The sequence below is a fragment of the Triturus cristatus genome, chromosome 6 (genome assembly GCF_964204655.1).
Source record: "Triturus cristatus chromosome 6, aTriCri1.1, whole genome shotgun sequence".
NCBI classification, from domain to species: Eukaryota; Metazoa; Chordata; class Amphibia; order Caudata; family Salamandridae; genus Triturus; species Triturus cristatus.
Genome location: NC_140589.1, coordinates 349,743,858 through 349,815,946, shown reverse-complemented (window position 1 = coordinate 349,815,946; position 72,089 = coordinate 349,743,858).

Below are 72,089 nucleotides of genomic sequence, written 5' to 3'. Positions count from 1 at the left end.
TGGTATGCGCGCACCTGTGTGTGTACGCAGTTCGCCTGGATGCGTCTGTTTTTGGGGGTGTGAACGTTGTTGTAGTGGACGTGTTTGTCGCGCATGCTTTTTGGCCTCCTGCACCGCACCCTGTTGACCACTTATTGAGACATGTCTTCAATCAATCAATCAATCAATCATAGTATTTGTAAAGCGCGCTACTCACACGTCAGGGTCTCAAGGCGCTGAGAGGGGGGAGAGTTTCGCTACTGCTCGAAGAGCCAGGTCTTGAGGAGTCTTCTGAAGGCGAGTAGGTCTTCGGTCTGCCGTAGGTGGGTAGGTAGGGTGTTCCACGTCTTGGCGGCGAGGTAGGAGAAGGATCTGCTGCCGGAGGTTGTTCGTTGGATGCGGGGGCGGCGGCGAGGGCGAGGCTGGCAGAGCGGAGCTGGCGGGTGGGGGTGTGGAAGCTGAGTCTGCTGTTCAGGTAGGTTGGTCCGGTGTCGTGGAGTGCTTTGTGTGCGTGGGTGAGGAGTTTGAAGGTGATCCTCTTGTCGACGGGGAGCCAGTGTAGGTTTATCAGGTGGGGGGTGATGTGGCTATGGCGGGGGACATTGACGATCAGTCGGGCGGAGGCATTTTGGATGCGCTGTAGTCGTCATAGGTGTTTGTCAGGGATTCTGGCGTAGAGTGCAGTGCCGTAGTCCAGCCTGCTGTTGACGAGGGCCTGTGTCACCGTTCTTCTTGTTTCGGTCGGGATCCACTTGTAGATCCTGCGAAGCGTGTGGAGGGTGTTGTAGCAGGAGGAGGAGACGGCGTTGACCTGTTTGGACATGGAGAGGGAGGAGTCGAGGATGAATCCTAGATTGCGTGCGTGCGTGGTCGGTGGGTGTCGGTGCTGTCCCCAGAGTGGTCGGCCACCAGGAGTCGTCCCAGGCCGAGGGGTTGGGTCTGAGGATGAGGACCTCCATCTTGTCCGAGTTCAGTTTCAGACAGCTGCTCCTCATCCAGTCGGCGATGGCCTTCATTCCGTCGTGGATGTTGGTTTTAGCGGTGCGTGGGTCCTTGGTGAGGGAGAGGATGAGCTGAGTGTCGTCGGCGTAGGAGATGATGTTGAGGTTGTGGGCCACTTGTGCGAGGGGGGCCATGTAGATGTTGAACAGCGTTGGGCTGAGGGAGGAGCCCTGGGGGATGCCGCAGATGATGTTAGTGGCTTCGGAAGGGTGGGAGGCGGACGCTCTGGGATCTGCCGGAGAGGAAGGATGTGGTCCAGTCGAGGGACTTCTCTTGGATACCGGCTTCTTGGAGGCGTGTTTTTAGAGTGCGATGGCAGACCGTGTCGAAGGCGGCCGAGAGGTCCAGGAGGATGAAGGCTGATGTTTCGCCGTTGTCTAATTGGCGCCTGATGTCGTCTGTGGCGGCGATGAGGGCAGTCTCGGTGCTGTGGTTTCGTCTGAATCCGGATTGTGACGGGTCCAGGATGTTGTTGTCTTCGAGGTTGCGGGTCAGTTGCATGTTGACGATTTTCTCGATGACCTTCGCCGGGAACGGGAGCAGGGAGATGGGCCGGAAGTTCTTGAGGTCCTTGGGGTCCGCCTTGGGCTTCTTGAGGAGGGCGTTGATTTCGGCGTACTTCCAGCTTTCCGGGAATGTCGCTGTTTCGAAGGAGATGTTGATGACCTTCCGTAGTTGGGGGGTGATGGCTGCATCTGCCTTGTTGAATATGTGGTGTGGGCATGGGTCTGTCGGAGATCCTGAGTGGATGGAGTTCATGACCTTGCGTGTCTCATCGTCGCTGTCGTTGAACCAGGAGGTAAGGCGGTTGGCGTTGTTAGTGTTCAGAGGAGGGGTGGAGTCTTGCGGGTCGGGTCGTTCATGGTGTTGAAACTGTCGTGGATGTCAGCGATCTTGCGGCGGAAGAAGATGGCCAGTGAGTCACACAGTTCCTGTGAGGGCGGGATGTCGTTGGTGTTGGCGCTGGGGTTGGAGAGTTCTTTAACGATGCGGAAGAGCTCTTTGTTGTCATGTGCGTTGTTATCCAGGCGGTCTTTGAAGGAGGACCTCTTGGCTGATCTGATGAGGTGGTGGTGTCTGCGGGTGGCGTCCTATTGGGCTGCATGGTTGTCCGGTGTACGTTCGTGGAGCCATTTCTTCTCCAGTTTCCGGCATGTGCGCTTGGAGGCCAGGAGCTCGTCGGTGAACCAGGTGGCTCTCTTGCTGGCGTGGCTGTTGGAGGGTTTCTTCAGTGGGGCGAGGGTGTTGGCACTGCCGTTGAGCCACTGTCTGAGGTTGCGGGCTGCGGTTGGTGGGGTCGGTGGGTGGGTTCTGGGAGAGGGATGTGAGCAGCTGGTCTTCGGTGACTTTGCTCCAGCAGCGGCGAGGCAGCTGTTGGGTGTGGTGGTGCGTGGTTGGTTTTTTGAAGGTGAAGTGAATGCAGCGGTGGTCGGTCCAGTGGGGTTCGGTGGTGTGGTCGAAGGCGCCGTGGGTGCTTGTGGAGAAGACGGCGTCCAGTGTGTGGCCGGCGGTGTGGGTGGGTGCAGTGACAAGTTGTCTGAGGCCGAGGTTGGCGAGGTTGCCGATCAGCGCGGTGGAGTTGACGTCGTTGTTCTCGATGTGGAAGTTCAGATCCCCAAGGAGGATGTAGTCCGTGGAGGTGAGTGCGTGGGTGCTGGCGAGGTCGGGTGATGGAGTCGCTGAACTGGGCCCGGGGTCCAGGGGGTCTGGAGATGAGCGTTCCTCTGAGGGTGGTGTTGGGGTCGGTGTGGATCCGGAAGTGCAGGTGTTCGGCGGTGTTGAGAGTGTCGTCTGCGTGGGTGGTGACCTTGAGGGTGCACTTGTGGACGATGGCAATTCCCCCTCCGATGCCGTTGGCGCGGTCCCTGCGGGTGATCTTGTAGCCGTCTGGGATGGCAATGGCGATGTCTGGTGCAGAGGAGTTGTTCCACCACGTCTCGGTCAGGAAGGCTATGTCCAGGGCAGTGGCGTCGAGCAGGTCCGAGAGCTCGATGGTGTGTCTGCGTGCGGCGCGGGTGTTGAGGAGTATGCAGCGGAGGTGGTTGGGTCTGGTCCTTGATGGTTTGGTGGTTCTGTCGCAAGTGAAGCTGCAGCTGTGGCAGGAAAAGGGTCCGTGGGTGCGTTTCGGGGCGGCCTGGTTGCAGCGTTGGTCTCGGCCGGTGTTGAGAGCGTGGAGGGAGTCGGTGTCGTAGCTGAGGCTGGGTATAGTGCGATGGGGTGCGCGGGGTCCAGGGGTTCTGGCGCGGGGTGCGGTCCAGGCACGGACGGGCACAGACGGGCTTGCCTCTGGCGCGCCTCCGGCGTGCCAGCGGCACGCCCGCTGCACTTAGCCATGCAGCGTCCTGTATTAAGAAGGGGTGGAGGGAGGGAGGAGCAGCTGAGAGGCGGGTGGCGGGAAGCGAATGGTGGAGGAGGGGGCGGGGCCGCAGGTGATGCAGCAGCGGGAAAGGAATGCGGGGAGTGCGGGGACCGGGGCGGCGAAGAACTTAAGGCACAGCAGAAAGGAAACAGGCAACAAAAACAAAGGCAACAGTTATTTAAGCAGTGCACAGTAAAACAGGCAACAAATACAGGCAACAGTGACTAAAGCAGCGCACATAGAAACAGGCAACAAATACAATACAAATACAGGAAACAGGCAGCAGATCAGACTGAATGCTTACCGCCCACCTCTGGGCCACCAGGGATGAGGCGCAGGTGGGAGCCTGCGGGTGGAGGAGGGCCTCGAACTCCCAGCAGCAGCGAGGGGCAGCAGACAGAGGACACAGCACCAGCAGGGAACGCTGGAGCGGTGGGGGAAGCATCCTGGCCTGAGAACAGGTCAAGGTTCGCCTTCCTGATTTGTTTATTTATATTTCCATATGTACGTTAAAACCGTTCACGCGCCTTGGCCACAAATGTGCCAATTTAGAATGATGTTTTCACAGCGCGTTATAAGAATAACCAGAACTTACTCCAGTGTATTTCGTACCGGTATTCTGAGGCACTCTCCCGCTGGCGGGCATTATCTTCAGGGAAACAGGGACGCGGTTAGCGCATTGTTAACGCAACCTGATAGAATCTGTAAGACGCTATACGATCCCTTAATATAGAAGTACACCGTGGATGCACATTCCTGCCCCTGGGGGTGAGCTAGTTTATTTAAAGAAATAGTATCTTTTTCACTTCCCATATGTTCTCCCCATTGGTGCTTATGGGGTGCTGATAAGGCCGACCGAGTCTTATTGCAAGCGTTGTTTATTATTATGTACAATCTAAAGCTTTTCGGACCATGCTTTCGCGAGTAGCAATCGGATTTCGTGGTCCTGCGCGAATTGTATGTATGTGTGTAGATATATATATATATATATATATATTTATATATATATACATATATATATATATATATACATCCAAGGATAAGTAGAAACGCACTCTCAGGGATCCAAGTACTCCAACCATATATTTATTTTCAACCGCTACGCGTTTCGACACTCGTGGTGTCTTGATCACACGATAAAGCTGCTGTAAACCAACGTGCCTTAGTACACAAGATATAATAAACACAAAGGTAGGACTCACGTCATACATCTTTAGACTTTCGTGGTTAACAAGGTGGCCATTTTGTAACAAGAGAGTAGACATATGATTCAGATGTTAATTCGTCCAATATATATGGTGTTATATTGGTTTTTACATGCGTTTTGATTTATACATTTAACTCCTCAGATAATTCTGAGTATGTGCTATTATTCATGGACTAGTGCCTATGTTACTCATTAACAAAGAAAAAACTTTTGTATGTGCGTAAACATACTTATATACTCTATACATGTCTTATCAATGGCTTATTTCATAATTAGTTTACCACGTTTGATAATATTCTCATAACATGATCTCTGGTTTGATGTTCAATACATTCTCTGGACTAGTGCCAATTTCTGTTACCTCGCTGCTGCCATATACTGCTCAAGTTGTGCTAAACAAAGATACGCTGTGTTTTTTCTTTGTTAATGAGTAACATAGGCACTAGTCCATGAATAATAGCACATACTCAGAATTATCTGAGGAGTTAAATGTATAAATCAAAACGCATGTAAAAACCAATATAACACCATATATATTGGACGAATTAACATCTGAATCATATGTCTACTCTCTTGTTACAAAATGGCCACCTTGTTAACCATGAAAGTCTAAAGATGTATGACGTGAGTCCTACCTTTGTGTTTATTATATCTTGTGTACTAAGGCACGTTGGTTTACAGCAGCTTTATCTTGTGATCAAGACACCATGAGTGTCGAAACGCATAGCGGTTGAAAATAAATATATGTTTGGAGTACTTGGATCCCTGAGAGTGCGTGTCTACTTATCCTTGGATGTATATTTGTAATGCCGGTTTGGGTTACCGGCACATCACGCGCCACCTGACAACGGGATAAAACTCAGCACAACCCGCCCTGTTAATGTAATATATATATATATATATATATATATATATATATATATATATATAAATATATATATATATATATATATATATATATATATCCCCCCACATGGGTGCCCTGGTTCAGAAATTGGGAAACCACGCGGTGAATCAGCTCGAAAATCGTGTGCTCTCTGCCGAGGCGTGTTTTTCTGTTCTGGAAGGCAGTCTCCTGTCAGGAGGAGGCGACGGCTTCCCTTGCTGTGTCTCGTTCATTGCAGGTGAATCATGGCTCTGTTTTGATAAGTCTACCATCAGCAGCGAGGAAGAGAGGCCAGCGAGCTCATCTCGACATCTTGGTGTTTACATCGCGGAGTGCCATTCGCTGCGCAGCCTCAATGCTCTCCCCTTACGTTTTCCATGGCAGGAGCCCCCTCCCTCCCCCTCCCACACTTTGTTTTGAAAGGAAGAGTAAGGAAGGTTGTGTGCACGCCCCCTTTACTGCCTGGTGGGTAGTGGTGGCCGAGGGAAGCCGTGGCGCCGCTGCTGTCGACATAAAACACAAGCATTGAAAATGCAATAGGCCTCGCCTTTTATGAAGTTAAAGCCATTTGCTTTGCTATATAATACCATTAGCAAAGCAAATGGCTTTCACTTAATAAAAGGCGAGGCCTATTGCATTTTCAATGCTTGTTATTACCAGGTCACCAATTATAACATCAGAAGTGGTATTACGATGGTGAGAAAGCGAAACTGTATTTCACAAACATGACGCATACATCCTTGTCGTATTCAGTGAGCCCTAAAGTCAGCAATCTTGAATGAAGCCCTCTGGTACCTTCTTGTATTTTCACAATAAATAAATACTTTCAAAGACCTGGATTTTGATTATTTTTCATCAGACACTTCGATATCTGTTCGTTTAAGTAGTATGTAGACAAAATAAATGCATTTTAGCATTCTAGCATGGTGGTCTCATGCAACAAGGCCTGTTTTTCACGTGTTCGTAATTTTGAATGGTGCCATTTAGAAAGCAGTCTATTAAATTCCATTTTGATGCATGTTTGACAACAATAATGATGTGTGCAACTGTGGAACAATCTGACTCCAGGCATCTGGTCCCCAAAGAAGTGACCTTGCGCAAGTGAGAATGGCAGATGGTATTTTACAAGACATTATGGAAAGGTCACTGAATGAAAGTCCCTCGCTTGGATTTGTCAGAAGCGTGTGCCGTGGTCAGCTGCGGCCTCCTCACTGGAGATAATAATATGAGGAAGGAAGTGGTCACCTTTTCAAAACGGCTTTGTTGTCCGTGAGTCATCCCATCTCCACTGCTTTAGGGACCACATCCGAACGATTGTTTGAAAATATGTTCTTTCAGGAAACAAAGCATTTTCTCTTGCAGGACTTTGCAAATGAAAAAAACCAGAACAGCACGAGTTAGTTGAACTTACAAACATACGAATATTGATGTAGCGATTTGAAGGCAGCTAATAAAAAGCACAATGCAAGGAAAATGTCGCATTGCTTTTCTTGTTAGCAGCCGACTGATTTTGTAAATCTAAGAATTAACATTTTGTGATGTATGACCATGCATTTAGTATTGAGTGTCCTTCACTCACAGCTACACTCCCTCTTTCTGGTAGCCAGGGGCCTGGAAGTAGCAGATCTAAAGTCAAAAACCATCTTTAACTCCCCATAAATCTACATTTATTTAGTTTTCTTATGTGAAGTTTGGCACGTCCTTGCTATGAAAAGTGGTGGAATAGCATAGCATGCCTGAATCCACCCAGGGTTAGGTTTAGAGCCTGAGCCAATGCAGCGAAACACCTCAGTATTAAAAAAATACTTTCTTATACACAATCTCATAAAAGTACTTTCTTATGGCCATCCACGTTTTCCACAGATCATCTTAAAATACTGTATTTGATTAGCTCTTTAGTGCAGCATTAAAGTTAATGTTAACATTAAGAGTTAAATTATCAATATACAATATACAGGTCAATATCAGACGTTTGATATACGGGTCAATATTAGACGTTTCTCCCTGAGGTCCTCAGACAAAGTCAAGGCGTGACTTTGCTGAGCTGAAGAAACCCGTTTCTCATGTTTACAGCAGCAAATCCATTTCAGTGGGCCCTCAGAGAGAAGGTATCCAGCCTCATGAATCTCATTGTCAGCCTGCAACCTTGTCCCGCTGGAGGATTCTGAGCAGTGAAAAAGAAACTAAGTCAGAACATAGAAATCTTGCCTGGGCGAAGGCAGCAAAAGTATATGGTTGGCAAGAACACTCCCCTGGGCACGAAATTTTACTTTTACCGCTCTGAACTCTTTGCTCCAAAATCCAATGGCTGCAGCAGGACCTCGTTCAATGGCTCTCCAACTTGAGACAGCCTGCAAATGTACCCCGCTGTAGGATTTCTATTTCAGAGTCACAAGGTAAAATCTCGGACTAGGCCGAACCTGCTTGGTGTGGCCTGAACTTTTGCTTCAGTCTCAGGCAACAGCAACCATCGATTATCATTGGTGCTCTACTTTTTCTTTGTGCTTTTTACCTTAAATCTTAAAAAATGTAATATCTCTGGTTCCCATTTTTGGAATTGGTTGCTTTGGTGCCATTCATGTATTACATGTTATTCAATTTTTAATTTTTGGGAGTGGACTGTTTTGTTTTACACATTGGGCCTGATTCACAAACTGCACTTTGTAGTACGTTTTGTAGTACTACAAAACCTACTACAAAGTGACATTCACATACTGAGGCGTGAGTTGGAATCAAGACTACGCAGCTGTGGTATTCAGCATCCTGAGCTCCGATGGTGCAGGCTGAGCAAACCTTGAGCCTTACAAATGAAGCCCTGCATATTAGATTTGGTGATCTCAGAGCCCATCTCTTGTCCTGTTCTTCTTAAATTAGTGGAGCAGAGTAAGCCAACGAAGGGCATGAACATGACAGCCTGTAGCCCTCCTAGTGAAAACCACAAGGGCGTCCATATGTAGGGTTTCAATACCTGCTATCCTGGAATCTTCTTTAAGCATGCACCTTTTGAGGATACCTCGGAGGGCTGAAGAGGCCTGCTCATTTTGCTCACATCTCAATCATCTTCCAGCTACCACTATTGCAGTCACACAGCTGCCTTTCACTGAACATTCTAACGTGACATCACATGCATCTACCTATGAGCCTAATGTGACCAGCACAGTGTAAGTTCATAAAGACATATTCACTCAAATTGAAACACATAAAAGATAAAAGCTATTTCCTATAGAAACCCACATTGACACTGCATAACTCAAAAACTCAGGACATGTAAAGGCTTCTGTCAGGATGTAGTCTCATGCACACTCCCAGAAAACACTGTATGATATCCACAGTGCTACACAGTCTCAGCTCTCAGTCGTATGCAAACATGAACATTTGGTTATTAGAGGTTTCTCAGAAAGTAGGTAATTAAGTGTGATTAATTGCTAATTAGCTAATTGCTAATGGCTTGGTTGAGGGAATGCCAGAGTCTGGGACATAGGGCTCTACCTGAGTGTATCTGTGGTTTGGATTTCACAATTGCAAAGTATATCAGAGGCATTTAGATATTAGATGCAATTGTATGAATGCATAATCGCCTACAGGTTCACACTTCAAATGTTGCCTGTGTGTATCTTGCACCCTTGCAATGGAAATAAACATACATGTACCGTAACCAAGCATTCCATTTTTTGTACATGCTCTTATGCAATGCTTCACCGAGGGCTGCTGTGTTCTCTGGAAATAATCAATGGGAATTATCATAGAAGCAGGCCTAATCCTCTTTTTCATCCTTAGGGCTATCAAGAACGTCTTCTCAGGAAGTGTTAGACCTGTCAGCCCTTTGGGTGGTCCCTCCTCATCATTATTTATTTTGTTCCACTTTTGCCTCAAACCCTTTTATAATTTTTCCTTTTTGGGAACCACCAGACTTTTTAGTGTTGATGCAGGGTCAGGGAGCCATTTTCCCTACCCCTGGAACTTCTGTCTGAGGGCCTGAGACACAAAATGGTGGCCACCCATTGTCACCTGTGACAGCATCAGAACCCACTGGAGATTTCTAGAACCTTCCGTAACATTCTGGAACCCTGTGACAGTGAGAGGCAGTTTAGAATGTTGGGAGGCCATCTCAGAGTGGCAGTTGGCATCTGACTGGAGAAGAGAGAGGACAGAGATTCAGAAGGAGGAAGGAGTGAGGCAGCAGGGGTGGAAACCAGTGCTTGGAGTGGGGTCCAGAAACCCACCCTTGATGCTAGTCCCTACTGACCAAGCCTAGCCTAGAGCCCTGTGTGGGACCAAGACCAGAAAAACCATCCTAAGGACCTGAACATTTGGAACAGGCCTTACAAAGGAAGAACAGCAAGTTCCTGACCTGTACAGCAGTATCCTCCTGGAGTCCTGACGTCGAGAAGCCTGGAGACCTGGAGCCCGAGGTGGAGAAGCGGCGCTGACAGAAAGCAGACGTCGTACCCGGAGCCGCCAGAGGTCGAGAGAGGGCGCCGACGGAGGTCGTGGAGAGTCACCGGAGGTCGAGTAGGAAGTCACCTGAGGTCGAGGTGAGGCGTCGACGGGGGAGTGAAGTCCGCCCTCCGGAGTCGCCGGAAACCAAGGTGAAGTGCGCAGGAGGTCGGGAGTGGAGATCGCACTCCGGAGTCGCCGGAAACCAAGGTGAAGCGCGCAGGAGGTCGGGAGTGGAGATCGCACTCCGGAGTCGCCTGAGGTCGAGGTGAAGCGCGCAGGAGGTCGGGAGTGGAGATCGCACTCCGGAGTCGCCGGAACCCGAGGTGGAGCCGACGGAGGTCGGGAGTGGAGGTCGCACTCCGGAGACACCCGGAAACGGGGAGACCGTGACCCTGTGACGCCGGAACGCGACATCGAACCAAGGCCGCCCAGCGACATCGATCCGGAGCTGCCTCACGGCACCGACCCGGCGTCAGGTAAAGCAGATCGACGCGACATCGAACCGAGGCCGCCCAGCGACATCGAACCGGAACCGCCAGACGGCATCGACACGGCGTCAAGTGGAACAGATCGACGCGACATCGAACCGGAACCGTCTCACGGCGTCGACTCGGCGCCAGCGGAGCCGATATTCGCAGAAGGGACAGTAAGTGGTAGAAAGGGCATCTGAGGCCCTGTGGAGCCCTAAAAGACCATTCTAGGGGCTAGAGGGGTGTTAGGACCAGCCTGGGAGTGCTAGGGGGTGAACTGAGACTGGTGCAGGGACCTGTGTGAGGGACTGTGTAGTTGGGAGAGCCAGAACCTTAGGTTACCCTCATTCTACCTCAGCTTAGGCCCCAGCCTTGACCACTCTAGGTGGGACATCCCCAGGCCACCCCAGTGACCACAAGCTGTACTTGGGCATAGTAATACCAAACTACCTCATAAATGTGATCTGATTTGCAATTGTTATTGATTGCTTATATTATTTATTGAAGGCGTTTTATTTATTGTCTGACTGTATTTATTCCTGCATTGTATTTATTGTCTGACAGTATTTATTTGCCCTCTGTATTTATTGCACCCCTATGTATTCCTTGCTTATTTATGACCTGATCCTATTTATTGAAACCCCACTGTGGTATCATTTATTTGACCTGCTATTTTCAAGAAAAGTCTTATGGTATTGTATGTATATTTTATGAACCCTGCAACTAAGAGAAAATAAGATAAAGACAAACTACTTTCTTTCATAATTTTTACGGTGTAGTGTCGTTTTTGGAACGGATGAACGCATGGTTATTGTGAGGGTGTGACGTACGCTTAACACGGTGCCTGACCCCCGACCGCTCGAGCCAAGCTACCATTGTGCTGGGAACCTGGTGACTGCTAACCCGGTTGCCCGGTTTCCAACAGGAAGCATTGGATATTATCCTACCCTCTTGTGTGTCCTTGGGGAGGGGTTATGTGTACTCAGTACACCCAGCTCAGCATGTTTGTGATGTGATGGCAGTGATGAGTGGATAGCTCAGTGCTCCCTGAAATGTAGCCCATGAACAATATGCTGCCTGTGGCAGCCTGAACAGCTGCTTGTCAGTGATTCCCTACCAGTCTACTTTTTCTTCTAGTCATTGACAATACCTGTGTCTTATATCGTGAGGTAGAGCAGTGTGGGTCTCGGCATCAATTACCCAAATTGGCTGGGGTAGCAGAAGTGACATTGCCTGCCATTTGACCTTTACTTTGACTCACCCACACATGCTTACACATACTAACACATTAACACACTCTCGTGCACATAAACACACTCTCACCCGCAAGTATGCACACAATATACATTTAACAGCATTTTGACTTATCTTAGCTTCCACAAAGGGTCAGATATTCCAGCTAATATACGCCATTTTTTATTACACTAATAGTAAATATTATTTACTATTTGTATAATAAAAAAATTGAGACAACCAAGACAAGTGGAGCTCCAACCAGTGTCCATTAGGAATAGCTGCCCCTATGTTTCACGCAATGATTTTGCCACCTCTGAGGCCAGGGGACACAAACGCAGTGCCAGGGATAGCAAGGGGCAAGCCAGTGGTTGCAGCTAACCACTAAATGACGTCCATGAGTGTGGGACTGGACTTTCAGGTAGTCAGGCACTGCCATATGGACTACCTTGAAAGCGCCAGTGTGTGGGTTTTTTATTTTGTTCCCCAGGCCTAAACAATACCAAAAACCATACTGCAAGCACTGGATATTTCAAGCTGATCGATCAGATAGTCACAGTTTGACAGACTGCTTGAAAAAGCCACTGCCATACTGAAGTAGAGCTTTTGGTGTCTTTCCAGGATACATCTTTTCAGTGCAGACTCTAACAACTGTTCCCGTTGGCACATTAAGGCAGAAACACAAATTTTCAACGATCATGAGACAAAAAAAAACAGTATGGCTGCAGCCTCTGTAGTGGTAACAGAAACGTACTGTGAACGCAATGTGGTGCAAGAGCGAAGCACACCTTAAGACAGGTTTCTGAGGCCACGCAAATTAGCGTGACTCTGAGTGGCTCCAAAAATCTGGAGTAACTAACGCAATGCAAAGCACTGAGTTGTGTTACTCTGCCCTGGGTAGGCATTCCATGGGCATTGTGTGGATGTTCCCACACAACTCCCATGGATTTTGATGCATCCCCAGATTTACAAGACTTTGTAAACCTGGGGACTACCCAAAATGTTACACCTTCCCAGGGGAGGCAAAACGTGGAGAAACACCTCTATTTTTCCTTGTTTCTTCCTCTCTCTTACACTTACTGCACAAAAACAATCCTGTATGCAAAGCAGGCACCCTTGCACCTTGGTGCAAGGGTGCCTGCATTGGAGATAGGCAGTCTAATGTGCGCCAGCCCATGGGAAAGGACAGGAATGTGCAGTATTTGATTAAATATGGCGCATTCTCTCCCTTTCGCTGTCACGCAGCGAGGTGGCTTGTTGCACTGCACAGCGTTACAAAACTCAGAAATAATCCCCTAAGTGTCCGTGTGCATAAAATTCAAAATATGTGATGGTATAGCCAAGACAGTTCCACTTCTACATACTGTTTGTATATGCAACCTTCAGGTTGCATTACTAGTGTTTACTTTTTCTTTTAACACACATTGGGGGATATTCTCAAGAACGTGTGATAACCATCGCAAAAGTAACTTAACGCAACCTTCAACATCGCAGTCCAAGGAATTTTATGCCGTGTTAACCAAGTATTCACAACACGGCGGTACCATGCAATAGTCACCAGATAACGTGTCAAATGGCCGCGTTAAAATCAACGCCACGCTGCAAAAATGTGAAACACGAACGCAAAAAAAGCTGCGATGAGGCCAAGCGCGATACAAAAAGCAGCGAAAACCAGCGGCAGGCCTGCAAATCCCACACGTCTGGCGGGAAAATGCACTATAAAAGCAATAAAAACAACACACCAGAAACAATCCAAAGTGTGTAGCAACATGGATGCACCCTGACCCAGCGCAGAGGCCAACGCGAACCCCACAAGCCCCACAGACCACGAGCAAGGACCAACGGGGTCGGGGAAGGCAAAGGAGAAGAGGGAGAGAAAGACAGGGTGCAGTCCGCAGGGAAACAAGACCAGTGTCACAGAGTTGACAGAACACTACCAGCAACTGACCCACAATCAGACTGCCTTGAATGCAGTCGGAGTGTCGAGGAGGCCAATGGAGGAGGCCAAGAGGCGCTGGCATGACGTGAAATCCTAAACCAGGCCCAAAGCCGCTGCCAACAGGAAGGCAGCAACGGCGACAGGAGGTGGGAGTCCTGCACCACAGAAGGAGCTGGAGCAAATGGTGGCCAGTCATCAGTGTGTAGACGGTGCAAGGAGGTTGGAGTACGGACACAGCTCGAGAGGACCTGACACAACAACAACAGGGTGAGTAACGAGCAGGGACTGGGGGAACGGGGGAAATGGGCACAATGGCACACATACACAATGATGGGTAGCACACTGCACACCCACAATTACCCAGGGTCATGTTCCCCATCCTCGTGGCACACTGCAGCACACACACATGGCAATCACAGCACATCCCATGACAATGTGGCACAAAGTGCAACACCGACTCTGCAGAACAGGGGACACAACTGGGTCCGCCCATGCACAGAAACAGGCCAATCACATTTGACAGAGCAGGGAACTGTGAGATGCATATGTACGGGTGCAATCTCACATCAGTCATGTAGTCCAAATGTCCGCTGTCCCCCCTCAAATTGCCAGCACCGCCCAAACAATCACAATGTTCATTGTCACACAGTCTGCATGTCTACAAGAACAATGCGCCAACATAAATGTCAACACAATGTCAACATACATCTCCCCTTCACATTGCACAGGGACAAGCAACACCTCCAGCAGGTCAGACCGGACAACCCATCAGTGATGCCGGAGATGACCACCACACCTTCGACACTGACGCCCTACAACAGCCCATGGACATCCAGCGCAACCCACCATCAGGACCTGGGCAGACAAGCTACTTAGAGGAGAACCCATCCCTGCAACAGGCCACACAGCATGAAGCACCCGCAAGCATGGCTGGCTCACGACACCTCACCGACCCATATATGGCACCCCAATGCTAGGTGTTAGAACGCCAAAAGGAGGTGGCCGAACAGGTGCGGGTGTGGTACGAACCCATGGAAGGCGAACTAGATCACATACATGGGTGTCCATTACCCTTCAGGGACCACCTACAGCCCACAAAGGAGACCCATACTGCCATAGAGACACATGCAGATGCACATTCCCAGTACAGAACCACGCCCAGGGGCACGCATATATCAGTCACACACCCACGTTAGATCTGCATAAGATGGCCCAGTCCACTCCCCTTACGAATTGAGTGGGTGACGACAAAGCTACATGTCCAAGCCCTAACCCGCTGCCTGCGGTGACATGTCTGCGTCCGCTGTACACAGCACAATGTAATGTCGTATGGCCCAGGGCCCTCATGCATGCAACAAGACCACAAGGACACATGCAGATATTATGTTGAACTGGCTACGGGCAGGTGCACCCGGCCCCATTATTGGCAGGGGCACATGTACAGTGATGCCTGTGCTGGATGTGTGTGGGGTGAGTGCAAGCCTGCCCTAAGGGAGTTGTTGGTGCTGGCAACAAATACAACAGTGAACACTATGAATACGGAAACAGACAACACCATCATTACAGGGACAACTATGGAGCATCATAGAGGTAGCCGGAGCAAGTCCAGAGGTCACACAATGAGCAAACAGAAGTGTCCGTGAGTTGCAGTGCGCTGAGTTTGGTGCACTAGGGCTGAGCGCGCTCTTGTGAAGAAAATGTCTAGGATTGTTTCCCTTTGGGACACTCCTGATGGAGCTACAGTGGGGGCGTGTCACACCTGCATCATCTTCCTCATCGTCGTCCCCGGTCTCCCACACTGCCTGAGGTGACATTGTTGTGTGAACTCTCCACTGCACATAACAAAAACAGTAATGGACGATGATTCGTAGTGCACTGAGTTAGTGGCACCTGGAGTGCTGAGCAGGGGACTAGGCAGAAGATGGCATCCACGATAGGTGTGAGCAACTTCGTCAGTCTGCCAGTACGACCGTTTCGACACTGGCAGTTGGCGGTTGGAGTTGGTCCTGGCGGTGGTGGCGTGTGCCTACTGCGGTGATGCGATGTCCAGGTTGGTCAGGACTCCATTTTATGTGGGAGCCCTGGTGGGCCCCAGTTGAGGCTGGAGGCAGCAGACAGCGCAGGGCCACAGACACATGGCGTTGATGACCCCAAGGCCATCGCCTCAGAGGCCATCCAATATCTCAGAAGAAGGGGTCACTGACCTGACCAGCACAGAGTTAGTGGCCCCGGATGCACAGCGGCCGGCACAGGCACCCCGCCACAGGACAATGACTTGCGGTCCACTGAGGTAGGGCCACGCAGACTGAGCGGGTCCTCGTCGATGTCGAAGGTGAATGTGGCGGAGGGTTGCGGTGGACAGTGGAAGGTGTCCTCCAGGGCATGATGCAGAGGGCAGAAGCTATCCGGAAGCAGCAAATGGAGAAGTGGAAAGCGACTGCCTCGTTGCCACCACCAATTCGGTATCAGCTGTATGAGGATGAAAACTACCCCCTAGTCCATAGACTCTGAACCCACCAATGTACGACCAGAGAATGTCCATGAATGTTGGGGAACAGACTTAGTGGCACCGGGGCGGAGAGGGGATGCAGTCTGTGATGATGCCGGTACACTGACATGAACTCCGGCATTGCCAAATCAAGACTCTGTGACCTACTGGACCGCAGTATAGGCCGGAGGCAGCGGTCAGCAGTGGGCCACAGTCACGTGTCGTAGGCTCGCGATGCACAGAGTTAGTGACATCAGGGCAGTTGTCGGTAGTGTTCGATCACCTCCGTAACGATGATCCTTTTTTCCTCCCAAATGCAACGCTTCATCCTCTCACGCCTCTCCTTGCGTGCAATGATTCATACTCTGCCTTTGATTAATCGATGTTTAGTTCCAATTCTGTGACCTAGTCAAACGCAGCGTAGGCCAAGAGCAGTAGTCCGCGTGGGCCCACACAATCTTGCAGCTGTGATGTAACACTAAGACATGTTGGCACCACATCGAAGGGTGTATAGTGATATACACTCAGCCATGATTTATGTGCTCTGCCATGGTGTAATCAATACTCAGTTCTAAATGTGTGACCTACTTGTCCGCTGTGCATGCCGGTGGAGTACCTCAATGAGAAAGGAGTACTGTGGGCCTGTGTTGCGGAGGCCGTGATGATCCGAGGAGATTGCACCGGCATGTGGTGGGCCGTCTTCGACACACGCCGGTGTCAGCAGGTGGGCATTGAGGCCTGATTACGCAGGAAGTGGCGTCACTAGGGTTGGTGTCACCCAGTGCGGTAACTCATGGTGTCACCCCCTCACGACTTACCCCATGATGGACAACAAGAGAATCTGCAAAGGAAGTCCGTCATTGGGGGCACCAAAACAGATTGTGACACCATCAGCACTAAAGCTGGCACTGGAATCACCTCAACCCTTTCTGATCTGGAGGAGTGATTGCAGGAAACATTCAGAGTAGGTTTTAGGTAGACATCTTTGTGAAGGAAGGCTGCAGGGAGGGTGCTAAATATCTGTTTAGTCCAGAGCTCTCCCCACCCCAATCAGAAAGAGCTCAGTGATCATTCTCCAGAGGGGGGTATATGGGTAAAGTTAAGCAAGCCCTGCTATTTCCTACGCTAAGAAACATGAGGTGTACAAATGTGGGTTTGTCTTGTGCAAACTTCTGGTAATTTCACAGAATACTGCAATTCCTTTACTTGGCCCGGACAGCTTTATGCACAGGGTATGTTAAAATAAGGAGTTTTACACCCCTTTCAGGTTGTTGAAATGAAACAAACAAATTCCTCCAATTCCAAAGTCAAGTGGTGCATCTATTTTCAGCACCAATTACCAGTCATAGTGAAATATTGCGCATCTACAAAGTAAACACTGCATCAGGGCCGAAAAGCGGGAAGCGCCGTGAGCTTCAGACAAGGCAATGAAAGGGTTCTGCATAAGACTTCACTGACATAATAAAAGCTTAGCACACTTCTGAAAATAATGACAACATAAAGCATTAAATAAAAAATTGCACTGTTTTACTGCAACACTTCTGAACTCCTCCTCAAGAAAGTTCCACATATCTACTTGGAAGGGTTTACTACAGAGCTGTATATATGTTACAGCCATAAAAAGTTGTTTTTGGCTTCTGGCCCTAAACAACACTGCTTACAAGTCATCATATTATGTACTGATGAAAACTTGAATCTTAGGGTCGGCATTCAACCCCAAAGCATTGTCTGCGGAAGACACCACACAATGACAGTGCACTGTGGGCAGGATGCTGAGATTGACACATGCGTGTAAAAGGAGACAATTTCTGAAATACAATTGTTTTCACCAACTGACATGACTCAGAACTACAACTCCCAGAATGCACTAGATTGATTAATCAAAAGCCCAGGACTCGAACACTGTGTCTCCAATGGTACAGAGTGGCACACTAATGCGAGGCTCTTTATTGTTTGCCTAAATCTATGCCATTTCTGAACTTTCTCCCATCGTCCCATGGTCTGTGCGGCATCTTGAACCAACCGCAGCTTTTTAGCTAAATATGACACATTGCATTCTGGGACTTATAGTCCCTCCTCTAGAAAAAGCCTTGAAAATGCCTAGCATGCAAAGTGCATTGGCTAAAAGCTAGACATAACTAAACGCTTCATAAATTACAGATGACACCGAGTGGCTAGCAATGTGCATTTTTGCTAGCTTCCTATCTAAAGTATCACTCGCTTCAATTCAGTTGCTGACTAATCATTTTTGGATGTTAGACTTCCTGCCGTGCTATTATCGGCTCAGACTAGAACCATCACGTGTCCCAGGTCTCAGAATACTTCATCATTTGAGGTTTTCTTTGTATTCTGTCACATGTAATCCACTTTAGCCTTCAAAAATACCAGGTCTACAAGTGCCAGAATAGAAAGAGAAAAATATCTGAGTTGGATGAAATATTATCAGATTGGTGTGGGAAAAGTAGGCGGGCGGTCAGTCACCTGCAAGCTCTGATTTGTACCTAATAGAACCCATTTGTAAGAGGTCAGCTGGGATTGGATATACAGCCCGGTTGGTGGTGTATGTGGCATTTATTTTTTTAATCACCCACCCCACTGCAACGCGTGACTTTTTTCCTTACCTGCCCTTCACCTGTACCGTGGATTTTCTGTTTTTAACTTTTCTCCGTCGGTGCTTCACGCAAAAGCGCTCCTTGTGTGAGTGACGTTTCGAACGTCGCCGACGTCCAGACGCTGACTTCGTATAGCTAATTGGACAATAATCTTGGCCGGTGGCCGGGTAACGGGTTCCTCCTGATTTATTTATGTAGCGATTTAAAGCAGGGGCTAACGGTGTCACCCCATGTGATGGTGTCACCCAGTGCGGTCCGCACCCCCCTAGTGATGCCACTGTGCGCAGGGGCGGGCACGACTGGTTCGGGGACCAGCGTTCTGGGGTGCAGCAGGCACACAGGATCACTGGCAACACCGCTCATGGCGTGCGCCTCGTGGCTGGGTGAGAGGTGCCGCCCTGGCAGAGATGTTGGGCATTCCGGAAGAGGACCACGCCCAGAGTTACGTGCCTTTTATTCACACCCCTACACTGGCCTGGCGCACGCCGGGCCAGCCTACATCGCTCACACTTACGGGGGGACGTCACAAGCTACATTTCCGCGCTCTTTCCCACTGGCTGGGGTGACATGGTTGCGTCTACTGTCCACTACACTCCATACACCAGCGGTGTGTGTCGACATGGATATGTGTGTGGTCTGCATACTGCAGTCTGGCCAGCACATCCATGACACACTTGGTATTGTGTACATTCTCATTCATCGGTCCCTTGCCTCCTTCGCACATGCCTGGTCCCCAACTCTTCCGACATTCTGCTATGTGTCCGAGGTGCCATGCCGTTGATGGCTCATGTACATGGCTGGCCCAGGTTCTCACAGTGAGTTGTGCTGTTGTGTCTGGTGGGTGTGCATGTTGTATGTGAGCTTGTGATGTGTGCATTTCCTGTGTTGTGTGTTGCATGATTGTGGAGTTGAATTGTGTGGTGTGTGCATTTGGTATTGGCCAACGAACAGTGCATTTCCGTGGGTGCCATCCTGGTGGTGCAGGTTGATGATGGACTGTCGGGAGGTGCAGATATCATGCACACTGCCTGGGTGGTTGGTGGCGGAGATGCCTGCACATTGGTGGGATACGTGCACTTTCTGTTGCGCTTATTGTGTGCAGTGTCGCCAGGGGCCACTTGAAGGACATGTGTGCAGTCAATTGCCCCCTGACACATGCGGGAAGCCAGCTGTGGCATACACGCCTTGCTTGGTCTCTGGCTGTTCCTGGGCAGTGTGTGTGAAGTATAGATAGTGGGGTACCAAGCTGATGGTGTCATCCATGACCGTTGTGGGGGACTTGAATTGGCCTGGCTGTGTGACTCCTCCGTCTCAGGCGGATGTTGGTTGGAGGGTACCAGAGGCCAACACGTGCAGCACGGCCAGCAGCTTTGTCTGCGGTGGGATGTTGGTTGTTCGCTGTGTTGGTACCGTCAGCCTGTGGGAAATGGTGGTCAGGTTGCGGAGGAGGGTTGTCCCTTTGAGCAAATAGTGGGCAATGACATACTCTGGTGTTGGGTCTGTAAGGTTGGTTCATCTTCGGAGGGTCGCTGTCTTTGTCTGCGCTGCCTCGGTGTTGGTCCGGGAGGGGGTGGTGGGTGGCCGGGGGGGTGGTCCGGGGGGCAGGTGGTGGATCTTGGGGCCCTCTTGGGTGTCTGACCCACATGTTCAGTGGCTCCATGGCATCTGTTGCCCTTCAGGTGTGGCTGTGGGCTGGGCTCCCTTTTGTGGTGCAGGCTGCCATCCGACTTTACACCAGGTCAGAGCAGGTGTTAATTTCCTGCTGCTAATGCGCATTATTGCATGTTTCGTGGTCTTTTTGCCGATCTGGCTGGTCGTTGAGAATGTTACTGAGTGGTGTTTTTGCGGCTTTTGCACGGGAACGCCTACTCTGCATCTCATTAGCGATAGTCGCGGGGGTCATCTGTGGCGATGTTTTTTGAGGCTGCTAGCCCGGGTAAACTGGTGTTATGGGCTGTTAACAACAGCTTGTGAATGGGGCGATACATTTATCGCAACTTTGGCTGCGATAAAGTGCTGTTAACTCTGCGATAGCTCCTTGAGAATATGCCCCATTGAGTTAACATCTTTAATGTGTTTCCTTAGAGCTCTTAGTGAGCTAAGACACAGCTTACAAGAAAATATCAGGTATTCTGCTAACTGCGTACCAGCCGCCTTATGAAAACTGGCAACGTGGGCTTGCTGTCGCATTATGAAGTTCAAAAATGGACTAATTTGGCATTATGGAATCTGACAATTGACCTTAAGGAAGTCTGCAAACTGTCTGCATATACGAAATACGGAAAACAGCAATATTGAAAACTGAGAAATCTGCTGGTTGGCAATTATGTCTACTTACAACGTGTTCTAATGCTCATTAAGAAAACATTTAAAGTGCTACCCGGTGCAAGTTTGGCAAGTGTGCATACTGGGAGCATTATGAAAATGGCAAAGTAAAGTATGATATCTATCTATCTCTCTCTCTCTCTCTCTCTGTTTCTCTATCTATCTATCTATCTATCTATCTATCTATCTATCTATCTATCTATATATCTATCTATCTATCTACCGTCTGTCTATAGAGATATAAAGGTATAGATATAGATATATAAATGCCACTAGATTTCCCTATATATATTAAACATATTAAAATTGGTGAGAAACACACATTCACTGGATGATGTCATCAGTGATGTCATCAGTGATGTCATTTGAGATGTCATCAGTGATGTCATGAGTGATGTCACTGACCATGTCATGAGTGATGTAATATGTGACGTCATCAGCAGTGGATTGCGGGCGCGCGAGTTATAGTTAGCTGAACTAACTATAACGGGGGAATTTCATTGGTTTTTTACGAGTGAAATGTCCAGCTAACTATAACATGTGTGAAACCTATGGTTTTTTTCAGTGAATTTGAAAGGTTTTTTAAATGCTAATTCCTAACTATAACGTGTGTGAAACCTATGGTTTTTTTCAGTGAATTTGCAAGGTTTTTTAAATGCTAATTCCTAACTATAACGTGTGTAAAACCTATGTTTTTTTCAGTGAATTTCAAAGGTTTTTTAAATGCTAATTTTATTTTTTTTTATATATTTCTTTTTCAAAAATTTCCCCATGTATACATTAATAAATTATCAGTTTCCTTTAATTTTGTGTGGGTCATTTTCTTTTTACTTTGATTTTGGATAAAGTTGAACAGCATAGTTAATATATTCTATTAAGTTTTGTCCACTTTATTTATTTATTTTTCTATAAATTCTTAGGGTGCGCGCTCTGAGCGCGCACCTAGTACGTTTGCGTACGTTTTTCATGTATGCAGTCGTACGTTATCTACGTACGCATACATACGTTTTAGTGCGCGCTCGCAGCGCGCACCTAGTACGCATGCGTAGGTTTTTTGCGTACGTATGCGTACATTATATACATACGAATACGTACGTTTTAGTACGCGCTCGCAGCGTGCACCCAGTACGCATGCGTACGTACGCATGCGTGCGTTGTACGTGCTCCACGCGCTACTCTCACGTATACGCGTAGAGTACGCGCGCTGACGTTCGCGCGTGCTGCGTATACGCGTTACGTACGCGCATAATACTTATGCGCATGTGCGCGTACGCGTTCACGCATGGGGAATTGCACCGTGCGCGCTTGGAGCTTGCTCCGTGCGCGCACCTCGGGTTATGTGATTAATAAAACAACACTTTTAATTGGTTTTCATTACTTTCAGTTTCATATTGTTTGAACACCACACCCAATCCCCTCACTTTTCATTGGTTCAAAGTACTTTCAGTTCCAGATTCTTCCAAAACCACACCCACTACCCTCATTATTAGTTCTGATTCCCTTGGAGAAGGAGCTACTCTGTTTTTGTGAGACAATGGCAGAGCACCAGCCACCTTCTGAGTGAGCAGGACACTCTTGAGAGACAGAGGCAGAGGAAGCAGAAAGACTCCTTTATATGGCAGTTTTTCACTTTTCCTGAGGGACAAAAGAAGGTGACTGCACCAAAGGTCACCTGCATACTGTGTCAGCGCACCTTGTCACGTGGGAATGCTAATAAGAAGTACTCTTTTAGTATTCACACTATGATGATGCACGTTGAGGCAATGCATCCTGTGACTTTTCGTCAAGCTTATGGAGCAAACCCTCCACCTGCACAGCCGACGACATCTGCAGCAGCTCAGCCGAGCACATCTTCGGCAGCTCAGGCGAGCACTTCTTCTGCAATGGTGCCTTCACCTTCTAACACACCTCTGGATATTCGTCCTTGTTTTGGGAGGATGATTACACGGTGCATGGATTGTAGTACTCTTATTACTATGAGTGAGAGCAGTATTGATCTCATTCAGAGGAAATTTGAGGAGCACCCTTGCACTAGGCCATAGTTTTCTTTTTTTTTTTCTTCGTTTTTCTCTTCCTCTGTCCCTACATTAACTCAAGGGCTCTTTTTAGAGCCATCTAAAATCCAAACATAAAAACTTGTTTTTTAATCTATTTGTCATTTATTTTTTGGGGGGTGCGCGCACCCTGCGCGCACCCAATGGGGTTTTTTTTTTAAAAAAAAACATTTTTTTCACCTTTAGTAAACCTTCAGGGACTCCCTCACAAAGAGAGGGGAGTGGCAAAGTAATTAAAAAAGAGATGGTGTACATTTCACAGATGAAGGGAAGAGAGTCTTCCTATTAAACTTTAAACTCTGCATCAGTACTTACGTATAGGTACCCAAAAAAGATAATAGCTCATTTTAGTGCTGCGTTTGAATTGGCTGTATTTACAAGGAGAGGAAAAGACACACAGAGTGGCTTATCCTCTCCTTGTAAATATGGAAAAGCACCCTGCGCCACTAGTACATCAAGAAAAGTGACGTAGTGGTGGTGCAGGTGGCTTGTATATGTGCCCTAGAGATGTTAAGGAAATTAAGGGGAAAACAGACAAACCGAGAGTGACAGATACAGAGACAGACAGCAAACAACTGAGAAGGAGTAAGGCAGTTAAAAAGACTAAGACATATGGATACAGAGAAAGAAACATGGATGAAAAATTAGTGATGGAGGTAGTAAAGGTAGGGGAGTAGTAGAGAAGCAGGAAGAGAGTGTGAGAAGAGAAAATGAGAAAAGCAGAGTAAGGAGAGGTGAAGAAAAGGAAGCATGAAACGGAAGCAGTGACACATACAGATATGTTAAACTTACCTGACCATCAAAGTAAATTATTTGCAAATAAATGTTTTTATTTAATTGCAAAGAAAACTGAATAACATCTTCTAAATTTTCTTTCTAGTTCTGAAAAAAAGAAAAAAGTATTAATATTCAACAATACACTTTATTAAACAGTACATGTTCTTTCATATGTAGCAAAGCAATTTTTTGCCCTTTTTTTGCTGTTTTCAGAATGTTTTGATTTTCACTGAAAATAGTGAAATCAATTGTATTCATCATTTAACAGCAGGCACAAAAAAAAACAATCTGAAAGATTGTTTAAAAAAGCCCCAAATGTATCCTCACTAAAACATACCTTAATAGAAATGTCAAAAATACCTTTTAAGAACAATAACAATTTTCAAGAAATAACGTCTGTAAACCTTGTTGCAAAAGAACATTTTCCAAAATAATATCTGTCAAAGAAGTCCACAATTGTTTGTTTTACCTTTCCTTGAGGCCAAATGGTAAGTTTAAAATCCCTTTTGAGTGAAATATCCAATGTTAATCCTTTTAAATTTTAATAATGCTTTCTTCCGATGATGATGTTAGTATTTAAAATTTGGGTTTCAGAAAAATTAAGTAACAATTGGGTAAATCATAAGGCAAACGTTGCTTGAAAATCAATTGAGAATCATTACACAGTGTCCATCCTTTTTCACATTTAAGATAAACTGTGTAATGACCAGAAGTTATAGAAGGACCATCATGAAAAATTATTGCAACTGCTACAAACGTTTTCCCAGATATAGATAATTGGTTGCCAACAAACTTCTTTAGTAAAGTTTCCAATTTTGTTCCATCAGCTCTACAACGTTGTACCATTAAAATTACATACTGTCCATATTTCTTTAAAAATAACGTTGACAACATTTCAGATTTACATTTAGAACATTCCATGTTGTGATTAGCATCTTTAACTAATTTACTAAAAGTCACTGTTTTACTTTCTGGTAATGGTAAATATATGAACCTTTCAGAATCTACATTACTAGAATCTTTTTTCATGATTTAGTATTATCTGCTCTTGCAAAGTTTCAAGATAAAATACAACATTCAGTACTACATTTGCGTAGCAGTTGACACCAGAGCTATTTTCAAAATGACAACCAACAACCTCTTCCACACTGTCCTTTTTCTTGTTGCTTGCAGTCCCATCACTATCTTTTTGTTTTCTCTTCTGTACATTCTCATTACAGATATCCTCAAATCTCCTTTTCCGACAAACAACACGTTTTTCAAACACAGGATACTGACCTAAATGAGGAGCATAGTTTCTTCTTAATCTATTATACTCCTTTACACAGTTTGCATCAGCACTTACTTTTGAGTCATCAAAGTCTATCATGAATAAACCAGATAATTTTTTCACGCGTGACAAAGCAACATATGCCATACCTTCTTTGAACACAGTAGACCCAATGTTTACAAAAGCACTATCAACAGTTAATCCTTGAGACTTGTGAATAGTTACAGCATATGCTAGAGAAATTGGAAACTGCTTCCTACGTACATATAAGTCATTCACTAGCAAAAAACGAACTGAACAACGACTAATCACTTTAACCTCTTCAATCTGATGAAATTTTATTTTTAAGAATTCAATTCCATCTTTTTTCTGGTACTTTACAAAACCCACAACTTTACCCATAGCTCCGTTCACTAAACCTTTTTCTACATCCAAATTGCGTCTTAAAATTACTCTACAGTTCATACACACATAAAGATTCTTTTCCAAACCAGCTGTTTTTTAAATGTTTTTCTCCAGAGAATCCAATTTAGTAGCCAATTTGCCTGTCAATATAATAGTTATTCATTCATGTTGAATTTTATCCACAGCTTCCAGTTTTATGATCTCTTCATTTTCCAATTTCAAAAGTTCTTGATTGAATACAGAGCATTCATGTAGTGTTGGCATTAAGCAGATTACAGTATTTTTTTCAGCAATTTTCTTGTATATTTTCTCTGGAACTATTTCTTCTGTTGTAAACAAATTACTCAGCAATCGACTCTGTAATGCTTTTCTGCCATGTTCTGTGAGTAGTCCAATTCTTATATCTTTCAGAATACTTGCATAGTCCTCATCATTGGCTTGCCTCATATTGGTAATGAGTTCCTTATACTCAAAATATGTCCAAATATTTACATTGCCTATACTTCCTAACGACTTTTTCGTGTCTTCATGTGTAAGAGTATGGAATACCGGTTATCCTTTAACTGGAGTAAGTTGCAAAAGATCCCCAAAAACGATGACGTGTTTTCCTCCAAATAACACGTCATACTCTGTCTTCAGAATTTGCTGCATTCTTAAATGCACAAAGGCAAGCATTAAGTTTGATACCATGCTTACCTCATCAATAATGAGTACTTTCAATTTCTTCAATACTCTTGAAACTTCCAAGCATGCTTCTCCTGCTAGTTTGTGGTACTGTCTTTTATTCTCATGCTCTACTGGTAACATTAGCAAACGATGTAAGGTAACTCCTTTTATGTTATACGCTGCTAACCCAGTTGGAGCAGTAACAACACAAGACAAAATGGAATCCATTTTCTTCTGTAGGTGGCTTCTAATTACATTAATTAAGAAACTTTTTTTCCAGTTCCTGCTTGTCCACTTACATACATTCTCATTGGTTCGAAAGATGTGCATGAGCACTCTTTCTTTTCATGTAGTAATCCGTGATCAATTTTTTTCCTGACTTCTTCATAAATTTGTTTTTGTTCTTCATTCAGTTGCTGCTCCAAATATGTTAAGTCTACTAAATTTTCCTGAGCTTGATTCATAGCTGTTTCTACTTCATTCATGGCTATTGCTGCTTCATTTTCTACGATAGGTTGTCCTAGAGGATCTTGACTAAATGTCCCAGAACTTTGACTGTCTTGAGAACTGTCTCTAGCTACTTCAGCTGCAATTGTTGCTTCTTGTTCAATTTCTTCATTTAACATTTAAACATAAGTTGAGAAAGTACTGCATTCTATGCTGTCTTTGCTAGCATTGAAGGAATCTTCATAACTCTGGAATTCTCCAAGTAGTTCGTCCTCTGAACGCCATGGTTTAAACAGCTGCAAAAGTGCCAAGTAGTAAAATTCCTTTATGTCAGGAGTGTCGCAACTCAGCTTCCGGTGATTAATCAAACTTCCTTTTGTTTGCTGCACCAAACATCCTTCCTCACCACTGACTTTATATTTTCCATTGTTGATATCTTCTGTGGCATTCCGTTTAAAAATGAAGTTCTGCAGCACTTCATAGAGACACATGTTCTCAAGGTGATGACTTCTTTGTGGGTAATATGTGTCCAACATATTTGTTCTTAAAATGTCTGTACTTTCTGGTTCAAACTCTGCTAAATACTCAATTTCTCGAATAGATTTCAGTACCGAATTTCACATTCCTGCAAGGCCTAAACTTACCCAAATTATTCTTCTGGATTTCGAGTACAGGCTTGCAGATGATAACCTATCTGAGCATTCGTAGGATCCAATTTCTCGATGCGATAACATCTTTAAACTGAAATTGTATAGCTTCTTACTGACAGTCTTCTCGTGAGAAATCTCTTCCCACATTTCCTTCAATTCCGTTTTCTCAGATTTAGTGATGTAAGATGTGACATACCGAGCAACAGCAATAGAATTGTCAGCCACATACTGTATATCCATGTTAGCATTCCACATGGATAAAATGACTGGGTTGTAGTCATTCATATATATTGATTCTTCTTTTCTTCTTAGGTTGTAGGTATTCTTAGGCGATTTTCTTGTAATAGTATGTCGCACAGCTGACATAAAACTGTTTACTCTTCCTTTTGAAAGAACAGGTCGTGGAAATCCAAATCGACATTTTGTGTAGAATTTATCTTTACTCTTGTACTTTCTTCGACAGTATTTTCCACACCGATAACTTTGGAAACGTAAAACTTTCTCTTTTAAGTTTTTCTCTTCTGTGCTTTTAGGTATAGCACATGTTGCATATCCTTCGATGAAAGATAAAACTGCTTCATCAGCATCTGTTCCAAATTTTGGGGCATCCTTGATCCACAACAGCATATGAATATGAGGAGCACCTCTTGCTTGGTACTCTTTTCTCCAAAAGAAATCCACAACTTCTCCAAGAGGTGGATTTTTTTTATTGCAGATGAAGGACATCATAGCCTCAAATCTATGATTGAAATATCTGCAAACATTAACCGGGTCTAATGAGCACAATTCTCCTGCTGTCTTGTATTGGATGTTTTCAATGTTTGAATTTGCCTCTCGCAGAAAATCCAGTAAATCATCCCAAGCGTACTCAGCACAGCTCAGGGTAAGGAACCATGTAGGAGTTCCTAAATTTCATAGCATACACTTCAATTCTCCATGGCGTCAGTACCAATATTCATTAGTTCCACGCTGAAAAGCCATCAAATTGATCAATTGAGATTCCAAATGATCATCTCGCTGTTGCACTTTGTTGAGAAAGTCCTTTGCTGACACATTATGTAGATGTACTCCAGTTTTTAAAATGTGATTTACTGCATAAGATAGTGCAGACAAGTCACTTTCAAATAAAAGATGGAACAAATAAGGAATACTTTGACGAAATCTGGGATCTTCTGCATATAATCTTGTAGTACGATACTCAGAAGCAGGAATCTGTACTGGACGTTCATCATATCGTCCACCTTTTCCTGTAGGAAACAGTTGGGGAAAACAATGAGCTTCCAAGCTCTCCTCCCATACACTCACGGGAGTTCCTTTTGCTTTTTTCATCTGAAACAGATCAATAGCATTTCCCATAACTTCTTTAGAATGAAGAGGATGTATGCTGAAATGTTCATAAATTTCTTCTTCTTTTGACTTATCCACTTTTTCAATTTGCCCAGTTGGTATTCCTGTGTCTTCTAGTATTTCATCTTCATCTTCATCCATATAAATGGCTTCATACCATTTATTATTTTTTTTCAAATACAAATTTGCTCTTTGTACTTTTCGTACATCCACCAGCTCCTGCCAAATTTTCTTATTCTTCGTAGGTACACCATTAACCAGAATAACTAATGGTTCAGTTTCCAAAGTATCTGCATCAATTGTTTCCATATTTTTTTTCAAATCCAATGGCAAATAGACAACTCTTCCTTTTAAACCTCTTTGTAAATCCGAAGGTGGTAATTTACCAGTTTTTGGCTCCATACGCACTATGGTCTGAAACGGATGGACACATTGAATAAGTATAGACTCATACGTATTTAAATCCGAAAGCTCTGGAGGAATTTCAACCAGTTCTAATTTATTATGTACAGCTCTTGCTGGCATTCTATTTTCTTCTAACTTGTTATAACAGTATTTACAAATACGCTGATCTTCACCCAATTCAAAACAATTTTCCAGAAATATATATGTTGCAAAATCTTTCCACTTATAATTATCTTCATTTTCACTTTTTTTATACAGATCAACATTCCTTGTTTGAATTTTGTAATGGCTTCTCCGGCAACAAATACAAGTAATATTTGGTCTTTCATTAGAGATGATAGCAAATTTTGTCATTTCATCTTCAAAATTTTTACTAACAGTAAGTTCTACATTCTCTTCTACATTTTCATCAATAACTGTGTCATTTTCTGCACTTTCTTGTTCTGGACCAAAGTAACAAAACTGAATCTCATCAGTAACCTTCACTACATCTGATACAGATCCACGGAACAGAGCAGTATTCAACTCATTCAACTTTAGTGCTGGACTTTTAGCAAAATACAATGTTCTCACAAACTTTCTCATTTCAGTATGATGAACAGCAAGCATCCTAAAATGGTGAAAAACACTTTGACACACTTTCCTAGATAGACAAGCCAGAGAATGTCCTTGTAAACCAGTATTCTCTCTCACTCTGCATGTATCTAGTCTTTGAAGCACCTTAATTTTCTGTTTAACACTCTTTTTACTATATTCTCTGAGAAAGTCACGTAATTTATCAATAGATTCCTGACGCACAGTACAAATACTACTACAATTCCAAGTGTACACTGGGGCTTTAGGACGTCTCCCCATAACCTCATCAGCCATCACTTCTTCCTCATTTCTTGGAACCATTTTCTCCTTTTCCATTACACAACCATCCTTAACTTCATATGCTCTTCCATTGGTGTCAACTGCATGCAACAAACTATTACTTTGAAGATAACTCTCTTCATTAAAAAATGGTTCAGTACTTAAACTATGCTTCCATTCTCCTAAGAACACTTTACAAAAGTTATTTTTTTTTACTTCTCTTTTCCTTTTGCTTTGTGACTTCATTGCATTGACTAATTTATCTAATCTACGCATCCTGTTCAAAATTAAAATGAATAGTTTTTTTTTTTATTTCTAATGCTTTGGTAACAATATTTTCAATTAATTTCTTTTTCTTATAAAATTTGGGTTTTTTCTTATATTTTTTCACATCCTTTAGCAAATTTAACATCACTCTTCTCTGAAACATTTTTCGACGAATGTTTTTAAAATGTATTTTCCGTGTTAAGTCACTATTTCTTACTTCTGAGTCTACATTAGCATTTTTTTTTTGCTGTCGACTCTGTTGTTGTTTTGTACTTGAAACACTATTTGAATTTATCTTTCGATCATTTTTTTTTTTTTGGAAGATATTTTTTTAAAATTCTTTAGTTTGCTTACCAGAAGACTTTTTCTGTTTTCCAACACACGCTTCGCCTCCTATTTTTTTTTTACCAGTCGTCTTCAAATATAGTTGTTGTTTCTTTTCTTTTCTCTTTCTTGACTTTATAGGCATCTTTATATTTTTTCAGTGTTGTTCAGCAATACCTGCAAAAAACTAAAAAAAATACCTTTATGTAATTTTAATTCATTACAATTTTTTTTTTCAACTTTTCAAATCCTATCACATGAGCTGATCCTTTCCTACGAGTCCAAGTCTTACAAAACAAGAGAAACATGAATTAAATCTCTGACAACAATTCCTGTGTGCACACAGACTCATGGTGTGATTCTAGGCAGAAAACGATATTTGTTTGGCAATTTGAAAGCACATTTACTTCTGTTGAGGAGCAAGTGATAATTACTGAGACAGCCTCACACATTTCCCTTACATTTTAGAGAGGCAAAAAAGAGCACATCTCCTAACAGCTACTTGAGACCATCAGCATGTGTTACAGGGTAAGTGATTAGAGTAGAGCAAAGGAAATGAGCCTTGGTGGCGTTGAATGTGTTTGCGTTACACACTGTTATCTGAAATACAACACAGAGCTGAGTATTATGCATGGGACTGTAGGAGAAGCTGCTGCAGGTGTGCAAACAGTGTGTTTCTGGAGACTGTGTATTGTCAGGTGCAAGAGAGATCTGCATGGAGACTATTACAAGTGTATGAAGACTGCAGATATGTGTGTAAGAGTACATCTTTGGTAAAGGTTAATTAGAGTTTTGTACATGTAGGAATTACCTCACCCATTGCAGGAGTGGATGGACAATCTACCCTGTTGATTTGAAATGTGTTTCCATTTGCCTCTCATTTTTCTGATAGTGATTTCTGCTGAGTACTAACCAACACATTTGAACAAAACCAGCTGGCCCTTTCCTGAAAGTGCAAGTTTTACAGAACAACAGCAACACAAATAAAATCTCTGACAACAATTCCTCTGTCCACACAGACTCATGCTGTGATTCTAGGCAGAAAACGATTGCTGAGCACTAACCAACACATTTGAACAAAACAGGCTGGCCCTTTCCTGAAAGTGCAAGTTTTGCAGAACAACAGCAACACAAATAAAATCTCTGACAACAATTCCTCTGTCCACACAGACTCATGCTGTGATTCTACGCAGAAAACGATATTTCCTTTGGCAATTTTAAAGCACATTTAGTACAGTGGATGGAGCAAGTGATAGTTACTGAGACAGCCTGACACATTTCCCTTACATTTTAGAGAGGCAAAAAAGAGCACATCTCCTAACAGCTACTTGAGACCATCAGCATGTGTTACAGGGTAAGTGATTAGAGTAGAGCAAAGGAAATGAGCCTTGGTGATGTTGAATGTGTTCGCGTTACACACTGCTATCTGAAATACAACACAAAGCTGAGTATTATGCATGGCAGTGTAGGAGAAGCTGCTGCATGTGTGCAAACAGTGTGTTTCTGGAGACTGTGTACTGTCAGGTGCAAGAGAGATCTGCATGGATACTTTTACAAGTGCATGAAGACTGCAGATATGTGTGTAAGAGTACATCTTTGGTAAAGGTTAATTCGAGTTTTGTACATGTAGGAACTACCTCACCCATTGCAGGAGTGGATGGACAATCTACCCTGTTGATTAGAAATGTGTTACCATTTGCCTCTCATTTTTCTGATAGTGATTTCTACTGAGTACTAACCAACACATTTGAACAAAACCAGCTAGCCCTTTCCTGAAAGTGCAAGTTTTACAGAACAACAGCAACACAAAGAAAATCTCTGACAACAATTCCTCTGTCCACACAGACTCATGCTGTGATTCTAGGCAGAAAACGATAGCTGAGTACTAACCAACACATTTGAACAAAACAAGCTGGCCCTTTCCTGAAAGTGCAAGTTTTGCAGAACAACAGCAACACAAATAAAATCTCTGACAACAATTCCTCTGTCCACACAGACTCATGCTGTGATTCTACGCAGAAAATGATATTTCCTTTGGCAATTTTAAAGCACATTTATTACAGTGGATGGAGCAAGTGATAATTACTGAGACAGCCTGACACATTTCCCTTACATTTTAGAGAGGCAAAAAAGAGCACATCTCCTAACAGCTACTTGAGACCATCAGCATGTGTTACAGGGTAAGTGATTAGAGTAGAGCAAAGGAAATGAGCCTTGGTGACGTTGAATGTGTTTGCGTTACACACTGCTATCTGAAATACAACACAGAGCTGAGTATTATGCATGGCAGTGTAGGAGAAGCTGCTGCACGTGTGCAAACAGTGTGTTTCTGGAGACTGTGTATTGTCAGGTGCAAAAGAGATCTGCATGGAGACTTTTACAAGTGCATGAAGACTGCAGATATGTGTGTAAGAGTACATCTTTGGTAAAGGTTAATTAGGGTTTTGTACATGTAGGAACTACCTCACCCATTGCAGGAGTGGATGGACAATCTACCCTGTTGATTTGAAATGTGTTAACATTTGCCTCTCATTTGAGAGATAGTGATTTGTGCTGAGTGCTAACCATCACATTTGAACAAAACAAGCTGGCCCTTTCTTGAAAGTGCAAGTTTTACAGAACAACAGCAACACAAATTAAATCTCTGACAACAATTTCTCTGTCCACACAGACTCATGGTGTGATTCTAGGCAGAAAACGAAATTTTCTTTGCAAATTGAAAGCACATTTAGTACTATGGTGGAGTAAGTGAAAATTACTGTGACAGCCTGACACTTTTTTCTTATATTTTCCACAAGCAGAAAAGAGCACATGTCCTAACAGCTCCTTGAGACCATGACCATGTGTTACAAAAAAAAAGCTGCCCCTTTCCTGCGAGTGCAAGGGTAACAGAGCTAGAGCAACACAAATTAAATCTCTGATAACAATTCCTGTGTACACACTGTCTCATGGTGTGATTCTAGGCAGAAAACAGTATTCCTGGGTGATACCAGTACACCTTAACTTATAGTGTATACATACTCCATAATATCTAACATGTTCAAGGCACTTAAATATCTTCCTTAACATAAAATGTAAAACACCACTTTTAAAGTGGTAGGAAAATGTACCATGCAATGTTCACATGTGTTTGCATTTGCCTCTTTTTTGTGAGTAACTAATTTCTGCTGAATGCTAACCATCACACTGTAAGCAAACAAACTGCCGCTTTTCTGCGAGTGCGAGGCTAACAGAACAACAGCAACACAAATTAAATCTCTGACAACAAATCCTGTGTGCAGACAGACTCATGATGTGATTCTAGGCACAAAACAGTATTCCTCAGTGATACCAGTACACCTTAACTTACATTGAAGACATACTCCATAATATCTTACTAGTTCAAGACAGTTAAATTTCTCCTAATTCACAAAATGTAAAATACAACTTTAAAACAAGAATGACAATTCTATTATTTATATCAAAATACACCACATACTTCCCCTCTCAAACTCATAACTCACCTTTAAAATTAATTAGTTGAGAAAGAAATGTGGCACTCAAACAGCAGATTATCAGAGCCAGAATCTCAGAGCTGTACACCTCTCTCCTCTCTCCACAACCAGTAAATGGCAATTTTTCCCTCTCTTTTTTCCCACATATACATGTTAATGTAAAATCACAGTGCTTCCCACATTGTTTTCAAATGGAATCACACATTTCAATTGGTTGCAACTTTCAACCCCTTTCCAAATCATCCCTTCCCCCAACATGACTTCTGCCTGCTACCATAGCAACAACTCATGGAACACAGGTGTGAGCAGAGAGGTCAGAAGTTCAGCACACAATGTTTCAAATCCAAAGAGCAAGAGTGCTTGACTTTTCAAACCTAACAGCAAATCCAAAGTAATGTTCAGTGGGAACACATTTTTCTGTACCAATCCAAAACATGCCTTTAAAAATGTAAACATACAGCCTAGTTTTAACTGTAAAATGGTTTGAATCAGCCAATGAGTTCTTTTTATTAAAAAAAAGTATGTATGCCTCCATTTTTCAACTGTCTTTCTTTTCATATTGCCATTCTACTGAAAGACACCTCCTGAGTGCATCCTGTTCTCCTTGGAAGATGTTCACAGTGTGGATTGTAGGTCATAGCTATGTCTTCTGGAGTGAAAAATTTGCAGAAAAAAAGAGGTATTGTAAAAGACCTTGCTTTGCCAAATGTAGACATTAAATGGATTGGTAAGAGAGGGTTAAAGTGGCACCAATTAACCCCTTCAGTGCCACGCCCTTTCCCCCTCCTGTGCCGGGCGTTGCACTAGTGGGTGGGGTTCATGACGAGATAGTCTCGTCATGGGCACAGCGCAACCGTGCTCCATGACGAGACTATCTCGTCATGGGCACTGAAGAGGTTAATGCCTTTGGTGAAAACCTTTCTACATCTCCCACAGCCTAACCTTATTATTGTGCACTGTGGTGGTAATGACCTAGGCACTTTAACTGGGGTAGGTCTGGAAATGCTTATTAAGGACACCTTTCTGCAATTGATGTCACTTTTTCCACAAACTGCCTTTGTATATACTAATATATGCCAAAGGCAAAAGTGGAACTGGTCCAACCAATTTTGTCCTCAAATTGACAAAGCAAGAAAGCACGTCAATAAGTCTGTTTCTGCTTTCCTCAGAGACTATGGTATGGGTTCTATATACCACAACAACTTGCATTACAACATGCAAGACATTTATAGAGGAGACGGTGTACATTTCAACGATGAAGGGAACAGAGTCTTCCTCTTGAACTTTAGACTCTGCATCGGTACTTACTTGTAGGTACCACAAAACACTCAATGAACTCAAGGGCTCTTTTTAGAGCCACCTAATATCTAAACACTTAAACGTGATTTTTAATTCTATTTATTTTAATGGGTTTTTTAGGGTGCGCGCACCTCGCGATGTTTTTAAAAAAAATTAAAATCTTTTTTTTGGCCCTTCGTGGTCCTACTGTGACCCCTGACAATGGCTAGGGGGTCAAGAACTCCCTACTCTGCCCCCTATTCACGTTCTCCACCTTTCCTTTTCAGTGCGACAGACAAAATGGCGGCCGACACTTTCTGATTTCGACCGATTCGAATGTTTACTGACATCTAACAACCAATCAGAATTACGCTCGCGCACGGCAGGGTGCGCACACAGGGCTTGCACAGTGCGCGCACCCTGCGCGCGTATAGATATTGATATGCTTTTAAATGCTATTTTCTCAGGAAATACTTAACAGATTTACACCAGACCTGCGAAAGTCACTTCCTTGACCTTATGGCTACCTCTCTGCCAAATTTCAAGTAATTCTGTTCAGCCGTTCGGGCTGTAGCTGTGTCTAAAGGTCCTATGGAAAAATGCATGGGGAAAACGCGTTTTGGGACCCCCCTTTTTTCTCGGCCCCTACTTGACGAATCACCCCGAAACTTTCAGGGTAGGAGCTGAACAGAGCGCCCCATTAGTTTTGAAAATTTCGTGACGATTCGTCAACCGGCGCCAAAGTTATTCAAAATAGAATTTATTTTGAGATTTCCTATGGAAATACGGTCTTAACTATAACTATCTACTGGCGACCGCCAGTAGATGATATATATATATAGGGGCCAACAATCCAGCTGGGCATGTCCACCTTCAATCCTGCTCAGAGGGAAAAAGCCGAGACTCGACAGAGACGACTACGTCGTAGCTTAACATTAAGCTTGGGCAAGGTACCTACTTTTCACCCACGATTGTTTTGGATCAGCGGTTTCCTATGAGCAAGGGCGGCACTCTGGGACACAACCAAGGGCAGAAAGAGGAAAGGTACTCACCTGGCGAACTTTCGAAGTCCTCTTTCCATGTTAATAGTGCTGCTCCAATGAGAATCCTTGATGTTGTATATATGAAAACTCCCGCGAAATTTGAAAATTGACAGTCAAACGCATTACTGGCAGGAAGAAGGCAATCGCCGAAACGCGTCCCAGGCGCAAGACTGTTGCTCATCACGCTATTATTTTGTTGCTGGAAGGTGAAAAATAAAGCCTGGCTGTTTTAATTTCCCCAGCTGTGTCAGACCCGCTTTCTTATCCAGGAGGTGGGATTGGTGGTAGTGTTTATGCGGAGGTCGGCTCCGCAAATCTGACACGCCTCTCGCTTTGGAGCTCCGTGACGGCCGACAAACTTGGTGTTTGATGCTGGTAGGCATGGCGCGGCGCCCCCCCGACCTGAAGGGAATTTGGACTTGGGGAGAGAGCAGCGGATCGCCGCTGAAGGGGCCAACAATCCAGCTGGGCATTTCCACCTTCAATCCTGCTCAGAGGGAAAAAGCCGAGACTCGACAGAGACGACTACGTCGTAGCTTAACATTAAGCTTGGGCAAGGTACCTACTTTTCACCCACGATTGTTTTGGATCAGCGGTTTCCTATGAGCAAGGGCGGCACTCTGGGACACAACCAAGGGCAGAAAGAGGAAAGGTACTCACCTGGCGAACTTTCGAAGTCCTCTTTCCATGTTAATAGTGCTGCTCCAATGAGAATCCTTGATGTTGTATATATGAAAACTCCCGCGAAATTTGAAAATTGACAGTCAAACGCATTACTGGCAGGAAGAAGGCAATCGCCGAAACGCGTCCCAGGCGCAAGACTGTTGCTCATCACGCTATTATTTTGTTGCTGGAAGGTGAAAAATAAAGCCTGGCTGCTTTAATTTCCCCAGCTGTGTCAGACCCGCTTTCTTATCCAGGAGGTGGGATTGGTGGTAGTGTTTATGCGGAGGTCGGCTCCGCAAATCTGACACGCCTCTCGCTTTGGAGCTCCGTGACGGCCGACAAACTTGGTGTTTGATGCTGGTAGGCATGGCGCGGCGCCCCCCCGACCTGAAGGGAATTTGGACTTGGGGAGAGAGCAGCGGATCGCCGCTGAAGGGGCCAACAATCCAGCTGGGCATTTCCACCTTCAATCCTGCTCAGAGGGAAAAAGCCGAGACTCGACAGAGACGACTACATCGTAGCTTAACATTAAGCTTGGGCAAGGTACCTACTTTTCACCCACGATTGTTTTGGATCAGCGGTTTCCTATGAGCAAGGGCGGCACTCTGGGACACAACCAAGGGCAGAAAGAGGAAAGGTACTCACCTGGCGAACTTTCGAAGTCCTCTTTCCATGTTAATAGTGCTGCTCCAATGAGAATCCTTGATGTTGTATATATGAAAACTCCCGCGAAATTTGAAAATTGACAGTCAAACGCATTACTGGCAGGAAGAAGGCAATCGCTGAAACGCGTCCCAGGCGCAAGACTGTTGCTCATCACGCTATTATTTTGTTGCTGGAAGGTGAAAAATAAAGCCTGGCTGCTTTAATTTCCCCAGCTGTGTCAGACCCGCTTTCTTATCCAGGAGGTGGGATTGGTGGTAGTGTTTATGCGGAGGTCGGCTCCGCAAATCTGACACGCCTCTCGCTTTGGAGCTCCGTGACGGCCGACAAACTTGGTGTTTGATGCTGGTAGGCATGGCGCGGCGCCCCCCCGACCTGAAGGGAATTTGGACTTGGGGAGAGATCAGCGGATCGCCGCTGAAGGGGCCAACAATCCAGCTGGGCATTTCCACCTTCAATCCTGCTCAGAGGGAAAAAGCCGAGACTCGACAGAGACGACTACGTCGTAGCTTAACATTAAGCTTGGGCAAGGTACCTACTTTTCACCCACGATTGTTTTGGATCAGCGGTTTCCTATGAGCAAGGGCGGCACTCTGGGACACAACCAAGGGCAGAAAGAGGAAAGGTACTCACCTGGCGAACTTTCGAAGTCCTCTTTCCATGTTAATAGTGCTGCTCCAATGAGAATCCTTGATGTTGTATATATGAAAACTCCCGCGAAATTTGAAAATTGACAGTCAAACGCATTACTGGCAGGAAGAAGGCAATCGCCGAAACGCGTCCCAGGCGCAAGACTGTTGCTCATCACGCTATTATTTTGTTGCTGGAAGGTGAAAAATAAAGCCTGGCTGTTTTAATTTCCCCAGCTGTGTCAGACCCGCTTTCTTATCCAGGAGGTGGGATTGGTGGTAGTGTTTATGTGGAGGTCGGCTCCGCAAATCTGACACGCCTCTCGCTTTGGAGCTCTGTGACGGCCGACAAACTTGGTGTTTGATGCTGGTAGGCATGGCGCGGCGCCCCCCCGACCTGAAGGGAATTTGGACTTGGGGAGAGAGCAGCGGATCGCCGCTGAAGGAGCCAACAATCCAGCTGGGCATTTCCACCTTCAATCCTGCTCAGAGGGAAAAAGCCGAGACTCGACAGAGACGACTACATCGTAGCTTAACATTAAGCTTGGGCAAGGTACCTACTTTTCACCCACGATTGTTTTGGATCAGCGGTTTCCTATGAGCAAGGGCGGCACTCTGGGACACAACCAAGGGCAGAAAGAGGAAAGGTACTCACCTGGCGAACTTTCGAAGTCCTCTTTCCATGTTAATAGTGCTGCTCCAATGAGAATCCTTGATGTTGTATATAGGAAAACTCCCGCGAAATTTGAAAATTGACAAGGCTATCTGTTAACCAATCCAACATGTTTTTGTGGGACGAAGAGTGAGGCACATTGAAAACAACAAGTTAGAGGTAGGAATGGACAGTGGTTCGCCATTGGACATAACTGAAAGGCCTTTTTCAGTTTGTAGTACTAAAAAGTGCACTGAGTAGAAAAAAGTATACCGTAGTCTATGCTTCCTGTGCAAGCGGCAAGGCTGGCATGAATGAATGAATTAATTAATTACTTGTACGATTAATTGAAATCATTGCAAAAATACAATCAGTTGTGATAACATTACTTTAAATAAACGGCCATCAAAGTTATCACATTAAGATCCATATATATGAAGTGGTCATCTAAAACATTTTAATTAAAAACAATCACCAGCCAACGCAGCCTTAGGTTAATCCTGGACCATTTGTTTGTACTGTTCCTTATGATAGGTGGAATTGTATTATTATGTATAGGAATGTCAATTGTAAAGGTATTAGGTATTCAATTCATCAGCTTATGGCACATGTCAGACCCGCTTTCTTATCCAGGAGGTGGGATTGGTGGTAGTGTTTATGCGGAGGTCGGCTCCGCAAATCTGACACGCCTCTCGCTTTGGAGCTCCGTGACGGCCGACAAACTTGGTGTTTGATGCTGGTAGGCATGGCGCGGCGCCCCCCCGACCTGAAGGGAATTTGGACTTGGGGAGAGAGCAGCGGATCGCCGCTGAAGGGGCCAACAATCCAGCTGGGCATTTCCACCTTCAATCCTGCTCAGAGGGAAAAAGCCGAGACTCGACAGAGACGACTACGTCGTAGCTTAACATTAAGCTTGGGCAAGGTACCTACTTTTCACCCACGATTGTTTTGGATCAGCGGTTTCCTATGAGCAAGGGCGGCACTCTGGGACACAACCAAGGGCAGAAAGAGGAAAGGTACTCACCTGGCGAACTTTCGAAGTCCTCTTTCCATGTTAATAGTGCTGCTCCAATGAGAATCCTTGATGTTGTATATATGAAAACTCCCGCGAAATTTGAAAATTGACAGTCAAACGCATTACTGGCAGGAAGAAGGCAATCGCTGAAACGCGTCCCAGGCGCAAGACTGTTGCTCATCACGCTATTATTTTGTTGCTGGAAGGTGAAAAATAAAGCCTGGCTGTTTTAATTTCCCCAGCTGTGTCAGACCCGCTTTCTTATCCAGGAGGTGGGATTGGTGGTAGTGTTTATGCGGAGGTCGGCTCCGCAAATCTGACACGCCTCTCGCTTTGGAGCTCACTGACGGCCGACAAACTTGGTGTTTGATGCTGGTAGGCATGGCGCGGCGCCCCCCCGACCTGAAGGGAATTTGGACTTGGGGAGAGAGCAGCGGATCGCCGCTGAAGGGGCCAACAATCCAGCTGGGCATTTCCACCTTCAATCCTGCTCAGAGGGAAAAAGCCGAGACTCGACAGAGACGACTACGTCGTAGCTTAACATTAAGCTTGGGCAAGGTACCTACTTTTCACCCACGATTGTTTTGGATCAGCGGTTTCCTATGACCAAGGGCGGCACTCTGGGACACAACCAAGGGCAGAAAGAGGAAAGGTACTCACCTGGCGAACTTTCGAAGTCCTCTTTCCATGTTAATAGTGCTGCTCCAATGAGAATCCTTGATGTTGTATATGTGAAAACTCCCGCGAAATTTGAAAATTGACAGTCAAACGCATTACTGGCAGGAAGAAGGCAATCGCCGAAACGCGTCCCAGGCGCAAGACTGTTGCTCATCACGCTATTATTGTGTTGCTGGAAGGTGAAAAATAAAGCCTGGCTGTTTTAATTTCCCCAGCTGTGTCAGACCCGCTTTCTTATCCAGAAGGTGGGATTGGTGGTAATATATATATATATATATATATATATATATATATATATATACATTTATTAATTTTATAAAGCCTTACAGACTCATTCATCTGTGCTGAAAATGAATTTTCACAACAGATTTCTGCCTTATCCAATTTGGTCTGTTGGCTATAACTGATGTCAACTTCTGTGTACTATATATTGCAGTTTCATTTTGACCACTGAGGAAATTTTGACTACAAACTGTAGGTCAGTGGCCATCTATGGTGTTGTTTTTAGTTCCTTTTAAACCCCCTCATACATGTCTCAGCCTATGCATCCTGTTCTGCTTTGTCGCCTGCTGTACTCACAAAATGTTTTCTTTGCAATCTAATGTTAAGACATTTATAATTTATATTTAGTTACATTAATTTTAAAAGGCTATCTGTTAACCAATCCAACATGTTTTTGTGGGACAAAGAGTGAGGCACATTGAAAACAACAAGTTAGAGGTAGGAATGGACAGTGGTTCACCATTGGACATAACTGAAAGGCCTTTTTCAGTTTGTAGTACTAAAAAGTGCACTGAGTAGAAAAAAGTATACCGTAGTCTATGCTTCCTGTGCAAGCGGCAAGGCTGGCATGAATGAATGAATTAATTAATTACTTGTACGATTAATTGAAATCATTGCAAAAATACAATCAGTCGTGATAACATTACTTTAAATAAACGGCCATCAAAGTTATCACATTAAGATCCATATATATGAAGTGGTCATCTAAAACATTTTAATTAAAAACAATCACCAGCCAACGCAGCCTTAGGTTAATCCTGGACCATTTGTTTGTACTGTTCCTTATGATAGGTGGAATTGTATTATTATGTATAGGAATGTCAATTGTAAAGGTATTAGGTATTCAATTCATCAGCTTATGGCACATGTTCATGTAATGTTTTACTCTGATCCAATAAATCAATAGAAAGAGTATAACAAAAACAACAATCACCATGCACTTTAACAAATGACCAGTTAGTTGTGAACCAGATCCCTTTAAGTAAACTTAAATTGCATTGTGCCATTTTCTTATATTCAATTGTATAGACATTGGTCTGAGCCAAGTTTTCCTTAGGGAACTTAGGAAAACTATGGGGCAGATTTACTAACATGTTGAACCAGGTTTTGTGATGCAAGCAGGAGCAAATTGTTTATTTGAAAGGTACTTTCTTTGTGCTGAAAGTGTCCTGAAAGTAACGCAAAGCAGTGCTTTACACAGCTTTGCATTACTTTGCGTCTAGGGTGTGTTTCAGAGGTTCCATGAGGGTATCCAAAAAACAATAAGTAAGAAAAATGATGTCCAGCATATGAAGGGATCCCTTCCGGATGTCGATGGAGCAGCAGCTTTCTATCCATAGCACTGACAACCGACTAGGAATATGGATTAATTTGTATGCTGAACGTCATATGTCTTACTTATGGGTTTTTGGATACCCTCATGGACATTTCATCTAATTGGATGCCCCTAGCGATACACTCTGCATTTTTGCAGACTATTTACCTAAGGCAATAGTGGCCTGACATGCCCATCCCTGGCACCAGAATTAGGTTTCATAACAATAAGGAGCTCCAGGGGAAAGGAACTAATGGGTCATCCCCCACTCAAAACAACTTCATACCACAGCAGACCCACTAAACAGTGTACAGTACTCTTTTTTTGTGTATTTGTGTAAAACCAGGAATTCGGGAGGGATCCAAGCTACCCTCTTCGCACCCACCCCCAAAAAATATTTTTACTTGTGGGGTGGATTCCTGATTCACCAATGTCTGTACTCTTTTGTATAAAAACAGTCATTCATTGCAAGAACCCTCAGCTTGTAGACAACTGTTGTCAAAAGTGGAACAAATTCCAAATCTATGGCAACCCACACCGTGAAAATTTGTGAAAAAATGTGCAGAGCAAGGAGGCACCTCACGTGCGCAACACCATAGCGGGCTGACACTGGTTAGATCATTACCAGCACTGCCACGTTTCTCATCATAGGTTGCCACCTTGTTCAAACCAATGGAAAACTGTACCAACAAAATTGGAAAAAAGGAAAAAAGGTGAAAAAAGGAGTGAACAATTCACACACCCAAGTCCTGATTTAAAAATTGAGAAAGAACCATGACAACCACAATTTTATTCTTTGCTCATGGGTCAATTCAATAATAAAAAGTGCTGTAATTCAACAGACACGAAGTCAAAACGCCAACATGTTTCATTGCCTTACTTGTACGGCAAATTCTTAGGGGCAACAGGACTTCTTTCACCATAACAGCACAAATCATACTGGATTATTTGTGTCTACAGAAGATAAAACACAGCAGAGGGTTCCTGCAATTACTCACTGCATGGTAGGGCACAATCACACTCAATCTGTCATGTACTCCTCAAAGGTTTAAAAGGCATGAGAATGTTATTACCCGTTGTCGACCAAAGTGTCTCATACCGGTTCAACAGCGTCTTAATTGGGGCTGTAATTCTATATTTCACACACCCTCTTTGGACTTCTGGGCATTCTGCAAGGCAATTCCAAACATATATTGTATCAGACATCAATGTTGTGCCCGTTTTTTATTCACCGCATAGAACTCAGCAGTGTATGTCTATTTATCGATTATACCGCCTGGCATCCTTACGACTCATACGACTTATATGCATCCACATCATAACGGGGAACCGAGTTCCACACATCACTCGGATCGGGGACTAGAATCTACCGTCATGTAGGACTCTAAAAATTACCACACCGCATCCACATACATCGGTGTGTATCTAATTGTCGATTTCGCCCCACAACTTTGCACACAATGTCGGGAGTCGGAGTTCAGTATCCCACTCAGACAGGGAGCTCACCCCTCCATATACCTTCAACTCGAACTCTCAGGGTGACAGGGACATCACTTGCAATCCATCCTCAACCCACACTCATACGCCTCACCGTTAAAAATCGCAACCCGAGCCTCGTCTCAGCCGCTACGGGTGCTTCCAAACGCCTCTCTGATAAACTCTCAGGCATCACGTAGCGGTATCATCCAAACCACGTGGTGCGTCACAAAAACACAGGCGCCATCTTGGAATGGGCAGGGTTCCGACTTCCCCATTCAAAACGGGCATTACTGACGCATTGTACGTTGTATATCGCAAAGCCACTACAAATGACATCGTAGTTATATATCAAACACTGTGTCATAGTAAAAAAGAGTAAAAACTCGCCCATCATAGCAATGAGGGTAGTATTTTTCTCCTAAAATAAACTAAACATCCCAATAATATCGGACTTGTGTACTCTCTGCTGTCATTATTGGGAGCCTCATCTCTTCCTATCTACATAATAGGACAGCTCTTCTTTTACCATTGTACAGTGTCAGCTGAGTGTGTCGATCTAAGTCCATTCCCCAACCATACTCTCAGAGGGTAGTGTATACATTACGCCAAATATGCGCTATTCTCTAGGTATATTTTTAGGTATTTGGAAATACCATTCAATGATGGACACACAAGGACCACGAGTCCAAGGACAGGAACGCCATTAGTAGTCTTAAATACAGCGTCATTCGGCACAAAAAACCTTGTCTTACAGAACATCACACAATCTCATTGACACAAGGAACATGTTATACAGCCTGACCATTATAGGGAGATTTTATTCCATTCTATCCCATCATTCAGCCCAATTGTGTCAGCCTTTTCGGAAAAAATCCAGCGTGCCTCCCTATTGATTAGTAATCTCTCAATATTAGGGGAGTCACCCCTGACCTTTTCTAACACAATCCAGGACAATGATCTAGGGTCATGTTTCTCAGTGACGCAATGTTGTACAAACTTGGTGGTCAATTTCCCCACTCTGACAGTACTAAGGTGTTCTTGGATTCTTATTTTAACCTTCCTTGAGGTCAGGCCTATATAATGTAGGCCACAGCCACAGGTAATACGATAGATTACATTCATTGTATTACAATTGCTGAATTGGGTTAGATACCAAATTCTACCATCCAACAGCGTCACTCTATCCCTTTTGGAAGTAAGACCGCATACAGAACAAGAGCCGCATGGGTAATGGCCCGCCGGGAGTGTAGATATACCCTTGTCCGTCCCTGCTCGTGAATGTACCAATCTATCCTTCAGGTTGCCTGCTCTTTTAAACGCAAACCTGGGAGATGGCATCTTAAACTCAGCTGTGGACAGCAGTCCCCAATTCTTACGTATAACCTGTCTCAGTTTATTCGCTAATGGGTCAAAGGTCATGACAACAGGTAGGCAGTCACTTTTAGGTCTTGTCGTCGTCTCCAAAAGGGCACTACGGGGTGTGTTCATGGCTATTTTCCAAGCATTTTTAACTACCTTCCCAGGGTATTGTCTTTGGAGAAGTCTATCGCTAAGATCCTCTGATTGTCGCATAAAATCCACGGTGGAAGAACAATTCCTCCTGTATCGCAGGAACTGTCCCACCGGTAAATTATCTTTGAGAGCTCGTGGGTGGAAGGAATCGAACAATAACAATGAGTTCCTATCAGTGGTTTTCTGATGTACCTTTGTTGCCAGTTGTCCCTGTTCTGCCCGGATATCCAAATCCAGGTATGTCGCAACCAGATGGTCATAAGTCCAGGTGAATTTTAGGCTTTGGTCTAATGTATTTAATCTGTTAAGGAAACCCACCAGATCCTCCTCAGTGCCTTCCCAAATACACAGCACATCATCGATATATCGCCTCCAGAGGCGGAGGTTCCTCTGGAAGGGATTATCGGGATGGTAAATATGCTGGTCTTCAAACTGGCCTACATAAATGCAGGCCAGACTGGGCGCAAAAGTTGCGCCCATAGAGGTACCGGATACCTGCAGGAACAAATCATTTTTATAGCTAAAGTAATTCCTAGTCAATGCGATTTCAATGCATTGCATTACGAAAGACTGTGGTGTATCGTAAAACCACTCCTGTTCCGCCAGGGCGCGGGCTGCTGCCACCAGCGTCGCGTCCTGGGGGATACAGGTATATAATGATTCAATGTCAATCGTCACAAGGAACTGGGTCTGTGTGTCAAATTTTACATTTTCCAGTATATTCAGGATGTCTCTCGTATCCTGAACAAAAGACGCCTGTTTGATGACTGATTCTCGCAGGAAGAAGTCCGCAAACTGCGAGAGGGGCTCAAGGACCGATTGAATCCTCGATACTATAGGGCGGCCAGCAGGTGGCCTGGCGGCCTTATGAATTTTTGGTAGTATGTAGAACACCGGAGTCCTAGATTTGGTGTTTACAAGGAACTCAGCCTCCTTCGCAGTAATCCACTTCTTTTCCTTAGCTGGGGCTACAATTGACCCAATGAGATCCAAAAGTTCTTTACGCGGATCGCGTGGGAGTGGATGGTAATTCTCACGGTTATTAAGGAGCTTGAGGACTTCAGCCTCATAGTCACTGGTGTTCATTAGGACTATCGCCCCACCCTTATCTGCCGACTTTATCGTAATGAGGGGGTTGTCCTGGAGACTTTTAACCGCCATCCAGTCCTTTTTGCTCATATTATTAAAGATGTGTTTCTCATTCTTACTCTCAAGTGCGTCAATTTCCTGAAGGACTTTGTTTTCAAACACCAAAACCTCTGGACCCAAACTGGCAGAGACCGGACAAAAACCAGACGGACATCGTAAGTCAGAGGAAAACACCGAGGGGGGCTCCTGAGTTTTGTTTGCAAAGAATTTTTTGATTTTAATCTTCCTCATGGTTTCATGAAACTCACTGCGGCACTTGAATTTGTCATGAACTGGGGTAGGCACAAAGCCCAGACCTTTGTTTAACACCACTCTTTCAGCCTCAGACAAGTTGTGATCCGATAGGTTCACTACTATGTCAGCTACTGCTAGTTGCGCCCACGACTCCGATTTATTCGCGGGGAGAAGCCCTGCCACGTTTGGTCTTGATGTTGTCGAGTTTGTCCTCTGCCCCTCTGTCCTCCTCGACCTCTGTACCCCCTCTGATTTTGTCCTAAAAAAGACCTCAACAATGAGCCAAGATCCTCATTAGCTTGTTCTGGTTGATTAAACCTAACCCTGTTATTCTTATCAGTCTGACCACTTGGTCCACTAACCTCGTCTTCCTCTGAGGAGGTATTGTCAAATGTCCAATTGTAGGGCGATCTTTTGAAGGGTTGTCTCCCACCCCTGGTAATGCCACCCCGAGGTCTAACTTCAGTTCTCTGCTGATAATAGCTATCTTCCACATATGGGAAAGCCCACTCGTGTGTGAAACGTTCTAGATTGCGTTTTAAACCCTTTATTTTCTGGTTAATCATGTAGTTTTTATAGTCGGCGAGATCTTCCTGGATTCTGGAGAGCTGTTCCTTTGTGTCAACAAGTGTGGTGTCTCTCTTAATATTCTCTTCTAATTCCAGAATCTCTTTTAAGAGATCCTCACTGAGTCTCTTAGCCGTGTTAATAATTAAAATTAACCAATCACGAGTGCATTTATTTGCAATATAACTCCAATCAATTCTGAATTGATTATCTTCCAAGAAAATACGAGGTTCAATTCTGACAAGGAGACTGGCAGGGGCGGCCCCAGCTCGCAAATATTCGGTCATTAAAGCCCGTGAAGGGCTATTCTAACCTGTTTCTTTTTAAGGGTACTCAACTTCTCCCATTCTTCCCTTGTGGTGGTGGTATTACCAAGAGGTGTATCTGGGAACAATGAGGGACCTGACAAAATGGCAGCAATCTGTTCATCCGTAAATGCTAAGCAATGTCTATCCATCCTGAATAAAAAAATCAGACCCACACACTCAACAAATCGGAACCGAGCGTGTTTCTGAAACTATTTACTACAAGCGTTTTCACACCGGGTGACAACTCACACTCAAACCACAGAACCGTGAGTTTGGCCCTACTCACTCAATATATACCACAGCAAACAGAATCTGATTAATTTTCAGAGACCAGTATATGCTCTCACGGCTGAGCCACCATACTTCATGTCTCATAACAATAAGGAGCTCCAGGGGAAAGGAACTAATGGGTCATCCCCCACTCAAAACAACTTCATACCACAGCAGACCCACTAAACAGTGTACAGTACTCTTTTTTTGTGTATTTGTGTAAAACCAGGAATTCGGGAGGGATCCAAGCTACCCTCTTCGCACCCACCCCCAAAAAATATTTTTACTTGTGGGGTGGATTCCTGATTCACCAATGTCTGTACTCTTTTGTATAAAAACAGTCATTCATTGCAAGAACCCTCAGCTTGTAGACAACTGTTGTCAAAAGTGGAACAAATTCCAAATCTATGACAACCCACACCGTGAAAATTAGTGAAAAAATGTGCAGAGCAAGGAGGCACCTCACGTGCGCAACACCATAGCGGGCTGACACTGAGAAACATGACCCTAGATCATTGTCCTGGATTGTGTTAGAAAAGGTCAGGGGTGACTCCCCTAATATTGAGAGATTACTAATCAATAGGGAGGCACGCTGGATTTTTTCCGAAAAGGCTGACACAATTGGGCTGAATGATGGGATAGAATGGAATAAAATCTCCCTATAATGGTCAGGCTGTATAACATGTTCCTTGTGTCAATGAGATTGTGTGATGTTCTGTAAGACAAGGTTTTTTGTGCCGAATGACGCTGTATTTAAGACTACTAATGGCGTTCCTGTCCTTGGACTCGTGGTCCTTGTGTGTCCATCATTGAATGGTATTTCCAAATACCTAAAAATATACCTAGAGAATAGCGCATATTTGGCGTAATGTATACACTACCCTCTGAGAGTATGGTTGGGGAATGGACTTAGATCGACACACTCAGCTGACACTGTACAATGGTAAAAGAAGAGCTGTCCTATTATGTAGATAGGAAGAGATGAGGCTCCCAATAATGACAGCAGAGAGTACACAAGTCCGATATAATTGGGATGTTTAGTTTATTTTAGGAGAAAAATACTACCCTCATTGCTATGATCGGCGAGTTTTTACTCTTTTTTACTATGACACAGTGTTTGATATATAACTACGATGCCATTTGTAGTGGCTTTGCGATATACAACGTACAATGCGTCAGTAATGCCCGTTTTGAATGGGGAAGTCGGAACCCTGCCCATTCCAAGATGGCGCCTGTGTTTTTGTGACGCACCACGTGGTTTGGATGATACCGCTACGTGATGCCTGAGAGTTTATCAGAGAGGCGTTTGGAAGCACCCGTAGCGGCTGAGACGAGGCTCGGGTTGCGATTTTTAACGGTGAGGCGTATGAGTGTGGGTTGAGGATGGATTGCAAGTGATGTCCCTGTCACCCTGAGAGTTCGAGTTGAAGGTATATGGAGGGCTGAGCTCCCTGTCTGAGTGGGATACTGAACTCCGACTCCCGACATTGTGTGCAAAGTTGTGGGGCGAAATCGACAATTAGATACACACCGATGTATGTGGATGCGGTGTGGTAAATTTTAGAGTCCTACATGACGGTAGATTCTAGTCCCCGATCCGAGTGATGTGTGGAACTCGGTTCCCCGTTATGATGTGGATGCATATAAGTCGTATGAGTCGTAAGGATGCCAGGCGGTATAATCGATAAATAGACATACACTGCTGAGTTCTATGCGGTGAATAAAAAACGGGCACAACATTGATGTCTGATACAATATATGTTTGGAATTGCCTTGCAGAATGCCCAGAAGTCCAAAGAGGGTGTGTGAAATATAGAATTACAGCCCCAATTAAGACGCTGTCGAACCGGTTTGAGACACTTTGGTCGACAACGGGTAAGGACATTCTCATGCCTTTTAAACCTTTGAGGAGTACATGACAGATTGAGTGTGATTGTGCCCTACCATGCAGTGAGTAATTGCAGGAACCCTCTGCTGTGTTTTATCTTCTGTAGACACAAATAATCCAGCATGATTTGTGCTGTTATGGTGAAAGAAGTCCTGTTGCCCTGAAGAATTTGCCGTACAAGTAAGGCAATGAAACATGTTGGCGTTTTGACTTCGTGTCTGTTGAATTACAGCACTTTTTATTATTGAATTGACCCATGAGCAAAGAATAAAATTGTGGTTGGCATGGTTCTTTCTCAATTTTTAAATCAGGACTTGGGTGTGTGAATTGTTCACTCCTTTTTTCACCTTTTTTCCTTTTTTCCAATTTTGTTGGTACAGTTTTCCATTGGTTTGAACAAGGTGGCAACCTATGATGAGAAACGTGGCAGTGCTGGTAATGATCTAACCAGTGTCAGCCCGCTATGGTGTTGCGCACGTGAGGTGCCTCGTTGCTCTGCACATTTTTTCACTAATTTTCACGGTGTGGGTTGTCATAGATTTGGAATTTGTTCCACTTTTGACAACAGTTGTCTACAAGCTGAGGGTTCTTGCAATGAATGACTGTTATTATACAAAAGAGTACAGACATTGGTGAATCAGGAATCCACCCCACAAGTAAAAATATTTTTTGGGGGTGGGTGCGAAGAGGGTAGCTTGGATCCCTCCCGAATTCCTGGTTTTACACAAATACACAAAAAAAGAGTACTGTACACTGTTTAGTGGGTCTGCTGTGGTATGAACCAGAATTAGGTTGCCTCACACTTCCCCACTGTCCTGAAGAAGACCAGCAAGCGGAGGTTTAAAGTTACCCTCTACGCATAAGCTGGGTCGAAACGTTGACGCATACCCCCATGCAAGGGCCTGTACCACACCTTATTACCCTGTCCTATTACCGGATGTGGCATTTATGCACCTACAGAATAATGATAAAATTTGTTGTAAGAATTATGTTGCGGTCAGGTTTTACTATACTGGTTTTTGTTGTACTTAATAACCAGCATCAATCTCAAACTAAAATTACTTTGACACTCTACAGCCTGTAATCTTCCCCTCTTCTTATTTCTAGCACAAGCACTTCTTCTCCCTGCACTTTTTCACTTGAGCTACCTGCTTATCTCTTAACATACGTGGTAATGTCTTTACCATTTCTCTGCATTTCTTTTGAAATATAAAAAATGATTATATCTAACAGAAAACCGTGGGTGTATGCTCTCTTTTTTCTTTCAGGGTGTGAATTATTTAATAATTTGTGATCTATAAGTATTGATTACTGGCTGTTGATTATCCATGTAGCCCTCACATAAGAAGTTTCTCTTACTTTGCGTTATTCCAAATCAGACTCTCCCTCTCATGCAGCACAGTGCAGCAACTTTGGCTCAGTTGCTGCGTTGCCTGACAAAGTTGTAATTCTGGGCCTATGTGAATAGGGGTTTCATTTGACATGCTACAAAAAACTATAACTTCAGTTGAGAAAGCTAATTAATTACCAGAAAGGTAAATAATCTAGTAGTTGAATGTGCAATGATATATATAAAATGTAATGCAGAAAAAGCACACATTTGAAATGTGCTGTTTGCAATAGGCAGTCACGGTTACCTGTGTAGGCCTTAGAAAAGCTATAAAGCAAAGTTCTTTAACTAGAATCAAACTTAATGCTGCTGAAATGTGCACAACGTGATTTAGGAGATTGACCTTAAATTGACATGCTTATTCCTGGATACCCGTGTGGCGAAATCCTACCTGTGGTCTTCGGGGCAGAGTGCTTTTGTGGCTTGGTGCTTTCTGGGGCTTCCCTCCCTCCCGCTGTTGCTGTCGTGGTCCCTGGGCGCAGCGCGCGAGAAGAGGAGGTGGTGGACTACAGCCCCCAGAGACTTTCGCTCGTGACTCCGCCCCCACTGTAACCCGCTTCCGCGTCCGAAGGCGTTAAAGCAGGCAGGCTCCCTCCGCGTCGCGGGACACGCGTGGGCGGAGCCGGGCTAAGCCCGGGCAAAGGGCGGGCCGTCTGTGGCCATCCAGGGCTGACCGCGGCTGGGCTGGGCTACATCTCGTTCCAGTGACATTTACAATGATTGCTTTCATCTATACCTGGCCCATGTGTACAACTGTTAATACGGCCAGTTGTTTGTTGTGTATTTGTTTATTATTATAGTGACTCAGAAATTCTGGTAGATCCAGAGTAAGGCTATTCAGAGTGTATAATTTTATTCTTATTTTTATTGTTCATTTAGTGAGTTAACCATGTCTACAGCCAATAAGGAGATTGTACGTTCTAATATAGCCACCCTTGACAATTACCTTGTGAAAGTTGTTGATAAAATTAACAAAGAGCGTCGACTTTCCTTAGGTCGGGGTTGTACTTTGGACCCTTTGCCTAGTACTCCCAACCTACCCATTTCAATGCCTATATTATCAGGGGATGGTAGTGACAATCTAGAATGTCCTGAACAACCTATAACGATTTCTGTTTTAGAAACAGAGACTACCTCGACCACGCTAGAACCACCTCAAGTATCATTATCTTTATGCTCTCCGGTTCCGAGATAGCAGAGAGTGCTAAGATCAGGGAAGGGTGCTGCCAGGGCAACTATTTCAAAACGGGGGGGCAACCATATTAAAAAAAAGATTAGACCCCCCAGCTAAGAGTGTTGTGAGTGATCCAGTTATAGAAATTGAAAATACTCAAGTAAAATTAGATTCCAAGCAATTAGAGTTCTTGGTTAGTATAATTGATGCGAAGCTTGACAAGAGTATTTTGCCTTTAATGAATAAACTTGATACTCTTTCAGAAGAAATTAAGAGGCTGGGCGGGCTTTTAAACTCCCACCCATGGACCAAGCTTAATATAGAGGGCCTATTAACGGCTAAGGGATCAGAACTGATAACTCTTAACATTCCTAATGAGGATTCCTGCCCTAATATCGCAGCCATACCGAATCTAGCAGTGGGCCCAAAAATACCACCTACATCTATTGTGATGGATAAGCCAGGGAATATCGCTATTAAGCCTAAAAGTTATGGCTATTCTAGACCGAATTTACCCCCGGAATGTGCACCATATGTGGTGGTCTTAACAAATGTTCCTCCACTTCAGGACAATGGGTCCCGTAGTAATTCAGAAACCCATGAGTCCCTAAAGAATAAAACGGTGGCTTGGTTAAAACGAGAATGTGGCTATCCAGTAGTGTTGTCTCATCAAATTTTAACTACAACTAGAGCTAAATGGATAGGGAACTCTTCCAAAAGTATCGATGGCGATTGTGTGATCGTCAATTTTAACGATCCACAATTAGCTACCACTACTTTGCTTAGAGCTACCTCTCGCCCTTTGAATGAACAGGGTATTTCACTCAGACCATTGGGGTTTTTCTATCAACATGTTATCGGTAAAACTTCTAATGTTTTTAAAAGGGGTAGTGGCAGCGCCTCTAATGTGTCCAATAGGTTTGAGGTGGTTACATCCAATCGGTTTCAATGTTTGAGCGATCTGGATTGTAACGACTGACTGGTTCCTGCTGTGGCGCCCTGCGAAGATGGGGTAGTACTCTGTGGGGCGGCGTTAGAAGGAATGACTCCCGGGACGCCAGGAAATGTTAGTATACCCCTCGACCTTTGTCCATCCATCGGTCCTGCAGATGATATTGAGGGGGTTAAAGGAGTATTTCATGTAACTGAAAATCCCTGTTTAAGTCCAAGTACTTCTCCCCTGGTCGAAGGCATCGAATCATCTTCTGGTTCGTTTAGTAGGTTTTTTGTTAGTTGGAATATTGCTGGTCTAGCTTCAAAAGAAGCTAGCTTGGGGTGGTCTGAGTTTATTAATCTCTTTGATAACTGCTGTTTCCGAGAAACAAGGTGTAAAAATTTTACAGGTTATAATGGTTTTGTTTCTTACCAGCTACCTGCAACCGCATCCATTTCTGGTAGAGCTAAAGGAGGGCTTTTGGTTTTAATTTCCATCAAAACCCCCATTATCGTCAAGAAACATGTTTTAGTGGGGGCCCACTCACAGATTATATGGCTTTCAGAGAAGGATGGAAGAAATATTCTTTTAATTAATTTTTATAATAAAATTTTTGATAGCACCAGGTATAAGGTGGTAGATGCACTATGTAGTGCAATTGAAGATATTATTAATGGTTCCAAAGTTGTTTTTGAATTCATTTTCGCAGGGGATTTTAATATTGTAGCTTGCCCCCTCTCTAGTCACAGTTTGTGCGGGATTACCAACCACTTTGGGGATGGGGATCTTCATTTTTCTCATAATAAATATGGGGATTCTCTGAATTATCTCCTAGCGGCCCTTGACATGGAAATATTGGATACCGGAAAGAATGATCAAGATGAGAGTATTCCGACATTTACAGGGAGGGGGGCAAATGCTGTCATTGATTTTATTTGTATGTCTTCAAGCCTTGTCTCATGGAGTTTGGCACCTAAGGTCGTGGATATCGTGCTTAGTGACCATAATTGCATTGTTGTTGAGGCTGTTTTGTGGAACAAAAAATCTGTACCCATACCAGAGATCATAGATAACATTGAACCACATAGCCCCAATGGTATTAGGTTAAGATGGAAAGGTGACAAATCAGAAATGACGCCCGATTTTATTATTAATAGTTGCTTACCCGAAATCACCGAGATTCTTGTGCAGGATGACGTCACTGCCGATCTTGTCCAACATTTTGCCCGAATTAACTCTATTATAGACCAAACATTTACTAAATCATCTAAGGCTAAGTCTAAACAACAAAGGGGTTGGTTTGATCGTGCCTGTACCTGCGCTCTTAAAGAGCTTAAAGATGATCTGGCATTCAAACCTAGAGATAGGGACCAGGTGTGTCAGCTCAGACTTAACTATAAGAACACAGTTAAGCGCAGGAAGTTAGAATTACAACATGAGGCCTGGGATAAACTGTCACAGGCCGCTGAACTGAAAGATTGTTCACTATTCTGGGCCACGGTTAATTGCCCCTTTTTAAAAGACGAGAAGGTTCCGGAATTAACCTCAATGGTTAGTATGGATTCCTGGGTTTCCCATTTTTCCACAATTTTTGATTCCGGTAATGCATTGGTCAATCGAAATGATTGCTGACCCATAGTGCCCCTGAATATTAATATCACGGAGGTTTTAGGTAGCATTGCCTCAAGTAAAGGTGGTAAGGCCCAGGGCCCTGATGGAGTGCCCATTGATGTTTACAAGGTAGTTCCGGAGATCTGGGGCCCCATACTGGTTAAGGTTTTTAATGCTGCAGTCTGCCTAGGGGTGCCCCCAACTTGGGAGGAATCAATTATCATACCTATTCATAAGAAAGGTGATAGGGGGATGTGAAGAACTACTGCCCCATCTCCCTGTTGGACTCCTCTGTAAAAATAATGAGTAGGGTACTCCTGGTTAGGCTGGAAGAATGGGTAGAAACCAATGGCATCCTGGCAAATTGCCAGTATGGGTTCAGAAAGGGCCGTGGGACGATCGAGCAATGCTTGAATCTCGAACTTTTAATTGGGAAATATACCCAGGCTAGAAAGGGCTCTATTTATCTCTGCTTTGCAGATTTAAGTAGCGCCTTTGATCTGGTGGATCATGCTATTCTCTGGATTAAGTTGATAGAAATGGGGGCCCCTGAGGGTATTATTTTCTTCTTGGCCCGTCTCTATGAAAAACTTCGAACCAGTGTTAGGTATGGTTCTAATGGGGAGTGTACCACGAAATTCAGGATCGGGCGGGGCATAAGGCAGGGTTGTGTTCTTGCCCCCCTGCTTTTTACCCTTTTCATAAACGAAGTGGACTCTGTCCTACAGTCTGTAGCGGCTGACGCCCCTGGAGTCAATAACATCAATATCCCGGTTTTACTCTATGCGGACGATGCCGTTTTATTGTCTAGGACCCCGTTAGGTCTTCAACGTTTAATGGATAGGTTTTCACAGTTTATTACATCCAGAAAGCTTGTGATTAACAAAACCAAAACCTATACCATGGAATGCGGTCCCGGAAAGATTAAGCCTCATTCTTATTATATCGATCAACACAGAGTCAAATCAGTCAATAATTTTAACTATCTTGGAATAATTTTCTCTAAGAATTGTAGTTGGGCTAATGAGCACACTAATGTTAGAGCAAGGATGGCCAGAAGCTCTAATGGGGTGTTCACTTTTGCAAATAAACTAGGTGACAAACGAATAAGTGATATGCTCCAGATCTTTCAGTCACGTTGCCTCTCTATCGCGCTCTATGGGGCGGGGATTTGGGGCTTCACCACGGCTGGGTGTTTACAGGTGGAGGAGAATGCCTTTTTGAAAAAATTGTTGTATCTACCTCAATCTGCCTCCAATGACTTAGTCCACAGTGAACTTGGTATCCCATTTCTAAATGACTTGATTCTCCTCAGGCCATTATTGTTGTGGCGGTCAATTTGGCTGAAAGAAGAGACGTCTCTAAATAGAGCCATTATCAATGATTGCCTCACTGCTGACAATTATTTAAAGATACCATGGATTAGGTACATTGTCAACAGTTTTCAGGAGATCTATGGTATTGATATCAAAACTGATAGATATGGGGCCGCAGTAATTTCCAAGTTAGAAATGAAGCATATTTTCTTGCTGTATAAAACTGAGAACAGGATTGGTATTTCTGGTACTCTATCTACCTGTGTGCAATATAATAATATGAATGAATTGAAGGGTTATCAGCCGTATCTCACCTTGGTGAACAGAGTCTCACATAAGTTTGTTTTAACTAGATTTAGAATGGGGATGGTGCATAAATTGGTCGCTTTCCCTTCTGTGAATAAGCAGCCCGTTGGCCCATGCCCCTGTGACAATTCGACAGCACAAAGCACGATGCACTTTCTTTTGATATGCTCTTTGTATGGGAACTTACGTGTAGCTTTTTTAAAACCTATTTTAAAAAAATTTGGTGTCAGGACAGTCCACGATTCTTTTAAATTACTTTTTAATTTGCATCATCCAGATATCTGTTTTTTTACTGCAATATTTTTACTTAAAGCTATCAGTATCAGGAAAAGTATGAGTTTTTAAGTATTTTAACTTCCCCTCGTCTTGCTTCATATGTTTGTTTGCTAATTATTTGTTGACCTCTTTGATGATCTGTAATGTTATCAATTTTTACTATGTATGTGCTTATATGGACATTGCTCCGAATAAAGCCTTATGAAATGAAATGACATGCTTAAAAAATGTTGTCATAATGGCAGAATATTCCGGTTTAACAAATGTATTACTTTATAAGCAACACTTTGTTATTGGATAACATGAACTCTCAATCTTTCTTATGTTTCATTAACATTTGAATAGAATACCTTGTGCATTTTGAACAATAATGTTTGAGTCCTATTTAAAGGAATGCATTACCTAACATTGATTTTTGACTTTTGGTTAGTAGTTCATTGTACTCACAGTGAAATGTATTGATATGTAGAAAGTCGATATGTGTCTAAAGGCTTATTGGATCCAATACTAATGTTTTCAGAAACTATCTATGCAAGACTGTCTGTAGATAAACTTGTTATAAATAGTACAAGCTGCATTTACTTTCATAAGAACGGAGGAGCTGACCTGCTTACTGACGAATGCTGCCATCCTATTGGTCCACGAAGGAAGAAGCCTTATACAGTGTTTTTGATATGTTGCTTGGCTTTTATATTAGTGCATGTTTCCAGCTAGTGAGTGAAGAGAAGAAGATTGCCCCCAGATCCTTGACAGTTGTGGCTACTGCTTCTACTTCTTTTCTTTTCTGCTCTAGCTTTGCTGTTTGATACTTGACAGACTGCCACTGCAACTGTATGCTAATTTGCTTGGGTTTATTGAGGCTCGGCTGAGTCTTATGAACCACTATTTATGGGAAGTTCAGTTACTCTAATTTGGCTTTGGAGCTTTATGTTCTCCTGATTTCACTTTTTTTCTTTGAATTCAAACTTTAATGGGTTCTTGAAATCTAAAACTCTGACCCTGATCTTTAGAATAGGGAATTTATTCCTTTATGGAACACGACTAATGTAATATATTTGATTAATTGTTCTAACCATTCTCTTGATGAGATTTCTGTAAACTTATTTGATTTTTGGACTAACTAAATTAAAGACAAAATAATGAAAGTAACTTTATTAATCTCTTGATGAGAATAAAGGTTTTAGAAAAATTATCCCAACTCTCATCATTGACTGAACTTAAGTCTGTTAATGAAATTTTACGTTTGAGATGTCTGATTGTTCCTTGACTCCTAATACAACATTCCAAGATCTATCACGAAAAAGAAGAATGATTTAGCGTGGAAAACGGGTCTTAACTTTGCAGATGATGGAAATATGTGATAGTATTTTGAATGAGTTTACTTTTAGGGCCGTGTCCGCACTAACACAGTTGACCTCTTCCTTAAATCTGTCATAACAAGGGCCCTATTAGGAATTAAAGGCATGCCTGAGTCTTATCAAATCACTCTTCTGTTTTATAGATAAAAGTAAATCCAAATATTTTTATTTTATCAACATTTCATATGTTTTTTTCAACAATTCAAATATGACTCCTTGGTTCGCTGCTCGTCTTATTGTCATGGAAGGATATCAGCCTTGCCTGCTTTCTTCTCAATTTTCCTGTATTGAAGTTTGGCAGCACTTTGTTCCATATCTCCTCAAATTGCAAAAACTTTAGGGCTCCTTGCAAGTAAGTGCCACAAATGTATATTTTTATTTGAGGATATTATGGATGAAATTGAACCACCACATGCATGTGCACTTTATATTTACAATTTAGGTATGGAACTCTACTGCTGCATTACTTCAGAAGCAGAGGGACTCAGGCTACTGTAACCTCGATGTGCCCTACATGTTCCCTTAGTCCGGAATCAATAGACCACTACATGTTTTTTTGTCCCTGCTATGTAAAGACTAGGAAAAAGTGGCTAATACCTGTATGTTGGCTCTTATCATTTAAGCAACCAGTAGAGGCGCTGTGAGTACTAAGATCAGATTCCACAGAGTGGCTAGCAGTCGCCATATAACAGTATTTGCTATACACCTGCATGCCGATTACGATCCGGTAAAAACCGGGTACGAACCGTCGGTCGGAGAGTTTTCTCCGTCCGACTCGTACCCGGTCGGAAAACTTTACAAACATGGAATTACGATTCGCACGGAAACACCATTTCCGTACGAATCGTAAAAAACACCGACCGACGAAAATATACATACGAATGTGATCCGGGAATGCTGCGACGTGACGTCGGGACGCTTTCAGGCAGCGTTTCACGACCCAGGAAGTAAAATTCGAACCGACAGCAGTCCGGACGGCGATATTTTCACGGCACCCAAAAAGTGCCGGAAAAGCGAAGTACGGCGCGAAACGACCAGAGTAGGTGGCCCGGTACGCGCCGTACCCCCCCCAGCCCCCGTATGTACGCGCCGACCCCCCCAGCCCCCGTACATACGCGCTGACCCCCCCAAGCCCCCGTACGTACGTGTCGAACCCCCCCGTGTATGTACACCCGTGTACGTGTCGTACCCCCGTGTATGGACACCCGTGTACATGTCGTACCCCCCGTGTATGTACACCCGTGTACGTTCCAGTCATACCCCCACCCGTGTATGTACACCCGTGTACGTGTCGTACCCCCCGTGTATGTACACCCGTGTACGTTCGAGTCGTACCCCCACCCGTGTATGTACACCCGTGTACGTGTCGTACCCCCCGTGTATGTACACCCGTGTACGTTCGAGTTGTACCCCCACCCGTGTATGTACACCCGTGTATGTGTCGTACCCCCCCGTGTATGTACACCCGTGTACGTGTCGTACCCCCGTGTATGTACACCCGTGTACGTTCGAGTCGTACCCCCACCCGTGTATGTACACCCATGTACGTGTCGTACCCCCACGTGTATGTACACCCGTGTACGTGTCGTACCCCCTGTGTATGTACACCCGTGTACGTTCGAGTCGTACCCCCACCCGTGTATGTACACCCGTGTACGCGCTGGTGGTACGCACCGTACATACACGGGTGGGGGTACGACTCGAACGTACACGGGTGTACATACACGGGGGGTACGACACGTACACGGGTGTACATACACGGGGGGTACGACACGTACACGGGTGTACATACACAGGGGGGTACGACACGTACACGGGTGTACATACACGGGGGTACGACACGTATGTATGGGGGCTGGGGGGGGTCGGCGCGTACATACGGGGGCTGGGGGGGGTCGGCGCATACATACGGGGGCTGGGGGGGTTGTTGGGCGCGTATGCGGGCACATGTCTCCATGGTTGCTATGGGAATTCGGTGCGGACAGTGTTTTTTCCATACGGTTGTAACATCGGACGCACGGGATGGATCGTGATTCCGCGGTCGGACTTCACTTTTCACATTTGTACGGTGAATCGTCCGTGGACGTGTCAGACACATTTTCCGACCCGGGGACGTGTGGGGAATAATTCCCAATGCGATTCGTATGGACTTTTTCCCATGCGAATCGTAATTGGCAGTTTGTACGGCACTTGTACGATTCGTACGGTAAAAAGACCGGATACGAGTCGTACGGGGAAAATTTTTACCGGATCGTAATCGGCACCCTGGAGTATTAGGTCTAAGTTACTACCTCTATGGTAAAGCCTGGTACAATATAAGTTTAGGCATAATATGCAAACATCGTTATGATGCTGTTGACAATACTTGTTTTTAATGCTAATGGCTGCATGTTTTAAAAAATTGTTATTATCTTTTTACATTTCTAAACTTTCTATGCTATGGTTTCTACTTATTATTGTGTAATATAATTTATTAGAAAGATTGTTGTTTATGAATTTTGCAAGTGATCTCCATTTTGATTGAATAAAGAACTACTACTGCTATAGATTGACACAATATTTATTTTCCCCTCTACGTTGAGCAATGCAAACACACAATAATTTGCTAAGTTTGAAAATTGGCTGTTTTTATGAACTGGAACAAGTAGTCAACCTCTCCAGCTGCCGGTGACTACATTAGTGGCCACGCAGGATGCTGCACACTAGGAAGAGAATGTGTGACCATAACGTCAAAAATCTTTGTTTATAGACTGCTGTTGGGACTCCGTTTGGATCAAGTGCGCCATCGCTTAGGATAGACTTTAATGTTGTATTCACCTCTGTGATTGCCCTAATTATTTTCAAATTGCTTATTAAATTGTGTACTTCTTCTGTCCATTCAAATTCCAAAGGGTTATTGGTCACATATAGTTGTTTGATGTAAGGGGATATTTCAGCAGAAGGACCACCATTTATTCCACCCTTCCTGCTTTCGGATATTACTTTGTTTTCTAGTTTTCAAATGTTTTCGTAAATTGATGGCCATATACAGGTTAACCCAAATTTGTTCCTCTATTTAACTTCCCAGCCTATATTCTGACCTGATTGTTAATATTTCCTTTTTGATATCAAGTTATTTGTTCCCTTTCCTATAGTACCCCAGCACATTGTTCAATTTGTTTTTAAATGCCTTATTTCTATTGAATAGGTCAGCCTTTTTTATGCTCCATCCTGACATTATCTTCTGGGCTATTTAGCCATTCCATAAGAGTCGAAGCTATGGTTGGCCAGGATTGAACCATGACCAGGCTGTGTGAATTCTCGTAATGACTATCGCTTCTACCATGCACATCAACTGGTCTACTAAAACATTCATTTTCCTTACTTCCCATTTTAGTTGTTATATTGGCTTTTTGTCATATTCCGTCTCAATGTAAGACAGTGTTTCATTCCTCATCTATTTGAGGATTACAGTCACTGCTTAGGATCAGAATGATCTTATAAGCCTTTATTAACTGGGAGAGCTCCACTGGAACCAGAGCATCATCTAATGTAGCGTGTCTTTGGTTAGGTGCATGGCTATTATCGGGTGGTCGGTCTGTGTAAAATCTTCCATTTAGTAGTCGAAATCCAAGTCCCTCCAGTGTCTTCCTTAAAGAGTCGCCAATGCTGTCTGTGAGAGGCTGGCCTGGTATATGATGTTCGCTAATGCAAGTGGGCACCCTGCAGCAGTCCAGACAACCCTTATGGTGATTTAGGAGGTCTTAGACAACCTTAGAAAGCTCTCCATGGTAGCTGTATAGAGCAGCCTTCAGGCGTAGTCCAGAAGGAGTGTAAGGCAGCTTGTTTTACGAGAATGCAATCTTATATATATAGATTACGTGAAAAAGAACCAAACAAGGTGTTTATAAGAAATATGTATTTATTATATAATACTCTCTAACACATACACATATCTCCTACCCAGAGATATATTCACAATGAACACAATACTTTGCATAGCAATTACGTAAGTAGCACAGAATACACAGTTTACCCCAGGGGGGGACCAAACCATATACTAAGAAAGTGGCATAAGAACCACGACCCAGGTCAAGACAATGTCGAGAGGACGTAGAAGTACTGGGGCGCAAGGAACCACCCAAGGTGAGGTACCCCGTGGAGAGCGGGTGGAGTGGGGGATCACGACTGCGTGCTCCATACAAATCAACGTGTAAGTCACGGTTGGAGTTTTGAAGATTTTGGACCCTTCCTAGTGGACCCTGAAGAAACTCCGTGGAAGACAGAAGGTTGAAGAGCCACCCCACCCATGGATACCCTAGAACCCATAGGTGTGAAGTGGTGTCGGAAACCACCGACAAACCCAATGGAAGACTTCAGGAAAGAGCCGCTGCTGGAGAAGGAGAAAGGTGGATTCAGGATGAGAAGTACCTGCAAGAAGAGGGTACAGATTCTACGTCACTCAGAAGTGACCAGGAGATCTTGAAGACGAATGCCCACCAATGTCTGGAGTTGCAGGAGAGTTGACAAGGACCTTGACTCTGTAGCTGTGAGGACCAGGCGATGCTGAGGGAGACCAGGAGCCATTCAAGAGCTGTCGCATGTCAGATGTTGAGTGCTGAGGGGTCGGTGTCCGCAGGAGCACCAACAAGCCTTGGCAAATGCAACCAACATAGAAGTCGAAGAAGGTGTGATGTCGGGACCTGCAAGGTCCAGGAGACTCACCACAAGCAGGGTAGTCATGGCAGGCCCGAGCAATCAGGGGAGTCCAAAAGAAACAAAGGTGACCCTCAACAGACCAACAGGCCGTAGGCACTGGAGTCGCAAGAGGACCTTTAGCAGCTCACCAAAAGATGCAGGCCACGGTGCAAACAATGCGATGTGGACCAAGACTTTAGTCGCTGGAGATGCTTGAAGTGGAGGCTATTTGGAGCCCAAAGATCTTGGTGGAAGGAAGCCAACAAGCCTTTCCAACTGCAAGTTGACGCGGTGCACAGGAGTTCTGTTCCTGCAGATCCCACGAGGGATATGGGCGTCAAACTTGTTGAGAGGGTAGGGCAGGCCTCAGGAGCAGTAGAGAACCCCCAGCTGTGTTTCAGAGCCTTTCAGAGTCCATAGGAGCTCTGGATAAGCAAATTGGTCAGCTTAGTTGTGGGGTCTGCAAATGCAGGGAAGTACTCCTCCACTTCAAGGGAAATTCCTTCAGGCGTCTTTGATGCCCACATTTCTTGGAAGGTTCCTGGATGGTGCACCGGCACAGACAATGCAGCAGACTCAAAGGGGGACAAAGTCGAGCCCAAACAAAGTCCAGCTAAGTCCAGCGTGCCCAGACGGTAGAAGTAGAAGTAGTGTCTGAATTGAATCTTGTCCCACGACGAATCTAAGGACCTACCCACAGGTAAACTCTTTCCTAAGGAAAGGCTTGGGACAATTCATGGGACCCTCCCAGGGGAGGGTCTGGACAGGGGGGAGGTTACTTCCCTGTCCTTTGTCCAGTTTTGCGCCAGACCGGGAGCCAGCGGCTCCCAGAGCTGGTTTGAACTGTACTATGCACGGAGGCACCAAATGTGCCCCTCATGCAGACTAAGTGACACTGGCAAGCACACTCACCCGGTACCGATACAGTAAATCCTGTCTGGGATGTGGTCACGCCTTCCTGTGACAGGATACCTATTGTTCTGCCTTGCCCTGCTCGAGATTGGCTCAGCAGCAGGAGGGCAGAATCGTGACTCTGGTTGACAGCAGCCATTTTGTGCTTGCTGGGTTGAGAAAACTGGTACCGATAGCACAGAGAGTCTAACAGAGGGCTCTTCTGATACCAAACATGATAGGATTTGTTGCAGCCAATTTCGAGATTGCCAACATGGAATTACGCGGTGCACCTCTATATAGTATATGGCTGCTTCACTTACAACCCGGGAGAATGGACTCCATAGGCTGTAGGGGTGTCCTGCTCATGCAAGGGCACCCTCACACTTAGAACCAAGCACCCTGCCTTCAGGATTGCAGAAGGCCTGCTATAGGGTTGACTTATAGGTTTTAAGTGCAGCTACCCTAGGTATAGGAAACCTATATATTTTGTAAGTGGTGCTAGCATTACACAGGCTGCAATGGAAGGCCTTTAGTTACAGTTTGAATAGTCTCCCATGGGTGACATAATACATGCTTCAGTCCATGGTGGACCTCTGGGGTACCTATGCCCTGGGTACCTTAGTACCATATACTAGGGACTGATAAGGGTACCCCAGTATCCAATCTGGGATGTACCTAAGTACTGACAATCACAATTTAAGGGACAAAGCAGATAGACTGGGGTCCTGATTACCAGGATCCCAGTCAGACTATTCAATAACTGTGAGAAGTTGGCCTGGTATATGCTGCTCACTAATTCTAGTGATCACCTTGTACCATGCCAAACAACCCTTATGGTGGTGGTTGAAGTCAACCTTGATAGACCAGCTATCCTAGTGGTAGTGTGGACAGTGCAGTCTGCAGGCTAAACTCTTGAGGGCATGTGAAGCCAGCTGTTTTACCATATGTAACCTCCTTGCATACCAAATGAAAAGACACCACACAGATATATTCAAAATATATATGTATTTATTTACTTAAAAGTATCCCCTATACTCTTTATGAGCACAGAAGCACATTCGTTAAAACAAGGCAGTGTTTAAATATACAAAAGTTGCACAATTATGGATGGGCCAGGTGGCCAGCTAAACCATATACTAAAATAGTGGTATAAGAACCACAAATAGAAAGGAAGGAAGGCCTAGGGCCTTGGGAATCGCTGGGACGACAAGGAGCTAACTGTAGTTAGTGACCAGGAGGCCCACAGGATGCGTGTGCAGTGTGCAAAGTTACACGCGTGCACCTATTGATTTCAATGGGTGCGTAAAAGTCACAAAGTTAAAGAAACGGGAACCTTCCGGATGGACTAGAACCTAGCAACTTGAAACCTAGACACTAGAGATGTTTCTCTACACAGGAGCACCGGAGTGCCAGCGTTACTTCACCCACAGGAAGCGGGTGCATACGTGTCAAAGTACGTCGGGTTTCGTCGTGCAGGTCTATGGAGCCTGAAGATGAAGATGCTGCAGGTGGCCAGGCAGGAAGAGTTCGGGTGGATCCAAGGGTGGATCTGAAGAGTAGACGACCTGTAAGCAGAGGGGACAGTGTTCAAAGTCACTAGCCAGTGACCGGCGTGGAACCAGGAAGGAACCAGGCGATGTCGGGTGCCAACAGGTGAAGCTTGTCTCCGCAGCCACGTGGAAGTGAAGGGATCGACAATGACCAGGAGTCACTCATGAGCTGTCCCACGAAGGCTCTAGCTGATGGCAGTGTCGGCTTCTTGATTGGAGCCAACAGGCCTTGGCTAATGCAAGCCACGCAGGAATCAATAAAAGCTTGGTGCTCTCACCAGCAATGTCAGAGGGGCTGCTCCTTTTCACAGGAGCAAGGGCCAGTCTGGAGCAACCAGACCAGTGGTGTTGTTTGTAGATTTCGTCGCCAAGATGGCCACTAGCCAACGGGCCAGTAACCGGGATGATGCGTCGAGTGGCAAAAAGCAAAAGGGCCCCACGCAGATCTCGTGGATGCTGGAGGGCTGGTCTTTGGTGCAAATACTGCTCGGTGTTGGGGCTTCTCAGGGCCCAAAGCACAGTGTTGAGGATGCCTCAGGTGCTGCGCAGTCAGCTTCTCGTGGACATTTCAAAATGGCCGGTCCCATGTCTCTCGGTGCCTCCACGGGTCTCTTCTTTGCAGGGACTGTGGATCTGGCTCAGAGATGTCTGGGAGTCTGGGTCTTGTCGGGCTCTGGGCTCGGTCTCCAGCGGGAGGCGGCGGCAAAGCAGTCGTCAAGTTGCTGGATGGTGCCTGTATTCACAGGGTGGTCAGTCCTTGGCCACAAGGGAGATTCTCTTCAGTCTTCTGTGCAGCAGAACGTCGAAGTCCAGTAGTTCTTCTTATTTAACTCGAGTTTCAGGATGATCTGAAGTCTTGGGACACAGCTCCTACTCTTATTCCAAATCTAGGGGCCGGATTAACTGCTAGGTCCCTCCTCTGGGTGGGACCAGGAAGGGGGGTGATTACACCCCCTTTCCTTTGTCCAGTTTCACGCCAGGACTGGGGCTCCGGATTGAACTGGCATATGCACAGTGACACCTTGCGTGCCCCAGGCATGTCTCAATCTATTCAGCCCTCCCTAACCCACTACACAAAATCCTGTCTGGGGTGGTGCTAGCACCTCCCCTGGCAGGAAACCCTTTGTCCAAACCTCCCAAGCTGGAAGGACTCCCAGCAGCAGGAGGACAGACTTGTGTCTGTGGTGGCAGCATCCATTTTGTGATGCTGAGGCTCTGTTTAACTTTACCCGGGTTTCAGGTTAGGTACATGTCGTGTCCCTCTAGAAGGGTGGAATGCTACCCCCGTCGCCAGAACTGGCGAGGGGGTAGTATTCCAAATCGTATGACACCTTACTCGACATGTTTTGATAAAGCCAAACCAAAGTTAGCATTTGACCACGAGGTACATAATGCACTTAAGAGTATATGGTATGGCAATATCATGAAACAGCTAAAGGAAGTTGTTCCGAAAGCTGCAGACAGGCTCAGCTCATGCCAGAGCACCATCTCACATGAAACCAAGCACTCTGCCTCCAGGATTGTTAAGGCCTGCTATAGGAGTGGCTGATAGGTTACCATGTGTCCATATATGTTTAGATATAGAGATACTATATCTAAGTAAGAGGTGATTACACCAACTTACCCCAGCTGAGTGATCAGCCAGTTGTGTCAAATAGTGAGGCCAGGCCAGGGGTGGCATTATACATGCTGCAGCCCCTGGTAGGCCTTGGATACACCTATGCCCTGGGTACCTGGGGTACACTGTTACAGGGTCCAATAAGGTGAACCAGTTCCAATTGGTAATGCACCTAGTGTGCATTGGCATTAGTTTAGGGAGAGAGCAGCAGGGCTGTGGGTCTGATTAGCAGTGAAGCAAAAGCAAACATTTGGGGTGACCATAGGATAGCAGACCCTACTCTCCTACAATAACAGCTTAGCACCAGGCAACACGTGGGGGTAACCATAAAAGTAGATGCTACTTTCCTACACTGTCTTTTCTCTGTGCCTAAACCACAATGGAGGGAATATCCCAACTAGAGGCCACCTCTATTTGACAATCTTGATTCTTGTGCTGCACGAAGAATTTTCAATTAAAATCACTTGCTAGACTCCACATGGTGTTACAATGTACAGCCAGAAGATTGCGTGATAGCTATGGCTTCAAAGAATTCTCTTTTGTTTGCTACGCCAATTTGATGTACCTATTGGGTATAGTCAAACATTTACAGCACAGAGGCTCCATTGTTTTGAATATCAATTTTGACTCGTAGTAGTTTCAACACCATAACGTAAGGATTGTTGTGGCTGGACTGAAAAGTTCACAGTAGTTAGGCAACAGGCATGCGGTCAAGGCCCATGTTTCTTAGATATAGGTGATGTCATGTGATTCTGTGCTTGTCTTCAGATTACATTTCTCTTGTGTTCCTGGAGCAGAATGTTAGGGAGACACTGTGTGGAGCTGTACTCCCTTAACCCCTTCAGTGCCCCGCCCTTTCCCCCTCCTGTGCCGGGCGTTACATTAGCGGGCGGGGTCCATGACGAGATAGTCTCGTCATGGGCACAGCGCAACCGTGCTCCATGACGAGACTATCTCGTCATGGGCATAGAAGAGGTTAAAGCAGTGCCAACTTAAGGCTGTAAAAAGCCATGTCCAGTCCTCTTCTTCCTCACCTTTGTTTTTGCAAGCACATCTACCTTTATTTTCCAAGTTACTTTCTATAGTTATTTTATTGTTTACTATCATATATGTTGGACAATCTCTCTGAGCCCTTCACACCAATTAAGACTGTTGTACTTACTTTTTATAGTGGGTTGCTCAGAAGTAGTGTTTTGTGAAGATGTTTTATTTTGTACGGAACTGGCATCCAAGATATGGGAATGTATCTCTTATTGTGGTGTTTTTACTCTGATAGCCCAGTGCAGTAGTTGTTCATATTGCTCATTTATTAATCTTCTAATCTCTTTGTTAACAAAAGGATTCTCATTTAATGTATTCATTTCACCCAGACTTGTTAGCTATATCCTTCGATTTTTTATGTTGTGTGCTTGGAAGAGCTTTAAAGACCATAATCAGGTTGCCCCTGTTTAAGTTGTCCCCTTTGCCCTGATATTCTGGGTAAAAGAAGTGTTTCATAGTTTCCTTATTTTGTGTTGGTGTTGTTACTTTCATTGTTCATCTGTGTGTTCTTTCTCACATGTTAAGATAGCGTGTCTGACTTTCCATCTGGAGGATTCTAGGAGAAGCATGTCTATTGTCTGCGTGAGTATATTTCATTATTATTGAGGTGTTTCTCTTGTTTAAAATATTTTTTATTCTTCTGAAAATTTACTAAACAGTGGACTGAAGGTTGTCAAGAATTATGGCTATGGGGTGGGTTTCCAGCTACAGGTAGAATCTCTAAGAAACGATATTCGCCTCATGGCCGTGTGTGATGTCCTCTGGCAATTTTGTACTTATATGGCTGCACTCGTTTTGTTGCCTCCAACCATTTTGAGGGCCTGGTGGATTATTTTTATAATAGTTGTCTTTGTGTGACTTGCTCATTAGTATCTCGGCTCCTCTGAGCCTCCTTCTTTAAATCTTGAATGATGGTCAACATTGTTTCCAGTACCTTATCAACTTCTCAAGCAATGGGATACAAGTACACCCCTCACTGGATCATTTATCTTTTCCCAGTGATTGAGCTCATTTAAACAACTTAGTTTAGTGGTGGTCTACATTATATACAATGGCATCATTTAGAGTAGATGAACTTGCACATCCAGCTTATCTGCATAGATCTGCTGTCACTACTGCCCACAGGGAGCTATTGATTGGCTTCCCTAGATGTTAGGGCATCACTGTCTTTAGCTTTTGTTATTAATTTGTCAATGGAGGAGTCCAACAGTTGAGGTGGGGGGATACGATTTTCCTTAGTTTCCTTAATTCAAAGTGAGCCAGGAGCCATGATTTGTAGATCTCCTGCTGTATGATCTGTGGAGACTGTTCCTGGTTATTAATTGTTACTACTGGTGTTAGAGACAGGACCCAACTATTGGCCTCAGTAAGGTGCACTACAATGGCCCAGGGCCTTTAAATTAAATGCTATTAGTGCCCAGGGCCTTTAAATTAAATGCTATTAGTGGGCCTACAGTACTGATTGTGCCACTCAATTAAGTAGCCCTTTAAACATGTCCAAGGCCTGCCATTGCAGAGCCTGTGTGTGCAGATTTAAACTGCCATGTTGGCCTGGCCAACTAAACCACTTGCAAGGCCGAACCCTCCCTTTTTAATACATATAGCTCACCGCAATCGTAGGCCCCAGACAGCCAAGAGGACAGACAGGATGCAATGTATTTAAAAAGCAGGACATCAACTTTTAGATTTTGCATGTCCTGGTAGTGAAAAACTCTTACATTTGTTTTTCAGTACTGCAAGGACTATGTATCCCATAGAATAACTTTGGGATTACCTTAATCCATTTTAGAAGCGTAATTTCAAAATGGGAAGATATAACAGGCTCATGTTTGGAGTCTCTGGAATCCTAATGTAAAATCCTCATTTATGGTGAAGTTGATTTTTAAATCACAATTCTAAAAATGCCACTTTTAGAGAGTGGGTGTTTTCATTCCTTAGCCAGTTGGTGCCTGCAGCCTGTCTCTGATCACATGACTGGGTGTAGTTGGCAGTTGGGCTTTGTGTATTCCACCTAGACAGCCACACATGGGAGCTTAGGTGTGACTGAGTGAGCCAGCTTTGGCAAGATGGGAGGGAGGAGCTGTACCCAGCCTCACTTACACCTGAATAGTCTGTGTCCTGCCCCCCCACAAATGACTGCCTACACCCTGTAGTTAGTCTGGTGCCAGGGCTGGCAAGGCAGGGCATCTGTGCAGGTCTCCTCCACTTCAAAGGTTATAAGTACTGGACCTCAGACACCACCACTTCAGTACACTTCTGGACCTGCAGATACTCTGCCAGGAAGATGGACTGCTGTGCTTCTGAAGGGCTGTCAGTCTGATGGACTGCTGCTCTGGGCAAACTGCTGCCCTGCTGTGCTGACCTGCTTCCCTCCTTGCCTGGGTGAGAAGGACTGGACCTGCGTCACTATAAGCCAGAACCCAGAGAGGCTCCAAGGACTAGTTGGCTGGCGCCCTGATGTGACGCCTCAGGGACATAACAGGCTTCCAAAACATTGCATCTGCACCTGGGCTCTGCCATATGTGAGTCTACCCTGTCAAGTGTGCCACTCCAGTCCTGGGCCCTTGAAGGTGTACATATGGTGCTTACCTGTGGAATCAACGTATCTCCTCTGCTGAGCAGCACATCATCAAGCCAAATCGACGCATTTCCTCGGCTGAGGGGAGTTTCATCAAGCAGAAAAGACGCATCTGCACTGCTGCGTGAATTGGGTCCAGAGCAGAATATCCGCATCACCGAGGTCCTCGCATCTCTCGGTGAGGGCAGCTCAACGATGACACCAGCCTCTGCATTACAGCCTTGCAGCTCCTCATAACCGGCTCATCCTCAGGTGGGCGCCACATCCTCAACGCCCGGACGTCGCATCACAAACCCCGTCAACGGGATACTCAACACAACAGGACCTCATACGAAAACCACGCTGCATCTCGTAATTGACGCATTGCTTTTAACTGCACAACACTTTTTAGTCTCTGTCCATGTAGTTGGCCTGGGCTCCATCGCGGTCAGCCTGATATTGTGACTTTGTCCCGGTCCAGCACAACCAGATACCCCTTGTTGGCGCTTTGGGATTTTTGGTGCTATTTTACCGTAAAACTTTAAAATTCAATACCTCCAGTTTCCCTGATTGGATTTTTGTTGTTTTGGTCTTGTTTATCTATTGAAATATACTCTATTCTTCTATACCTGGTATTGGATCTTTTGTGTGGTGTTTTTACTGTTTTTACTGTTTGAAGTGTTGAACAAATACTTTACACATTGCCTCTAAGTTTAGCCTGACGACTCTGTGCCAAGCTACCAGAGTGTGAGCATGGGTTGATTTAGGGTTTGCCTGCCTCTTTCCCTGACTAGAATGGTGGTTACTGCTTGACCCGGGCTCATACCACAGTCACCCAGTAACCCAATTTATAACAACCAGTGTGTGGGTTTTTATTTTTCTCCCCAGGACAGGACCAAAAATCATAGTACAAGCACTGGCTCTTTTAACCTGAACCATCGGCCATTGACAAACTGCGTGACATGCCTATGCCACACTGGTATCTAAAATATCACTTACACTTTTGCTTTTCCTTATAGCTCCTCAAAAGCCCTGTGTCCCGTAGGTGCAATGCCTCCACATTTTAATCCCTCTAGGCACCATATTAGCCACAGGTTGTGACAGGAGTAAAGCATTATCCTCTCACAAACGATTCAGACTATTTGAAGTTCCACCCTTCCAGTGCTGGACTGTGTGGGTATATATAGTATAGTTACTGTATAGCATATATGAGCTATATAAAGCTGCACTGACTTTGCTTCATACAGTCACAGACATCACAGCCATTGTCAGTTCACATTAAGGTGATCAATCTAAATATTTATTTGCCAATATAGAGGTTAACAGTATATATATATATATATATATTTTTTTTTTAATAATTGATCTTCCTTTTCTTTGATCCTATAATCCCATACAGAGTATGCAGCAAGAAGTCAGCTCATTTTTCCATCTCTCTGTTTTCATCATTTCCATTGCCTTCTGTATATTGAATGCATACAATCACAGAAAATGTCTGGGGTTGGTTTTAATACTTTAATTCCCACACTATAAACGTATTGTAGGCACTGTTATCTAAATAATCCCTAAAAACGCACACTTCTTCCAAACATATAGTTAATGGTTCAGACTTTCCTTATTCTTCCTGTCAGTACAATTCAGGACATGCCTGCAGTTGTTGTTCCTTTGTTCTTCAAAACGCGTTGCCCCCAGGTCTGCAAAGGCATTATAGAGAGTAAGGGCCTGATTACGAGCTTGGCAGTCTTGCAGGGGGCCGGCACGCCAATGCCCCGCTGTAAAACCACCAAACCCGTAGCCACACTGCCGGCTAAATTAGAATTTATACCCTGGTCTGGCAGCCAGGGCTTTAGCAGTCCCA